General features: G+C 37.2%; 1 protein-coding gene across 1 annotated transcript; it reads right to left on the bottom strand.

Annotated features, from left to right (window-relative positions):
• Nucleotides 1-14139: 14139 nt before the first annotated feature.
• Nucleotides 14140-42333, bottom strand: LOC131034119 (uncharacterized). Its single transcript, XM_057965508.2, has 2 exons — nt 41927-42333; nt 14140-14508 (listed from the first exon to the last, which is right to left on the bottom strand). Exon 1 carries the CDS (start codon nt 42164-42166, stop codon nt 41939-41941), a length of 228 nt encoding a protein of 75 aa, XP_057821491.1. The 5' UTR covers nt 42167-42333; the 3' UTR covers nt 14140-14508; nt 41927-41938.
• Nucleotides 42334-72089: the final 29756 nt, after the last annotated feature.

The following is a 72089-nucleotide window of genomic DNA, read 5'->3' as shown; positions in this document are numbered from 1 at the left end:
CTTCATCATAAAACTTGGAAAATAGATGAACAATTTTCAATACTTGAGAAATTTTCCGTAGAGGATTGATTTTCTTGATCTAATAGGCTATATATATGCACTCATGTTGAAGATTAAGACAAAAAATTTGTCTAATGTCATTTTTTTTCCAATCACCTAAGTATATCATGCATAATTATGTATGTATGATGCCTTGTAAGACAACATAACATATAATTTACTTTGGGCATAATTGAATCAGACCTCCTTGAAACGCAAATACTATAATTGGCATAATTTTTTCATAGTCCATGTTGTATTTGCAAGAATGCTTTGGGACAAACCACATTAGATTATTTTGTATCAATGTTTCCTATTGCATTAATCAATCCACCAAGAGAAAGAAGAAGAGTACAAAGAAGGTTACAAATAAAATACTAAAATGAGGGACTAGTTGAGAGTCCGAAGGAACAAATGTGAAAGGATGGATAAAGAGAGAAACATTCATGCAAATACAAATTCTAGTTTATAAATAATTGAAAATAGTTTCTGTATTATTAACTATAACATATTATAAAAGGATTTTACACTCTAGCTATTCAAGGAGGATTCTAAGTAGTTGGTCACATTAGCAAATGTTAAATCATTACCTTGGTAATCCCTCCACAACGATTACAAACAAAATCCTCATAAAAAAATTAATTATAGCAAGTTTCAAGCTTAAATATAAATTCAAAATTTAAATAGAATAAACTAAATGTAAAGTTAAAATATATAAAAATTCAAATATTAATAAATATAAAATAAAATAGGATAGATGGTTGGAATATCGTATATAGCGTGATGGGATGACAACGATTCAAATCCAGGCAAGATGGAAACAATATATTCTGACTGTGGCCAATGGCTCGCTGTAAACCCTTCCAATTTCTAGTGAGGATGGCATTCTCCTAAAGAGATTCTTAAGAATAGAACACTATCTTTTAGAAATGGAGAAGACAAAATTATATGGGTTGGGGTTAAATCAGGTATTTATAATTCTAAAGAGGGGTATAGAGCACTAGTTTCTAAACAACAACTTCATAAAATTGAAATCCCCACTCTCCTGTGCTGGAACCAAATGTGCTCTCCAAAAGTAGGGTGTTTCTCTTGGGCTGCTATTTAGGGTAGGATTCTTATTGTAGAATGGTTTAGAGAAATAGGATTCAAGGCCCCATCTATTTGTGTATAATGTGAATAAAATGAAGGAACAATTGATCATATTTTACTAAATTATTCATATGCTCAAAAATACTGGTAGCAACTATGTGCAAAATTAGGTTGTTTCACTTCCCTTCCTAATGATATTCTTAGTATGTTTCAAGGTTGGCCTAAGCTCTATAGTTAAAACCTTTTTGGCCCCTTGAGGATTGCATCTCCCTCTCTTCTGATATGGGAACTCTCGAAAGAGAGAAATCACATATTATTTCAAGAAAAAAAATACGTTGGGAGTCTTTAACGAATAATATAGAGGCAGCTATTGTGGAGGTAATGAATAACATAATTTCACAACTTGGATCCAAGAATGGTTATTTTTCTAGTTGGGATGATATAATCAAAGGCAGATGGTTTGGATTGGAAATTCCCCCTTTTATAGGTGTTGGGGGTCAAATTAGTCAATTGAATAGGCAAAATTGCAAGTGCTTGCTTCCAGATGTGGGTTGGGTAAAGCTCAACTTTGATGGGGCTTCTAGAGGAAATCTGGGTGCTTCTGGGGCAGGATGTGTGATTCATTCCTCAAATGGAAAAGTAGTAGCAAAAGTGGCAAAACCTTTAGAACAAGACACAAATAATATTGCATAATTCAAAGCATTAAATGAAGGACTTTCTATGTCGAGAATTAAACCTGTTGAGGGTGGAAATTGAAGGTGATTCGACAGTAGTCATTAATGCTCTCAAAGCTAGGAAGGTAGTAAACTGGAGATTAAATTCGACTCTAGGGAGAGCTCTAGAGTTGTTGAAGTTTTTGAAGCTTACACTTTTAACCATATATACAAAGAAGCAAATGGTTTGGCAGATGCTATGGCTAATTTGGGAGCAGATGGTGTAGATTTCAAACAAGTGGATTAGCCAATTCTGCTATTTCTTAATCGACTGGGTTGAAATTTCCTTTGCTCATTAAAGACAAAGCATATAGTTTGCTCAAGCTAGAGAATTTTTTCAGTTAGATTCTTGTCTATGGTGGCGGAATAACATAAAACTGTATATTCTCTATGATGTTTCTCAATTAAGTCTAGTCATTGTATGGTCTTCAATCTCTTGAAGATGCAATTATTTCCTATAGCGGCTATCTACTATTTCCAAGCTTGACCTCAAGAGGAATCAAAAACTCTTCTAGACCGTTTGAAATTTCTTAAATTTGTTTAGGTGGGGAAGTCTTTTATACTTAGTGTCGTTGGAAAGTTTTGATTTGCAATTTGTTGGGACTACTTGGGCCCGACATCCAATGTGGCAGCTGACGTGGTTATTTCCCCTTTGAGCATGACATGGTGGGAGTAATTTATTATGAAGGCTCACTCCTTGCTCCACATTTCGAGTATTGTTGGTCATACTCTGTTCTTGTCGTTTCCTCGTTGGATGAAATTACACTTCCACACACTTGAAACATGCTGGACGAGATTTTTTAGGATCTGCCTTAATGGGAATTGATTATGCTTTTATTCTATTGAGAAATTTGTTCGCGAAGCTTCCCCCTTTATTAAAATTGGAAATGAGTTTATTTTGTTTCATCCTCATTTTCTCATTCGAAATTTGTAGATTTTTGAGTTGCAGGCTTCAATGCACTCCAACATAAGACTGTTTGCTAGCAAAAGACAAATGACAATTTTAGGCCCTATAACAGACAAGCGATTGCGATATTCTCTCATCCTCTCTTTCTACATGCCTTGAAAGACATTCCGGGGATCTATTTTTTGCTTATAGATCAGAGATACAAAGTGAATACAGATATTACGACACATTTCCTAGCCACAATGTTGTATGCAAAGGAGCCCAAAATAGCTACGCAGGTTCTTTTGTGGTCGAATGTTCAAGCAAGAATTCTTGGGCGACATGGAGACTATACTTCACGAGATAGATGGTAATTTAACGATTACTCTAGGCCCCTATTATGTCCAGGTTAGACAGAATGGGGTCCCTGTGTCGCGGCTCCCCATATTGTTTGAATGAGATACTGAGTGGTGGGAAGTTCAAAAATCTAGTGTTTGGAGAAGCTTGGACTTTCTGAAAAAGCTAATGGGGTTTGTTGATGATGGCACCCTAGTTCCTATTATTTGTGATGCGATTGATGTTAACATTCCTTGGGTTCGCCAATACAAAATCCTAATGGGATTAAGGGATGAAGATGATGTATTTTCCTCCAACAGCAACAAAAGTTCAAATGATGATGGGGTGGAAGTGGCGGTGGATGCTTCCCTCATTCCTAGTCATGATTAATCGGCTTCATGTGCCCCTCGTTTGTTCCCCTGTTCCTTTCTCTTTCTGTGTTTCTTTTTGGAAATATATGATTCTCTGGGTCTGGTCATTTAGACTTCTTGAGAAGTTTTATTTATTCCTTTGGTTTTTGTTTTTTGGCTTGTAAATCTATTCATAGCCCTGGTTGTAGATGTCCTTGGTCCTTGGTCATTAGCATTAGCTATTTGTGTAGAGGGTCTATGTCTAAGTGGATTCATCTTGTGACCTCAAAGAGACTATTGATGTTTAGATAGGAGGTCTATGTCGCTTGCAACAAGTGCTCTATCTGAATTTGCCAATACTTTTTTTCGGTGCTAGTCTTCAGAGCACAAGATTAAGGATTGCCTTTTAACTGCTTTATGGGTGAAGGATCCTCCCAAGGAATCCAAACTTTCATGCTCATGTGAGGCCCCTAAATCTAAAGAAGGTCGCACAATTGTTGCTCGCAGAGCGAAGAATTCTTCGTCAGCTTTCGACTTCTCATAAGTAGCAAAGTTTTGCTGCCCCACAGTCGTAGCCACAACCTCAACTGTAGCCACAATCTCAACCATAGCCACAGTCACAACCTACTATTTCAAACCATTCTTCTAAGGGGAAGGAGTCTCCAAATATTGCAATTGGTGATGGTGTCATTCATATTGCTCGGGTTCAAAATCCTCAACATGCGTTAGTGTTAACCGCTCAACCTAACTCTCTATGTTGGTCTTGCAACCCTTCTAGGCATGTGAAGGCTTGAGATGGAGCTCCAAAAGTTTCCTATATTAGCTTATAGGTGGCGTCCAATTTTTTGCAGAATGGCTTCTCCTCTCCCGGCGATGAGGATACCATGCATGAATTTGATTCATGAATTACATGTCATGGAATGTCTGAGGTCTCACTAACCTCACCAAGAAGTATTCTGTGCGGGATACTAGACAAAAATATCTTAGTTTAGATGTCTTATGTCTTCAAGAAATCAAAATTGCTTCTTTCATGCTTGTTGTTGCATGTCGAGTTGTTTGGCCATCTGGCTTGGTTTTTGCTTCCTACCATGAGGCAGGACAAGGAGGTGTTGTCACTCTTCTTGCACCACGACAACAATCTTTTGTCGTGGTTCATGGGTCGGATCCTACTCAGCGACTAGTTTGGATCCTTATGTTTATGAACAATCATTCCTTTGGAATCATTAATGTTTATGCTCCTGTGATGTTGTTGAGAGATCTTTGTTGTGGCTATAGATTGCAGATTCATTGGCACCTGCTACTTGGGTGTTGTGTGGTGACTTTAATGTGGTGGAGGTTGCCTCTAACAAAGAAGGTTTAATTCCTTTTCGATGGACAACTGGTGAAAGGGAAGCATGGTTTTACATGCACAATAAATAGGGGTTTTTTGATCCCAACATAGACCATCGCCGTCCCTAGGGTGTTCGGCATATGTGGAGTAACTTTTGAGCCGACATTGACAAAGTTTTTAAATAGCTTGATTGTCCTATGATGACGACACAATCTTTTTTCTCTTTTGGGAACTATCGAGATCTCCTAGTTTTGCCTCTCTCGGAGGTTACACTATCAAACCACTATCTTGTCAAGTTTAGCATTCAATGGCAAGTGGGTCGTGTATGACCATCCAAGACTTGGTTTTTTCAAACACTTCTTTGTTGAGTCACTAGCCCATGATGGTCTACATTCAATGGGTTTGAAATTTAGAGAGTTCTCCTACTTAGCAAGCTAGGTGGATTGCTTGGCGGGATGATGCTATTTAAAGAACAATTTCTGTTCTCTAGATTTATGGTAGACAAATGGCCATGTCTCATTGATGGTCATATGAGGTTACCACCCTGGATCTTTGCCACGCCACAGAGGCTCTTGCGGCCAATCCTTTCTCTTCTACCCTGCAAGTTAGGATTGCTCAGCTCCATCATCAGAAGCAGATTGCTAATAGCCATGCAGCTCAAAGAGCCCATATTAAGGCTCAACTTCACTGGCTTAGGGTTGGGGATCATGCTTCTAAGAAATTATTCCTGGCTCTTCGTGCATGTCACTCCTCACTTGGCGTCAAAAATTAAGGAACGACAAACAGTTCATTCTGAGCTACCAGACACTCTCCAGGCATTTGTTTGCCACTATGAAAAGGTCTTCACTACTCAAGATGCCTCACTTGAGCGAGATAGGGCTCTACAAGAATGCCTCAATGTTGTTCCCTCTCGGCATTCTGAAGCTCAAAAGGTTTTCTATGATCAATTACTCACCATTGAGGACCTCAAGGAAGCCGCTTTCTCCATGGCCGATAACAAGGCCCCTAGATGCGATGGCTTTCCTTGTGAATTTTACAAACCTCTTTGGCCTTGTGTGGTACCCGATTTGTATAAGTTCTATTTGGAAGCCTTTCATTCTGAACCCCTTTTTCAATAAATTGATAAAGGAAACATTAAGTTGATACCTAAAGCAAGCAACCCTAAAGATATTTGTAAGTGGCGGCCTATCATTGTGCTCAATGTTTCTTATAAGATCATTGCCTAGGCCCTATTGTTGAAAATTTGTCGTCTTCTCTCATAAATTATCTACCCTAAACAAACTAGCTTTATTAGATCTAGATTTGGTCTAGATAACATCATTGCAATGTGGGAAGGAATGGAGTGGGCTCGTCAGCCTAAGTAGAATGCCATCTTTCTTAAGATCGGCTTTGCTAAAGCTTATGATCGAATTGAGTGGCCTTTCATTCTCGCCAAGTTGGGAGCTCTTGGTTTTGGCCCTCGGTTTATCTAGTTTATGAATATGCTTTTTAAGGATGCTTCTACTAGCATCATCATTAATGCCTGCCAATCCTCGGCTTTTGGGTTATTCAGATCTATTCGCTAGGGTTGCCCTTTGGCTCCTTCCTCGTATGTATTGGCCACTAAGAGATTTGTGTATTTGCTTGCGAGTGCCATTTCGATTGGGTGGGCTAAGGGCATTTCTCTACTTGAGTCACCTTCTTAGCCTGCCAATGGCCATTTTGTGGATGATTTTTTTCTCAACCTCATTGCAAATGAACACAATCTCCAAGAGGCTCTCCATTACCTTGATACTTTTTGTTTAGCCTTGGGAACGACAATTCAATGGCACAAAACCCAATGTTATCACCAATCCTTCCTTTTGGCCTCCAGTGGATGCTCTTGTATTACCCCTACTCGTTTGAACTTATTAGACTCGTATTTTATTGTTGTTTACTTTCAATGGATACATTATCATGATGTGTTATTTAGACTTATATGACATTATTTCATGCTTCATTTGGATATGAGATGCATAATTTATTTTGCAGTATTTCATTACTTGTGATTTATGACATTTTATGGATTATTGCTATGTACTGACACTTTACTTTATCTATGCAATGTGTTATTATATGTTGTGTGTTTGCGAGTGTATTGGATGCAAGGGGACGATTTTCCTTCACTCATTTCGGTGAGATAGGGAACGTCGCGATTCTCCTTCATTAGTGTGTATGTCGTGTTTTCTATATTGTATATATGCATGTGTGGTTCGGTGATGCAAGATATTGCAGGTACAAGTACCGGGTAGGCACGGGGTATCGTCTCCACCTGACTTCACAGATCCAAGCGTGTATTGTCCGATGGAAGTGGAGGAGGTAGTAGTTGACCCTATTTTACTCAGTTACATTCATGTGAGTGTCGTCAGTTGGTCATCCTGTCAGTTTGTTCGACTTTCGTATTTTGTCGTTTGATCTTTTTATAAGTATTTGCTTGAGGTTTGTTCAGTTTGTGTGTTTTAGTGTATTTAATTAATTAATTAAATTTGTGGAGTTATCTCATAGTTGGTATTTTTGAATTATATATTTTATGCATTGAGATTATAAATTTAGTTAATTAAAAGAAGTTATTAAATTAAGCTGCAAGTTGCGTGATATTAAAAATATATTTTATTTAAATTTTAGTGAAAAATAAATTAGATTAATTTCATTTATTGTTTCCTAAAATTTTAAATAAATAAAAGAATAAAAGAATAAATAAATGAATAAAAGAATTAATTAGAATTGAAGTATTGCTTTAATTTCTTTATTTAGAAAATTAATTAATTTGCATGAGAAAAGAAAAGAAAGAAAAATAATTTTTAATTATTGCATGTTAACTTATCCTTTGTTAGAAAATTAGAAAAAAAAAATTGCTTTTATTACTAAAATTAAATATTAGGGTTTTTTGGGAAAAATATATACAACCTAAAATTTTAGTTTAAAAGGGGAATAAGTCTTTATTTTTAGGGGAGACAGGAAACAGGACAGGGATTTAGGCAAAGAGAAATTTATTTGAAAGCTTGTTGAAGGATTGGTTCTCTTCTACAAATTTCTTCCAGGGAAGCTATACCAGGTTGGGTGGCTTCGTTTGATTGTTTGTTTTAAAGGAAATATTTTATTTCTTTCTTCTTTCTGAATGATGTGTGTGTTAATATGTTTGTTCGTTTGATTGTTTGTTTTAAAGAAAATGTTTTATTTATTTCTTCTTTCTGAATGATGTGTGTGTTAAGATGTTTGTCAAATCTAAAATTATGTCTGTTTATTTCTTGTTCTTGGCTAAAGTCTATTCCTGAAGTTAATTTTTGGTTTATAGAAAGAAGTTATTTCCTAGGTGTTTTTAGATTAAAATTTTGAGAAGATTGGGAAAAGTTATTATGGCAAATTTTGCCAAGATTTTTATTGTGCATGAAAATTGCAAGATTTTGGAGGAATGGGATTTACCAAAGAAATTATTTCTTCTTGTTTGGTTTTTGTTTTGATATTTGGCTATGGCATTCCTTTTTAATATTTGTGCATCTCTGTGATATTATTAGTTATTATAGAAATAAATTTAATCATTAATTAAATTTATTGTGTTATTAAAAGTTAAGGGAAATTATTTTATTATATTATTTTGGAGAAATTATGTATTGATTAATTTCCCTGGAAATAAATTGGTTTGGAAATAAATTCTGATTGAAAATTAAATCTACTTATTTTTTTAGGTTATTGTGAAGTTTATATATATAAAATAAAAAAATAATAAATTAAAAACCTTTGGTAGTTACTACCGGCGGTACTCTCTGCTACCGACGGTAGCAATACTACCGGCGGTAGTACCTGCTACCGCAGGGTAGTAGTGCTACCGACGGTAGCAGTACTACCGGCGGTAGTACCTGCTACCGTGCGGTAGCAGTGCTACCTATGGTAGCACGTGTTACCGTGCAAGGGGCAGGGGTAACAATTAAATTTGTTTTCCCAGTTATATTTCGTGCAAACCAAAATATGGAAATTTTGGATTTCCGTGCAGGGTATTAAATTTGATTTTTAAATTAATTTATTAAATATATGATAGATTATAAGTATATAATATATATATATATATATATATATATATATATATATATATATATATATATATATATATATATATATATATATAAAATTCAAAGTTTGGGTATTTTCAGAAAAGCTTGTAATTTTTAGATTCTATATTTATGCTTGGAAATACATTAGGAGATTAATTTTTATGTGATTTATTTAACCTTATTGGACAAATGACAACATTGATTTTCTTGTATTAATATAATTTTATTTTCTTATTTTCTGGAAAATCTTTAATTGCAAGTTATTTATGCTTTTGGTTGTTTAAAGAAAAGATTGTCTGTATTAGGATTTTGTGTAAATGGTGTTTGCAGTCAAGCTTAATTTCGTTGCAATTTTGGTTGAGTTGTCATTGTGTCATATGTTATTATTTCTCCTTGGTCAGGTGTTGTTGCATAACCCCGTCGATGTGAGCCATTGTGTGTTTTATTCCAAATGGTCAATCCTGGGTTAGTGATTGTGTATCCTTCACCTATGGTTTGTCAGGATTAGATATGGTTGTTTGTTTTGCCAGAGAGTTCTCGTAAAGAGAGACCTTTCCTGTTAGTGTCCTATGAGAGAGAGTGGCTTTCAAACGGGGTCGCGCCCCAAGTGGATGACAGGATAACCCGTTGAAAGTCAGTTAAGAAGTGATAACCTAATAATTGATTAGGGGGTGGGTAGATTAAATATTAATTAAGATAATGTACCTCGTGCATAGGTGAGTGCTAGTACATGGCTCATAATGTTGCGAGAAGGCCTGGAATGGCAAACTTACCACCTTGTTTTCACGAAAGGATTGGTAGGGTCCGCATGAGACTTAGATGGAGCCGGAGAATCGGGAGAGGTTACCAGGATAACCCAGGATAGGGGCCGGGACCTATGGAGACCTGCCAGAGTAACCACCTTAAGCCATGCGATGACACTCTCTCCTTAGAATCACTAGTGTTTGTAAGTTGAGTCACATGGATGTTTGTGAAATCGTGTAGTTATTTCGCACTTGTATTATTTTCTTGCTTGAGGGTTTTCTACTATCTCCTAGCACAGTGGGGTGGTTCCATTTTGGGATCACATGGTCAGGTGGTAGTGCCACTTCCCATCGGATGTTCTGGGTTGTATCTTCAGGCGAGGAAAGGCTTCGCTGGTGTTTCTTGGTTCGTGGTTCATATACTAGCTCTTGTTCGTGATCATTGTTTAGTTGAGACCTTGTGGTCATTGTATCAGACTTTTTATGTAACCTTGATATTGTAACTTTTGGATTCCGTGGTTATTTTTGGAAGCCATGTAATTATGGATATTGTAATATTATGTCAGTGGAATGTATTTTAATTCAGTTTCTTTGATCTTATGTATAAATGAAATATGGATAAATAAATGCATTGGAATACTTTGGTTCTTTCATTATGGAATTTAAGTGTATATGTAGTTTTAATCTTAAGCATTTAATTTTCCTAATTGGATGGACAATTGGATTAACCATGGTGTTAATATAATCTATGAATTAATCTTCGTTGGTAACCCTTAGGAAATCATGTGTTAGGCTTTCGTTGTGTTATTAAATGTGCAATGGTTATAATTAATGCACTTAATCTTTTAAAAAATATATATTTCACCCTTTAGTTGCCTAGTTGTGTTGTTTTCCTTTAGGGTTCCTAGCGGGGCATTACAACTCTAATATGGGTGAGAGTGGATAGGTCATGGTGAAATCTTTCGATTTCTAGGAATTCCTTTTTACTCCCAGTGATCTCCTATGGATCTTTGGAATGTGGAGTTGGCATATTGGATCATCAAAACGCCTTCTTTAGCCGAGAAGTTTTAGATCTGCTCGAAAATTTTGGTAGCCACTCATGTTTACTACTCTTCTTGTTCAACTCCTTGCAAAGCTTCTTACAGTAAGCTTGAGAAGCTTCTCAAAGATTTCTTATGGGCTTCTTCAACTAACCACCATGGCTTTCACAAATTGGCCTAGGAGTTTTGTTGCCTCCTGCAGGAGTCCAATGGACTTGGGCTTCCTTCTCTCAGAAGCAAGGTCTCGTCTTATGTGTCAAGTGGATCATATGGACCATCTTTGGCAATGAAGCCTTCTTCGACATTGCATTTCTTCAAGGTTCCCTACTAACAGACCTTCTTGGAAGGGGATTGGCTTTCAAACCCTTCTCACTATGAAGGATGTTGTTTAGATAACAAGCACTTTTGTGGCCAAAAGCATTCGACGTGCTTGGGAAGCTGCCCAACCTTGGCTTTTGTGGGATGGATTTGGTTTCAAAGATGTTCTCTCATTCAACTAGCATAACATTTGGTGGTCTCTGCTCATTTGGATTTAGAGGCTCCCTCTGGCTCGGGTGCCTGGAGTTCATGCTCTACACTTTCATAAGTGCGACATCCATACTCGAGACTTTTTTTCTAGAGCTACTATGAGTCTTTGCTCATGGGAAGATATGTGAACCTAGTTCCACCTTGGCCAGCTAGATCGATAGACATATGACTCTGTCGTATTGGCTCTACCTCTAAATATGCTACACAAGCTGGGTATTTATTTTGTGAAACCCTAGTGGAAAGATTGGCGCTGGTTCCCCAGTACTGCCTTTTGAAGTTACAAACCTTGGATAGGATACCATTGGCTCTCTTTGCACCTACCTATGGTGCCAACTTTGAATATTCAATAGCATCTGCAGTCCTCCCAAATAGTTTGGAGTCACAGATTCCACAACATTTGGTTTGCTAGCCTTGAACCCAAACTTGTTAGTTTTACTTGGTGTATTCTTTTCCAAGGCTTGCCTCTAGGTTCTCGTTTGAGGCATATGGGTATCCCAAATCCGAGTTGCCCTTTCTATGGTCAACCTGAAACTTTCATTCACCTCTTTTGGTTTTGTCGTTGTGCTTAAAATTTGTGGAATTGGATTCATGATTTCTTTCTACCTTTTTAGCCAAAACCTTTTTCTTGGCATATGGCCCTTTTGGGGGATTGGCCTTGCGTCCCTTTCAAATTTGCCTAGATTTTGCATGCTTTCAAGGTGGAAATCCTCTTCACAATTTGATGAGGTAGTCATGTTGTTTTGTTTTCTCACAACTCTATTGATATTCATGTCCCACTTTTTACTAAAGCATGTATATGTAATAATGTTATGCCACAGATTCAAGTGCAAGCCAACAAGGTTGTGTTGGAGGTGGCCCACCTTCAAACCCTTATGGATCATTGGGGAAATGCCCCTTGTACGGTTGCCAAAGTGCATCGAGATCCTTCCACCGATACCTCTACTGGTCCCTCAACCTCCCATGATCGGTCTCCGCTTTGTGGCCGTCGACGTGGACATAGCTCTTCTACTCGTCGTTCTCAAACCCCACGCTCTTAGGCTCATACCACTAGTTCAGTGGTGGGAGTGCTTTCAACAAGCGTTGCTCTGCCTCTCTACCTCACAAGGATTTTGCCTCTAGGTAGGGCTCGAGGTGTGTGGACCCGACTGATGGTAGTGGCAACGATTGGCCGACTTCTAATGGTGACAGCAAAAGGTTTGATTCTTTGCTTTCCGCCTTTGGCTTTGGCAATCTCACCCCCTTAGACAAATCAAGACAAGGAAAAAGAGGAGGCTAATACTAAAAAAGGGTGGTCCCTTCTAGACAATAACCCTAACCCCATTGTTGTATAGAGTCCTAAGGTTGACAGAGATCCACCCCCTTCAACCATTGCATTAGTCACTTAAGCGATTGTTTTATGATTTCTACTCTTCGAGCTTAGCTCGTGTTGTGTTTTTTTATTACCCAGAAACTGCATGTTTGACTCCTAAGGGGTGATCTTGTATCCCTTACCTTTTTTTGTGAAGTGTACTTTATCTTTATTAATGGAAATGGCTACTATTCATAAATAAAAAGAGTAATGACGTATACAAAATTGACATAAAATATTTGATGAAAGTGAGTTAGCAATGGTTTATCTAAGAAGAGAGGTTTCCCACATGAATCTAGAAGAAGTTGAAATACAAGGAAATTGGTCCATGCAAGATTTCAAAGAATATCAATGACAATGCTTATGAGGGATAATTTGTATATTTCTCTTGTATTTAATGTTTTTTATTTATATGATTTTCATGGAAAGGATCATGATGAAAAAGAGGAGGCAAAAGTGGATTGGCCACAACAAATTCCAAGCAAGAAAACTGAAATGATTGTACAAATTTTGGACAAGAAGACAATACACACACGACAAGGTCAATACAACAAGTATCTAATACAGTAGGAAGAGCTAGCACCAATAGATAACAAATAGATTATAGAGTAGGAATTGAAGTTGGATCAAAACAAGTGGCACAAGCTCCAACAAAGCAACTTGCAAGAGCTACATTCTTTTCAACTAGAGGAGAATGATGTAAGAACTTCTAAAGGTCGTCATTTTTTACCCAAGAGTCCGATTGAGTTGATATTTGGTGTGCAAAAGCATATCGAAGTTGACCCTAATGTCAATCAAATTTGTTCGATTGGAGCGTGTCTCCACACTTTTTCAAAACCATCTTCATTCATTTGGGGGCTCAATTGAGCTTTTAATGACCTTTTGAGATTTTTCCAATTTGTTTTTTCTAATTATGTTGAAACTTCTACATGCAATTAGATTAGAAAGAAGACAATTCGCTCTACTTCCGTTAGTTTCAAATAATCGACAACTTTTCATGGCCATGTGAATAAGCATGCAAAATAACCTAAAATGAGAAGTTAACAAAATTGCTAAAAACTGTAAAAAAAAAGGTAATTTTCAGAGATGTAGTCATAAGTAGTTTCTTTTCAGTTGTAGAGGTAGAATGGAATGAGGAATGAGGCAGACTGTGTTTTGGTTTTTAGAAATAAATTTAATAAAGTCTATGTTGTGAATGTGGTTGCATCATGGACCCACTTCCCTGAGTTGCCCCTCTACCTCTTTCATCCATCTCAATGCATTCAAAAAAGGTTAGCTACCTATGTCATGCTTCTGATTAAGCTATACAAACTGCTTTAAGCAACAAGTTTCCTGGACCATTCAACAGTTTTTAATGACAAGAATTGTCACAGGGATCTAATTCTGAAAGAAACCTAAATATTATTATGGATTAGAAAACATGCTATTTGGGGTAGAGTTGCATTGACAAATAGAGCAGATATTTTAGTGAGTACTCAATTTACAAAGTTATATCATATCAAATATCAGCATGCTACTCCTGAACACGATTAACAAATTCACTTATTGTGTATGAAAAGTGAACAGTTCAAAACTCCCACAAATTATGCATGTGATATATTCGTACTTTTATTTCACATTCATTGAAATAGTATGAGATAGTACCAGATTTCAGACAAAACAGAAAATAGTTCAGTACACCGACAATGCCATGATGATATTGAAATTTAGACATAGTCTTAACTTTACATCATTATGTGCAAGTAGTTTTGACGTTGCAGACATGATTATATCCTGGATAGTTTTGACATTATTCTGAAATGCATTTTTTTTTAAATTGGTTCAAGCTCAAATTCAATCTCTCAAGTATAAAGATACAAGCAAAATCTAATAAATTATTGCGCTTGAAAATTTTCTAAAGCAATATAAAACGTTGAAAAGAAAATCACATAACATCTCAAAGATGTCATGTAAATTGATAGTGGCAGTATCCAATCAAGTGAAGCAGAATTTTTGGTTATCTTTCCAGTCCCAGAAAATGCATACGTAGCTCATAATTCCTGCCATTAACATAACAAGGTGAATGTCAGCAAAATGACATTCGGAAGCCCCGTAAACATTATTTAAAATTTAATGAAAAGCAAAGCTGTGACCAAGCACGAGACGTCAAAATAATAATAATTAAAAAAAACAAGCTTGTAGTAAGTGCCTAGCATTCTAAAACGTGCATTTGTTTTACGCTGCAAAAAATGCTCATCACGCATCAAAGTGAAGTTCAGTAAAGGTTGACTTTGGAGAAGATATTTCATTAAGAATTTCTCGATTCTTTATGGTGAAGTGTTTCCGGTAATGTTTCTATGTCCAAAACATTAATCTGAGATTTAAGGTTGGTTGGTCTTGCAAACATTATGGCATCATTTTAGTTTCAAACTTATTAGCAGGGAATAGTAGTTTGTAAAAACCCACTTGGTTTGACATGTAATAGGAGGAACATCAATTCATATGTATCTTGAGATTTTCTTTGTCATGTCTTCAATTGAAGAGACTGATACTATTGCCAAAAACATGGTTGCTTTGAACAGTAAAATATGGACTAACCTATAATACCCACTGTTCTCAAATCTTGCAAAAGCCAGAGATTGGATAAATTTTTTATAGATTTTTTAAAACTTAAAACTTGAATATCATGGACATTATTAAATTTTGATCAGCTATTTCCGGATATGATTGTGTGTAAATTTTTGCATCAACGTTTCGGATCACACTCTGTGATGCTTCATCAGGATGAAAAGAAGTTAGAGAGCATGCAGAAGTTCTGCATGCTCTCTAACTTCTTTTCATCCTGATGAAGCATCACAGAGTGTGATCCGAAACGTTGATGCAAAAATTTACACACAATCATATCCGGAAATAGCTGATCAATATCTAATGGATTGTGGAAACTTAATGTCTACGATTATTAAATTTGTTTTATAGATTGTTAACTTAAATAAATATTGATATTTAAATACGTCTGATAAAAAATGACGATTCAATGTTTGTTAGTATTAAAATCTGATTATGATAAAGACTTGAAAGATTATAATCCTAACCTTGTGATTGGTCCATGATAAATATGAATGACATGTTTGAAAGGAAGCAGGGTATGCAGAAAAGCTTCCTACACTAATATTCTGAGGAGAGTTGTGCAAATTTCAATCTTTAACAATTACAGAGAGCAAAAAAACACATAAACAGAAATAAACAATAGATACCATAACACAAATGTACATGGGGAAAACCTTTTTGGGAGAAAAAACCCACTCCAAAGAAGCTCAATGTATTATTCAGTAAATCACAATTACAATACACTTGCAGAGCAAGCCTTCAAAGGAGTACCACCAACTAGAGATCTGGGGGAATTCTTACAATACTCTACATGCAACCTCCATCTCAAACACTTAATGTATAAGATATACAAAACCTAAAACCAAAATTAGTTCCCAATCAAAGATGTCTTATGATATGTCATGACACACATCATAGATTGGTCAACAGGGGTAACTCCAACAACTTTTTAGTTTTCACATTTCCTACACAAACTTTTGATCCGATGGACTGATTGGGCCCCTTTATTTAAATTGAAATACTTGAAGAGATCTATGCAACAGTTTGAGCAACCGAGAATTTTTATTTCAGCTTAAAACTAAGTCTATGAACCGGAAATTAAATTTTTCTATTTTATACAAAAAAAAAAATCGTACCTTCTATAATATTAACAATAGGAGCAAGGTTGAGACACATTTCTAAACAATGTTTCACTAGCAAAATTAGTTAAATTAAAGATGTTTTAGAATTGTTTTATTTAGACCAAGGAGAAGTCCTTAAAGGTCATTTAGAATTAGGCCCAATTATTTAATAGCTTATTTGACATTTCATTATTTATTTGACTAATGTTCAAGCTAGATTTTTTTTTTTTGTCGATAAATGGCTAAGCCAGATCATTATATTAATTAAGTCCATATACATAAACAGAGTTTAATTTTCTTCCAAACTGAAAAAAACCAAACACAGTCTCCTTAAGAGACTGAATTCTATCTAACACAGAGCTAACTAGACGGACGAGAGTTCATGAAAATGTACAAAAAAGAGACTTCTATAAGTCTCTGCAGACTACTGGTGATGGCCATTACCATCTATCAACATCGAGATTGTATGTTTACAAAAAATAAGGCCTATAATATCCAAAAGAGCAAAGCATTTTCAAAATCAACCATAAAATCCTATCTATGATTTGAAGGTAGCCGACCTTGAGAAGAAGTTGCTGCCTGAGAGTGTCCACTACCGCGTGGGCGACCCCTCCCTCTGCCTGGAGCTGCCTGCCTTCCGCGACCATGAGCCCTTCTGCGGCCAACAGAACTAGTCGCTACATATCTACGCACCTCCTGCTCAATTTTGGGAGGGAGAAAACCATTTAACTTAAGAAATCCACAAATTCCTCCTCCCCGTCTTTGTTGTCCAAATCGTTTGATAGTATCCTCCAGTTTAGAAACCTAATTGCCATTGCCGCAAGAGCCCTGAGCTGCTTTAAGGCAGGACCTTTGAGGTCCAGCAGAAATGGATAATAATTAATGACTTCCCTAGGAACAGAAAAGAGAATCAAATCTCCTGGACGTGGCATTCCAGAGTCTAGGAGCGCTTGATTGAGGACAGCTTCAAGACCTCCCAGGACATCTTGACTAAATAATGCATTCGTCAATGAAAAGACCTCCTCTTTGGCAACTTGATTATCCAAGAGAGATGCCACAAACCTGGAGGAGATGAAGGTATTATCCCTCGGGTATTCGTTCCTGCTAATGTGCCCGCTCCCTAAAATTAATTTGACCGCTAAGATAACTAAAGGCTTTGGCATGCACAGTAATCTTTTGAGCCTAAGATCTGAAATCTTTTTGAAAGAGACTTGTCGGCTCTCTGAAGAAAGGGAAATGGGAATGTCAGCTCCAAAGCAGGAGATAGGGTGTGGAAAGGCTCTAATGATGAAGCCAAAGGGATCTTCTGAAGCCATCGCAAGGGATAAAATGAGGAGGAAGGGGAACAATCGGAACCAGCTATCGAAAGAGCTAGAAGAGCGGCCAAAAAGACGGGAATGAATCGCCAGAAAATAACTGTCCTTCAAACACGCCACTACTTGCAGCCTTTTATGCAAGTAAAATCAAGTAGAATAACCCTAGAACGGAAGGTGGCGAGATACGAATTTCCAAGCAAGAGAAATTAAAGGCTCAACATTAGATTTCATTTCGCCGAGACAGCTCATCCTGTTCGGGTCCTTTAGGCAGCATCCTTTCAGCTTTGCAGGGGATGCGGCAGATTTTGATAATGTCATGAGAGAGGTACACCAAAATACTTCTCATTAAATGATTTCTAACAGTAGGCGAAAGAACTTAGAATGTCTTTTCGAAAAAAATAAAAAATTCTTCCACCAAAAGCTTTGTCCAAGTTGGGTGTGACATGGCAAAGGAGGCACTGATTGCCAGCTCAGCCTTTGAAAAAGCACTTAAATTTTTGGCGGGAACATTTGATTCAAGAAAAATAGCTGTTGAGAGAAGCAGCGAGTCCCCTGTTTCTGATTAAAAGCACTTTGTTGCAAACTTTGCGTACCAACGAAGAGAGAAATGGTCCAGTCAAAGTGTCAATCACTGAGCTAATTTATGACCTCAAACTCCCACCGAAGCAGGATGAGACTGAGAGCTGCAGAGTATAATTTGGAAGCTACTTTTGAGATTACTACTATAAGCATGTTTGCTATTGTTGGTATGCAAACTTATCCTTGAAGTCTACTGAATCTCCTCAATCTGAAGCCAGGTCGCTTTATCAAACCAGGTCAAGCATCAATCACTAGGACCGGTTACTTTAAATTCTTCCACCCACTAGGACAAATTGATTCCGTCTACCGCAATCTTAGAGAGGGCATCTACCTTTGAATTTGCTTCTCTAAGACATGCTTGTAGGAGAAATCATCAAATCTGGACAATTCCTTCAAAATCCTTTCCAACAGAGCTTATAGTCTCCAATTTGGTCATCTCATGGTTTTAACTGCATTAATTGCTATAGCTGAATCTCCCTCCACAACTAGATGTTTAATCCCTCTACTTGAGCACTCTGAGAGTCCTAGCAATAAGGCCTTGAATTCTACTATATTGTTGGTATCCGGGGGTATTGATCGAGCCATCTTTCCTATGAAGAATCCATTATGGTCCCTCACCACACATCCTATACCAGAAGCACCTGGGTTTCCTTTTGAAGCCATGTTGAAGTTCAGCTTTAACCATCCAGGTTTGGGAGGGGTCCAAGCTACACTATCTCTGCTATTACATTTATTCCAACATTAGGGGGAGTTTTTAAGCCATTCCACTTTAGTCTGGTTCTGTCATCCCAAGCCGTAAAATTATTGCTTAAGCTTGTAGATAGGGCTAGACTGTTGTTGGTATTCTCCACTATTGAAGATTCCAATGAACAAAGAACTGACTTTAAACTTCTTGCTTTACCATCAAAAAGCCTTCTATTACGTTCTTTCCAGATCTCCCAGACAAGGCAGGAAGGAGAGATTTCCCAAAGAGAGCTGAGAGAACCATCCTTTGGTCTTATTGGCCAGCTTTGAAAAAGTGAGACTATGTCATTTGGAAGAGTTGTTATCCAGCCTAATTTGGCACATAGCCATCTCCAACACTTTGCCGAAAAGGGACAGTTGAGTAGGAGGTGGTCAACTGTTTCTTCTTGAGCTTTACAAAGAATGCATCTAGATGGACCCTCATAACCCATCTTTTTGAACCTGTCTACTGTTAGAATATTCTTTTTCGTTGCTAGCCATGCAAAGATGCCTGCCTTAGGGATAATTCTATTGTTCCAAAATAGTTTTTGAGGGATTCCTTGATCCTCTGAAACCCCTTGACTTGCTAGAGTTTTGTAACCATCCTTAGCACTATAGTTACCTGATTTAGATGGGATCCATAAAAGGGCATATGCTCCTTCTCTAAAGAACAATTGTCTCTCTTCGATTGACTCAATTAATTGGCTTAACTCAGCAAGGGGAAGAGGCAGCCCCTCCAAATTCTTCCACTTCCAGACTGGGATAGGGTTCTCCTTCTCAAAATTGACATAGTCCTTAACATTTTTCCTCATTGTTGTTGTAACCACTGTCTAGTAGTTGGAATGGATAATAAACTGTCTAAACACGGATCCCCAAGAGTCTTCCCAAAAAAGACTAGAAGAACCATCATGGACATCCCAAGAGACATAGTCAACTATCAGATTTCTGCATTTGTTAATGAAGTTCCATATCCGAGAACCTTTGGGGTGATTAGTAGACCTTAAAAGATTAAGGGATTCACCTGCTTCTACATATTTCAAATTCATCATTCTTACCCATCTTGCTTTGGGTTCTTTAAGCATCTTCCAAACCAGTTTGGCTCCCAATGCCATATTTTGAATCTGAAGGTTGTGGACTCCCAATCCTCCTAAAGATTTCGGTTTGCAAATTTTTTCCCAAGCTATTAATGCAATTTTGTGCTTCTCTTCAATTTTTTGCCAAAAAAAATTCCTCATCTTTTGAATGACATAATTTTTCATTCCTACAGTTAGAGCTAAGACATTAAATAGATTCGAAGAGTTGAGATGACCGCTTGAATCATAACCAGCCTACCCGCCCAAGATAACCACTTCCCTTTCCATGAGTTAACACTATGGTCCAGCTTTATCTTTAAAGGATCCCACAAGTTTGAGTTCCCCAGGCCTCTGTCTATGGGGATGCCCAAGTAGATGCAAGGTAGAACACCCTGTTTGCAATTGAGAATCCTTAAGATCATGTGCTCCAAAGGCAGTGGCGTGGAGAAGAAGAAAATCTCTGACTTATCTTTGTTTACTAACTGGCCTGACGCTTTGCCATAGGAGTCCAGGAGTGTTTGGAATTGGCGTGCTTCTTTGGCTTTAGCTGTTCCCAGCAGAAGGTTATCATCAGCAAATTGCTGATGCGTTGCTATAAAGTTGGAAGTTATCTTGATTCCTTCTAGCTCTCTGTTAGAGTGCTTTACTTTAATGGCTCTTCCCATGGCTTCAACCATAATTATGAAAAGGTAAGGAGAGATTGGATCTCTTTGTTGGATAGCTTTTGATGATGAAGAGAAGCCTTCTGGTGTTCCATTAAATAGAATTGAGAATCTAGGTGTAGAGATGCACTCAAAGGCCCAATTAATCCATTGATTACTGAAACCAAAAGCCTGCAAAACTTTGCATAAGGAGCGCCAATCCACATTGTCATAAGCTTTGGATATGTCCAGCTTAATTATCATACCTGACCTTTTCGTGTTTTGAAGTGCATGAATTGCTTCTTGAGCCACTATTACTTCGTCTAGAATCGAGCGCCCCAGAACAAAACCTGTTTGCTCTTCTGAAATAATATTGTCTAGCAAAGGTTTCAATCTGTTTGTCATCGCTTTGGAGAGGATTTTGAAGACAGTATTGCAGAGGGAGATTGGTCTAAAGTCTCCTAGATGGATAGCTTTCTCCTTTTTTGGGATTAGCGCAATAAAGGTGTTATTAATTTCCTTGAGAAGATTGCCAGACCTTCTAGCATACTCCAGTGCCTCCACCAATTCTAGCCCAAAAATCTGCCAGCATTTCTTGAAAAAGCCAGTTGGAAATCCATCTGGGCCTAGTGCTTTATCAGAAGGGAGTTGGTTAAGAGCAGTTGTGATCTCCTCCAGTGAAAAACTTTCATTTAACTTCCTATTTTGCTCTTCCGTAACAATTTTTGGGATGCAAGATAGAAGCTTCCTCTGCTCCATTAGATCTGAGCCTTCCTCATTGTTGAAGAGCTTTGAGAAGAAGCTGACAATTTCTTTCCTAATGGCCTTAGGATCTTCAATAAAACTATTGCCTTGGAATTCTAGCCTAGTGATCTTATTGATGCTTCTCCGGACTTTTGTTACATTATGGAAGTACTTAGTATTCTTATCCCCAGCTTGCAACCAGTTCTCTCTAGATTTTTGCTTCCAAAAAATTTCTTCTTTGGATAGAATATCCCCATACTCTGCCAACAATTGCTTTTCTTCTAAGAAGGAAGCATGCGACATACCTTCTAATGATCCTGTCATTCAAGGCTTCAAGTTAAGATTCAATGTTCTTTTTGGCAGAGAATATATTTTTAAAATGTGATCCATTCCATTGTAGAAGCTTCTTTTTCACATATTTAAGCTTGGACACAAAACCAAAAAGCCTCGATCCCTCAAAGCTGATCTCTTTCCACCATTTTTCTATCATGGACAAAAAGTTAGGATCCTTCATCCACATGAGCTCAAACCTAAAGGGTGGTTTCACACAACTTGTATCCCCTTGGAGAGAAAGAAGAAGGGGGAAGTGATCAGAGCCTGAGCATGGAAGAACGGAGCACTCCAAGACGAAAGGGAAGGAAGTGAGATCTCCCAACCAGAAAAATCTATCTATTTTCTCCGCTATATTACAAAAGTCTTGCCTCTGATTGTTCCAAGTAAAAGTGATATCCCCTGTTTCAATTTCTAGAAGCCGATTTCTGTCTATCAAATCATTAAAATCTTGTTGTGATCTGCCAAGTCTTGAGATACCACCCCTTTTATCTCTCAAACCTCTAATGGCATTAAAGTCCCCTCCAATAAGAAGATTTTGATCTTGAAGATGAGAGATCACTCCATCTAGATTGAGCCAAAGATTACGTCTACAGGAAGGGGATGAAGGTCCATAGACATTGAGCAAGAAGGAGACATTAAATTGAAGAAACAAAACTTTCACAAGTAACCAATTTCTATTAGAGGCTACTCCCTCTAGTTGGACAAAGGAAGGTTTCCAAACTATCATAAGACCCCTCGAAGCACCATCAGTTGAGACCGTTATCTATTGTGAAGCCTAAAAGAAGTGTCCTAATCTCGCACCAAAAGACTCTGCCTGCTGGCAATCAAATTTTGATTCTTGAAGCAAAATGATATCTGCATTGGTCAAGAGAATTCTTCTCTTAACCACCATTCGCTTGTTAGGTGCATTGAGGCCCCTAACATTCCACAATAATATTATCATTGTTGTTCAGGAAGGGGGGATCCCCTCCGTACTTTCCACATGTCAGTGAGCTTGGTCTGAGTCTCATTCTCCCCTTCTTTAACTATTTGCTCATTAAGAGATTTTTTGCCTCTCTTGGGAGGAGTAAAGCCAAAATCCGGCCTTTCCTTTCCATCTATCATTTGCTTAATTCCCAACTTCCTTTTCTCCTTGATTTTAGAATACATGACAGCAAGCGGGGTATTCATTACCTGCTTCAGATCCTCTTCTTGAGTCATAAAGCCATTAAGAAGTTGTTGAGTATTAGCATCTAAGTTTATTTCAGCACTAGGAGTGCGTAGAGGAGGGGAATCCATGAAGGGATTTGGAGATTCCGAGGAAAGGTTAACAAACTTTTGTAGAATAGGGGAGGAATGAGATGGATCAAAATGATAGGCTTTTTGCTCCTCCAACTAAGCCTCCATAAAAGGGGAAGCCGATGGATTTTGGAAAGAGGAAACTTTGGCCTCATTCATCTCCTGAATAATATCATTTTTTAGAGTCTCAACTTCTAACAGCAGATTTGATAAAGATAAGTCCTTCTCCTTATGAGTAACTGTTAAAGAAGGATTCCCCACATTCTTCTAATTTCTCACTCGATTCCTTTTTTTGGAAACCTTTCTGGGTTTCGGAACGAAGACATTAAACACTCCCCGGTTTAAGATAGGGTTCTTTTTCTGGCCAAAAAGTCTTCTTGAAGTGTTTTTGGTCTTTAACTTCATTTTAGGAGAGAGAATCAAATGGGGATCCTCAGAGGACACACGTGGAACAGAGGGGATAGAAGTCGGCGACCTGCTTATCTAATGGGTTTCCCCAATAAGATTTTGAAATTGGATCTCCTCTGAAAAAACTTTCCCTTGGAGATCCTGTGAAGCCAAAGCAGTGTTGTGAAGCTGAGGCTGGACAACAGGGACCTGCTGAATGTTATCAAGGAGGGTAGGTTGTTGTATTTGCTCCCTTGACTGAAATAACGCTCCCCTTGAGCCTTGCACAGAGTTCCCATTCACTATCTGATTTCTAAGAATGCATTTGCCAGGTTTTTCATCAACCAATCTCTTGATTCTCTGTTTCCATCTTCCAACCTCCGAGACTATTTCCAATTCTCCATAGAAGCCTCGATCCAAGTTTATTTCCACATAGATGTTGGTAAAATCCCCTTTCAGACCATTCAAAAAATCCTCCTCAATACCCACTAGGAAGCCTAAAGCATCACCTATTTTCAAGAGTGCTTCCGGACACCAAAACTCCGAGGGCAAACCCTCTAAAGAGAGCCAAACTGGGGATTTTTCAAACTTATGAGAAGATGGATCAAAACCCAGCTTCCAGTCAGCAATGTGGAAGGAAGAGCCGAGATAGAAGATGGGGCTTCCATTGATAATGCTGTCCTCAAGCTAGAAATTATTAACACTATGGTTCTTGAACTATTTTCAAAATACACAATGTTCCTTAATGTGTTGTTGAGTATGCAGATCCATTGGCGACATGGACAAAACCAACCAAGTAGAAGGAGGGATATACAACTATATGAGAACTTGGATTGACGATTGATGACAGTACATGAGTAGCCCCACAGAGGAAAAACAGAGCAGCCAAGTGTTAGATTGAGCCAGTGTCAAGAGTTAAGGGCAGTGTGAGAAAACTAATTGCATGAAGTTATGGTCAGCTCAAGCTCGAGGATAATGCACAGGAGTAGAATAAACTCGGAGAACTCCATGTACTTGGGAAGAGGTAAAAACCACCCACCTGATTGTACCAATAAGCAAATGGCCAATCAGACCAAGACAAGAACTTGCATAGCACAAAGAGCCTCAAAAATAAATAATTCCTTGACACTAGAAACATTATGAGTAATCATTGCAAAGAAATTAATGTACAGACCTAATCAACCAATGAGGCCTAAGAGGGAAGAGCTCAAAAGAATATAAATATCAAAAGAGACTACTAGAAGAAGGTTGTTGCAATGAAAGGCACAAACACAAATGTTGTGAAAAGAAAGGAAAGGAAATTGTTTAAAAAGGGGAAAATTGAAGAGGCATTGATAAGGTATATGTCCATGATTGGTCTAGTAATTTTTAAATCCTATAAACATGGATAAGTGTGTGTACATGTGTGTATGTACTATGTGAGTCTTGTATGAGTCTGGTGGGTGTGATTTGTCTTTGTGTGGGTATAACTGAACGTATAAATAAGTTGTGTCCCCAAGGAAAGTTGTAAATTGTTGAGTACAATAAACAATGGTGACAAGCTTACTTTGATAGATCACAAGGCAATGGGGACAAGCTCGATATACTAAACCTACATTACCGGGTTCTACAAGGGGACCCCCCGAGCCCGAGTTTGGTTCCCTATGGGTTCGGACAAGGTTTGCCCACAATCTATGGGTTCAACCTTGCGAACCTTGCATGAACCTAGGGGAAATTTCGGCACTTTTCAAGGGACCCGCCCATAAAGAATTTGACCAATTTGTTATTTTTTAAAAAACTTTTTTAAAGTGTTTTTCTTTTGCCAAAAAGGCAAATCCGACCTCCTCAACCCTAATTTGACCTCTTAAAACACCAAAAAGGTAAAACCTATTTCACTTTTGCACAATAGAATGAAAAACAAAACTTCTTTGCTCCATTGCTGAACTTTGTTTTTTGCTTCCCATTGCACAAGGACAGTTGAAGATTGATTGTTGCTTGTCCTAGCCGGTTCTTGTGCTAGTCCTACACGGTTGCAAGTGTAGATTTGTTCTCAAAGACATTAAAGAGGAGGATTTCAACAAAAGAGGTAGGCTTTTGTTGTTCTTTTTTTTTTCAAATTTTCCTTGCATTTTTTTTACAAATTGAAATGAACTTCTCTTGTTTTGTTTTATTTTTTCATTTTGATTTGTAGAATGGCAAGTGCTTCTAGTGCTAGGAACAAACCCTATTTTAAAAAAGACCCAAACTCTCCCCTTTGGAAATATGTGGAAAAGGTAGAACAACTTCCAAGTGAAGGAGGTTTTCTTTGGATTTGTTCTCATTGCAAAGAACCATATAAGAGCTCATACAATCGAGTGAAAGCACATTTGTGCTTTATCCCTCAAAAAGGCATCAAATTTTGTCTAAGACGGCCAAAAGGTAAAGGCCTTCTTCCAGAGGCACATGTATTGGCATATATTGAACAGCAAGAAAAATAGACGAAGCAGCTAGGAAACAATCTACTCATCCTTCGGCAAGAGTAAGACTAAGAAAGGATCGATGGCCTCTCCATCACCTTCCAATCTTGAACCTACAAAGGACCATCCATTCTTGTCTATATACCTCAAGAACAACCTGTGTCACATAAGAGAGCAAAGGGACCATTGGAAACATCATTTCACAATGACGATAGTCAGATTGCTGAGCAAGACATAGCTAGATGCATCCATGCTAATAGATTGGCATTTAATGTTGTTCGCTTACCTTATTTGCAAAAAATGGTGAGATCAACTAATCAAACTCCAAAGGGGTTCAAGGGCCCAGGTTATGAGTAGGTGTGTACTTCCTTATTAGACAAAGAGGTGAAATATGTAGAGGACTCCTTGAAGCCCATCAAGGATTCAGGAATAGAAACAAGGTGTCCATCATATCTGATGGATGGAAAGATGCAAGAAATTGCACATTGATCAACGTTATTGCAGTGTTCCCTAAAAGGTCAATGTTTTTGAGAGCAGTGGATTGTGAAGGGCCGGTGAAGTACTATCCAATAATTGCTAATATTCTTTGCCAAGCCATTGAGGAAGTTGGCCCTTGAAATGTTGTTCAAGTGGTGACAAACAATGCCAAAAATTGTAGGGCTGTTGGGTTACTGGTTGAGGAGCGCTATCAACACATTTTTTGGATACTTTGTGTTGTCCACTCACTCAACCTAATGCTGCAAAAGATTGGCAACAAGATTGAATCGATCAAACAAGTGTATGTTGACGTCGAGGAGATCCAAATGTTTATCACCAACCACCATATGTCACAAGGCATATTTAGACAATTCTCGAGATTGGAGCTGTTGAAGGTAAGTTAATCTTAAATTTAATAAAATAATAAATATGTTTAGTAAACTTTTAATTTAATTTTTTCTTATTTTCATTTTCATTTTGGAATAGATTGCTGAGACCTGTTTTGCCTCTAACACACTTGTGTTGAGACGATTTGTGAAGGTTCTTGAGGCACTATCTAGCATGATAATCAGCCCTTATTGGAGCATACGGAGGCAATCTAGCACTACAAGAGCAACAAACATTAAGAGAATGAAACTAGATGACTCTTGGTGGGATCATGTTGAGTACCTCCTAAATTTCATTGAGACTATATTGAGCATGATCCATTACACTAACATGGATAGGCCTTGTTTAGGTGAGGTATATGATGGCATCAACTCAATAATTGAGAGGATGAAAGTTATCATAAATGAAAAAGAGCAAGATACCGAAGAAACATTCTTCAAAGAGCTATTACAAGTGGGGTTGTTGTTGCACCAAAAGATCGACCTGTTAATGCCCGATACAACCACTAGGCTTATACAATCCACAGGAGGCGGTTAAGCCATGTCACAAACCCGAGCGTTGCGCTACACAGCACAAGGAGACCAAGGGTGCACACCTTGCAACAATCCCCCCCCCTAGTGCATGCGAGGGGTTTGAACCTGTGACCAAGCTCTGATACCACTTGTTACAAGTGTGGTTGCCGTTGCACCAAAAGATCGACCTATTAATGCCCGATACAACCACAGGAGGCGGTTAAGCCATGTCACAAACCCGAGCGTTGCGCTACACAGCACAAGGAGACCAAGGGTGCACACCTTGCAACAATCCCCCCCCAATGCATGCGAAGGGTTTGAACCTTTGACCAAGCTCTGATACCACTTGTTACAAGTGTGGTTGTCGTTGCACCAAAAGATCGACCTATTAATGCCCGATACAACCACTAGACTTATACAATCCACAGGGGGCAGTTAAGCCATGTCACAAACCTGAGCGCTGCGCTACACAGCACAAGGAGACCAAGGGCGCAAACCTTGCAACAAGAACTACAACAAATCATTATGGAGAAATGGAACAAAATGACCACTCCATTGCACCTCCTTTCCATTGCATTGAGTCCAAAATATTATAGTCAAGAGCTCTTTACTGGCACAAGAGTTGCCCCATATAGAGATCCCAAAGTTGCTCAAGGGTACAAGGAAACCCTTCATAGACTCTTTCACCAAGACATACATGCTGCAGTAAGGGCTGAATTCATGAGTTTTTCAAGCACAAATGATTGTGGTCTTGAAGCTCTTTGGGACAAGCATAGGGCACCTGCTCAGTTGGTCGTACTTCCATGGAGAAGCATACCGGCACCTACAGTCTATAATCATTAAAATTTTATCGCAAATTCTTAGTTATTAAAAAAAAAACTTCTATCTTGCTTATATTTTGATTTTATTTAACTCTCTAATTTTGTCATGTCCCTAAACCAGATCAAACCCCTATTAATAGAAAACTAAAACATAAAGGGCCGATTGGGACAAATGTTCAATAATTACTTAGTAGTGAATTCTCAAATAGGACCAACCTAGGGTTTAATGTTTCGAAATTTTGATGGACGACCTGAATGACAAACTAGGGCCGACTCAAATGAAAAGCACCTAATTGAGGGTCGACCTGATAAGGCCAAGCCATGAGTTAATTAAAATAATTATCCTAGCTGACTCCCTAGGATTGAGTGCCCTCCTTTGGGCATACAAACAATAAAATTAAATAAAGTTTATATCCTCTCTGGACCGACCTGCTTGAAGAGATGTGACTGTTTAGTGAAGGGGTGTTTTGGTTGATATAAATAAGAAAACATTTGGAGGACATTAGGCAAGCAATACATTAAATATTCACAGCAAACCTGAAAGATCAGTTCTCCTGTGCATAAAGCCTCTCCTCCTGTCCCTATGTATCAATTACTGATCCATCAGTAGAAGGCAAGGAAGAGGTGGTAAACGAGCTATAAGATTTGCTAAGAGAGGCTCAAGAGGAAAATGGGGAGTCCAAGTTAAAAGCAGTTAATTTTAAAGCAAAGCTAATAGAGGTGGTCTAGGGGATGTTTCACCATAGAGTCCAAAATTATGTCTTATGTTAGGCTTTTGATAAGATCAGTAAGGCAATAGTCACACATGCCAAAATAGATGAAGGGGTTTTGAAGATAAGAGACAAGTTATTTCTTCATACACTTCAAATGGATAAAGTCTTAAAACAAAATATAATCAGCCTACAAAATTTCCCAAAATCACAATAACACATGACATATTGTAATGTCCCCTTTTTGAAATAGGATTTAATAATAAATTATAAAAATAGATTAAAATATTAAAATATAATTATTAATTTTATGCTTTGAATAAATAATAAGTTATAACATAAAAAATAATAATAAAAAATAAAATATAAATTAAAATCCAATTAAGTTTAATGAATGATCAAAGGGCATGAAATAAAGAGTTGTGACTATTGGAGGATTAAAGGTATAAAAGGAGTGAATCAGACATCAACTTGGAAATGAATGGAGAAAAATATAAGTGACTTGAGGAAATATAAAATAAATAATTATTTTCAAAAGACAACAATTAAGGATGAATAGTTGTGACTCTTTCAAAGGGTAGAAATAGTGAAGAGGTGTGACACCCTCCCAATTTTAAGATATAAAAAGGAGATCAAATCTTTGGAGATGCATCAATTCAGATCATAACAATTCAGAGCAGAAATTCAGAATGACACTCAGCACTAAAGGAATCCAAGAGATTTGGAAAATAATTTATTATTCTCAAAAGGCAGCAATGAAGGGTGGTGATTCTTTCACCAATAAAATATAAAGGAGAGATCATTCCAAGAATTCAATTATCACTCTATCACTTCAGCAATCATTCAATGATCACTCACCAATACATCAAATCAGCAATAATTAAATTATCACTCTTGAATCCATCAAAGGAAATCATTGAATCATCAATTGGGAATAAAGGAATCAAGCAAACAATCAATCAATGATACAAACATCCATCATTTAAACATCAACTATTCTAGCATCAATCATTCTAACATCAAATCATTCAAATATCAATCAGTTTTTACCGGATCTACAAACTTAACCACAAAACAAATCTGATAAACTGCAGCAATAACAAAGATAAGCAGATAAACAGCACAACTCACAACACCAAGATTTTAACATGGAAAAACCAGTTAAGGGAAAATCATGGTGGGAACCTACCCACAATAAGATGATACTCTGCAGTAGTATGTGAAAATATTACAATGGGGAATGCACATGCATTCATGCACACTGCCTAGAGCTCACTGCTCAAGAGATAATGACTTGGAAAGCTACAACCCTCAGGGAAGTCTCACTTACTTACAAAAAGAATCGGACTACAATCCGGAAGGAATGAACTAAAAGAATAGCATCTCCAAATGCCTAATCACAGTTCCGATTAAGCACAATTGTATGCTTTGCAACACCAATCTTTGCTCAATACATCATACCAAAAGATGAATCCTTATTCGCACATATACCACTCTCTGATAATGCAGACACAACTATGATACCTAAATTACATGACAATATCACCTATTTATACAAATCATCAACCTTGACAACAAGGTCGGCTAAACCCTCAACTCACAATTACAAAATTACATCACACGATACAAAGATCAACCACCGGACCAATATAATGATATACATGACATAACATGGTCCTAAACCAAATTCCCAAATGCTCATCACCACCGATAATCACGCCAAGATCAACCGCAACACGCTACACCACCAAGAAAACCGCATAACACGAAGAACATCACCGGTTCAGCAAAATCACCAAGAACTCGCACAACGATCAATTCGGATCACCAAAACAAATAGGACATACTTAGGAAACACCAGCAAGCATGTTAGAATTATCGACAACAATTACACCAACACCACTTATCAAATCTTCATCGATGAACATTTGAAACCTCGAGAATACACAAACAGCAACAACTATTACGAAGAAAAGATAGCTTGCGAAGCACCAAATCACGAACCATCTAAAATGAAGATACTCAAGATCATCCCAAACATTCTCCCAAAATCTCAGATCATGAGCTGATCACACCAGAATATACCAGAGGAAATACTGAACTCTGCGAAGCACTGATAAAAAAACAAACTGCAAAACTGGATCATTTGATATGATCAATTAAGCTTCACGGAACATCAAAACCAATACAAAAGAATATAATGATACTAGAAATACTTCATAAAACAAACCATGATCCCAATAAACCAATTTGCAATCACCGGAGCAGGAATATGTTGACATCAATGACAACAACATATCCTAGCAGTAGCAATGTCCAACAATCTCCCTCTTTGGCATTGATGGCAACATATGAATGTGAAAAACAATCAATGCAAAGAAAGAAAATGTCTCCAACAAACTCCCCCTAAGATAAAACAGATAAAACAGTTTTTCACATGCTTCTCTCCCCCTTTCACAGCAATGCCAAAGATCTCAAAAACAGAAAACCAAACATACTCTCCCCCTATGAAATACATAACCAAACTACTCCACCAGAGGAGCAGCACCAACTCATCAATCTGGATAAAGAGATAAGACTGTGAAGTCCACCGGATTGATGCAACTCAATGCATCTAGTTCTCATCAGGAGGGCTGGATACCCCTAACTTGTCTCTTAGATAGACAAATGTATCTACAGGCAAAGGCTTAGTGAAAATATCAGCAATTTGTTCCTTTGTAGATACATACTCCAACTTAACTTCCTTTTCACTGACTTTTTCTCTCAAGTAATGATATTTGATTGACACATGTTTAGTCTTTAAATGTTGCACCGGATTCTTTGACATGTTAATAGCACTGGAATTATCACAGTATATGACAGTAGGCTCATCATAGATAACTCTGATATCCTTCAACATTTGCTTCATCCAAACTACATAAGTGCAGTTACTAGCAGCAGCAATGTACCCAGCTTCAGCAGTAGATAAGGACATTGAATCATGTTTCTTGCTAACCCATGAAACCAATTTCTTACCTAAAAAAAATGTTCCACCAGTGGTGCTCTTCCAGTCATCAACATCACCAGCCCAATCAACATCAGTGTAAGCACATAACATGAAATCATCATTCTTCAAATACCACAAACCATAATCCACAGTCCCCTTCAAATATTTGAATATCCTCTTAACAATAGTGACATGACTCTCTTTTGGATCAGCTTGATATCTAGCAGCCATACACACAGCATGCATAATGTTCGGCCTAGTCTAAGTAAGATATAGCAGTCCACCAACCATAGATCTGTACAAACTCCGATTAGCTTTCAGAGATTCATCATTTTTAGACAATTTGCAGTCAGTCACCATAGGAGTTCCAACCGGTTTGGAGTCATCCAACCCAGACTTCTTCAACAATTCCTTCACATATTTAGTTTGAGATATAAAAATACCTTTTCCAGTCTGTGAAATCTGCAAACCTAAAAAAATTTCATCTAACCTATCATAGACATCTCAAATTCTTTCTGCATATCACCGACAAACTTCATGCTCAAGTTATCATTTCCTCCAAAGATAATATCATCAACAAAAACTTCAACAATCAAGATGTTATCATTCTCAATCTTAAAATACAGATTACTATCAACAGTACCTTAATTAAATCCCAATTTCAGGAAGTACTTATCCAATCTAGCATACTAGGCTCTAGGGGTTTGTTTCAATCCATAAAGAGCTTTCTTCAATTTACATACCATGTCTCCATCATCTGATAATGAAAATCCATCAGATTGCTCAATGTAGACTTCTTCCTCAAGATCACCATTCAAAAAGGCAGATTCGACAACCATCTGATACACTTTGAAATCTTTATAAGCAGCATATGCAAGCAGCAGTCTAACAGCTTCAAGTCTGACTACCGGAGAAAAAGTCTCCTCATAATCAATTCCTTCTTTTTGTGAATATCCTTTACATACCAGTCTTGCTTTATTTCTGACAACTTCACCGGCTTCATTCAATTTATTTATGAATACCCATTTAGTACCAATAACATTCTTATCTTTAGGTCTAGGCACAAGCTCCTATGTGTTATTCTTTTCAATTTGATCTAATTCTTCTTCCATAGCTCTCATCAAATTTTCATCTTTACAAGCTTCAACAACATCTTTAGGTTCAATTTTAGAAATCAAACATACCTCTTCAGCAGCTAGCCTTCTTCTTGTCATCACGCCTTTATTTTTATCTCCAATAATTTGATTTTCTGAATGATTCAATCTTACATACTTCGGAGTCTTCTAATTGTTTTGATTTTCAGGTTCCTGCACCTCTCCACTGGCAGCAGCAGCATCCGGATTAACTGTCTCTATCGGATCAATCTGCTTCAATTCTTTAGTCTGAGTAGACGTTATAACAACATGTTGACCATCATCATCTCCGCATGCTCTGATCTCTTTTCCAAGGTTTTCATCAACCTTCACATTTGCACTTCTCACTATCTTTCTCAGTCTCTTATTGTAGCACCAGTAGGCTTTGCTCTTGGTTGAATATCCTAAGAAAATTCCTTCATCACTCCTTGCATCAAACTTTCCTATATCCTCATCTCTCTTGATATAACATTTGCTACCAAATATTCTGAAATATCTCACTATAGGAACATGACCAAACCATAGCTCATAAGGAGTCTTACCGGTATCACTTTTAATATGAACTGAGTTGAATGTGTAAACAGCAGTGCTAATAGCTTCTCTCCAATAAATCTTCGGAACATTCCCTTGAATCAGCATTGTTCTTGTAGCATCCAAGGCAGTTTTGTTCTTCCTTTCAACAACTTCATTTTGTTGTGGGGTTCTAGGAGTAGATAATTGTCTTCTAATCCCATGCTTCTCACAGAATGAATCAAACTCACCGGAGCAGAATTCTCCTCCTCTGTCAGATCTCAACATTTCACCTTCAATCCTGACTCAGTCTCAACCTTTGCTTTTAATATCTTGAACTTGTCTAATGCTTTAGAATTTTCCTTCAAAAAGACAACCCACATCATCCTAATATAATCATCAATTAGCAACATAAAATATATGTCACCTTGCACACTTCTAACATTTGTAGGTCCACATAGGTCAGTATGCACAAGATCTAGCAATCCATCAGATGTATATTGTTTGCTCTTGAAATAAATCCTTGTTTGCTTACCCAATTGACATTCCTTACATATAGGATTAGCAAGCTTAACAATCTTAGGCAGATCTCTGACAGCTTGAGTAGAACTAATCTTAAGCATTGAATCAAAATTAACATCACACGTTCTCCTATGCCACAACCACCTTTCATCAATCTGAGCAATCAAGCAACTTTTCTCACCAGCATTCAAATGAAAGATATTACCTTCAGTTTTAGTTACTGATGCACTCTCTATACCAGAGGCATTTAGGATCTTGCATTTACCATTCTTGAATCACAAATCATAACGTTTGTCAACCATCTATCCAACACTTAGAAGATTGTGCTTCAAACCTTCAACATATAGGACATCATCAGTATTATGCTTACCATCAAAGGAAATAGAACCTCTACCACGGATCACATAGGCTTTGTCATCTCCAAATCTCACTATTCCACCATCATACCTTTCCATACTCACAAATTTGCTTTTATCACCGATCATATGATCTGAACAACCGGTGTCAATTACCCATTCATCTTTCTCTTCAACTTTAGCAGCTAAAGCTTTCTCCTCAATAGTATAGCTTATGGAATCAATAGGCATCGGTCTATCTTCTTTGATAGCAATAAATACAACTTCATCTCCTTCTGATTCTTTCTCTATAACACCTTCATCAGCAGCATAATAGCAGTTCTTCTGATATTTATACTTCTGGTTAGACTTGTAAGGCTTATCATATTTTTTATGCTTCTCATATCTATCATTCTTATCATGCTTCTCAAACTTATCATGCCTATCATACTTAGCCATTCTCTCCGGGCATCTAGAAGCAAAATGTCCTACCTTATTGCAAGAGAAACATTTCAAAGGCAATTTTCCATCATACTTACCAACTCCCTTAGGCAATCTCCGGGCAATCAATGCTTCAAGCTCATCAAGTTCTCTTTCTTGCTCTTCCATCTCTCTCCTTTCTCTTTCATATTTCGATATTTTGCATTCTTCAAGATCATACTTCTGCTTTCCAAATACAGATGCTCTAAAGGTTGTCTCAGACTTTCCATGTGATTCACCAAATTCGCTCAGCTCAAATGCAGCAATCTTTCCAACCAACATATCTCTTGTTACAGTAGTCACACTCTGGATCTCATCAATAGCAGCTACCTTATGTTTGTAAGCAGGAGGCAAAGATCTCAGCACCTTAGCAACAATTTCATCTTCTTCAAGGATTCCACTGGCACATCTGATACCTAGGACAGGATCATTCACCTTAGCCATAAAGGTATTTATGTTCTCATCTTCTCCCATCTTCAACATCTCATATTTTCCTTTCAAGCTCTGCAACTTAGCAACTTTTACTTGTTTATCTCCTTCATACAGGGTTTAAAGCTTCTCCCAAATCTCATGTGCGATCTGAAGTCCCATTACATTAGTCATCTCTGGATCAGTCAGGGCACTCAGCAATGCTTCCTTCGCTCTAATGTTATTTTTAGTTTCCTTGATCTCATCAGCAGTAACCGGTCCATTCTAAGGAACAGCATAGACATTATTTGCAATCTTCCAGTAATCTTCTCCAACTTCTCCAAGACACCTCAAGTGCACTTCCATCCGGTTCTTCCATATAACATAGTTACTACCATCAAATCTTGGACTCTCCTTCTTAAAGATAACACTTCCACTTCCAGTTGCCATCCCGGATCTCCTCAAGCGGTTAAGCATCTTCCGGAGGATCTAGCTCTGATACCAATTGTTAGCAACAACAATGAAGGAAAACTGAGAGGGGGGGGGTGAATCGGTTTTCACCGGATCTACAAACTTAACCACAAAAACAAATCTGATAAACTGCAGCAATAACAAAGATAAACAGATAAACAACACAACACACAACACCAAGATTTTGACATGGAAAACCCGATTAAGGGAAAAATAACGGTGGGAACCTCCCCACAATAAGATGATACTCTGCAGTACTATGTGAAAATATTACAATGGGGAATGCACATGCATTCATGCACACTACCTAGAGCTCACTGCTCAAGAGATAATGACCCGAAAGGCTACAACCCTCAGGGAAGTCTCACTGACTTACAAAAAGAATCGGACTACAATCTAGAAGGAATGAATTGAAAGAATAGCATCTCCAAATGCCTGATCACAGTTCCGGTTAAGCACAATTGTCTGATCTGCAACACCAATCTCTGCTCAATGCATCATACTGAAAGATGAATCCTTATTCGCACATAGACCACTCTCTGATAATGCAGACACAACTATGATACCTAAATTACATGACAATATCACCTATTTATACAAATCATCAACCTTGACAACAAGGTCGGCTTAACCCTCAACTCACAATTACAAAATTACATCACGATACAAAGATCGACCACTGGACCAATATAATGATATACATGACATAACATGGTCCTAAACCAAATTCCCAAAAGCTCATCACCATCGGTAATCACGCCAAGATCAACCGCATAACACGAAGAACATCACCGGTTCAACAAAATCACCAAGAACCCGCACAATGATCAATGTAGATCACCAAAACAAATAGGACATACTTAGGAAACACCAACAAGCACGTTAGAATCATCAACAACAGCTGCACCAACACCACTTATCAAATCTTCATCGATCAACATCTGAAACCTCAATAATACACAAACAACAACAACTGTTACGAAGAAAAGATAACTTGTGGAGCACCAAATCACAAACCATCTGAAATGAAGATACACAAGATCATCCCAAACAGTCTCCCAAAATCTCAGATCATGAGCTGATCACATCGGAATATACCGGAGGAAATACTAAACTCTGCAAACCGGACCATCTAATATGATCAATTAAGCTTCCCGGAACATCAAAACCAATACAGAATAATATAATGATACTAGAAATACTCCATACCCCAAACCATAATCCCAATAAACCAATCTGCAATCACCGGAGTGGGAATATGTTGACATCAATGACAACAACATATCCTAGCAGCAGCAATGTCCAACAATCTTTGCAACTAGCATCACTTGTGCTGAGTATATACATCAGCAAATACCATGCCTGAAGATGAAGGTTATCATTTTGGTGTGTAGATATATCAACATCCAAGAAAGAGAAACTTCCCTATATATTTTAAATTTTCACTATTTTTTATATAGTTGTCCCCGTCGTCCCCTAAAAAGGCAAAAAAAAAAAAATTGTCCCTGAAACCCATTTCCCCATCCAAGAAACTTGGGGTAACATATAAATTTCTTCATTTTTGATAAAATTAAATTTATAAATATACTGCAATTATCATCTTAAGTTGGAACTGTTGTTTTTGTGCAAAAATCAGGAATATCCCAAAAAGGGACATTACACATATGCAAGCTTGTTTCTAATACAATTTCATTTGTTAATTTTGTGGTAAATGATCTGAAGATTAAATAAATGGAGTAGAAAATTTTGACAGAACCCAAGGTACCTGAGCTGAGGTATAAAAGAGGAAAATTTGAGGACCTAAAGAACTGAAAAACTGAGTTCATGGCTTTGCCATACCACTTTTCAGACCCCATAGTACAAGATGAACAGCTAAACTCCGCCAAATTTCATAAAGCTCTTGAGGATATATTTTGACATTAGAAACACAAACTAACACTTAAATCAAGGACAGTAACATATTGTTGAATGCCAGATGGGATAGCACCTTAGCAAATGTAGACATGCTAACTAATGCTAAACACCCAACTAATCAAGACTGGGATTATTGAAATAATGCAGATGGTGATCAAGCAGCACCAATTCTTTAATCATAATTTCTTTCAAGAGTAAGTGTCTTTTCCATGTTTTGGGAGAAGCCTCCTTAAGGGAGGCTAGAGTTATCAGAGCCACTCTTGACAAGTATTGCGAGGTGTCAGGGCAGAGAGTCAATTGGCATAAATCAGAATGTTACTGCTTTAATACCCCATTAGAAAAGCAATGAGAAATTTCCAGGATTTTGGGCGTTAAGAGTGGGAAATTAACAGGGAAATTCCTTGGTATTCCTCTTTTTGCGGAAGTAGGCTGATCGAATCTTTGGAATAAGCTTCTCGACAATTGCATGAGCCAGCAAGAGGGATGGAAGAGTTCTCATGTTGAAATCAGTGATTTTTGCAATCCCTATTTATTCTATGTCTTGCCTAAAGATTCCAGTGAAAATTATTCAGCTGATCGAGCAAAAGATGAGGAAATTTCTTTGGAGTGGTAATCCTGAGCAGATCAAGATTCCCCTTGTGGCGTGGGAGAAGGTGTGCAAACCAAAGGTGTCTGGGGGTGCAGGGATCAGAAGGTGAAGTATTTTAAACGAGGCGTTGGGAGCGTTGGGAGTATGTACTATATTCTAACCCTAACTCTAATGGTTTTTTATTTGCTTTATTTTTTTAATTTCAGTTGATCATGCTGTGAGAAAAGAACTTTACATGGACATGTGGCATACATTTCTCTAATACGAACAAAGTCGAATGCAATTTTTGTTGCCTTGAAAGCTATGGAAACATTTATCACTTCAAACGGCATTTTGCAAAAGTGCCAGAGCTTGATGTTAAGCCTTTCAAATAGGGTCCTACAAATGTCACCCGTCAAGTTTTAATGGCTTGAGTACTATGTAGAAATTAAACAAAGAGTAAGAATAATCGTTGGATTTACATCTTATGAGACCAAAGTTGATCCTTTAGACAAGGCTGAGCAATCACAGCAACCTATTCCAGATTAATCTACACATTCTTGTACAACAAAGTGTATAGAGCAGAAGAAGACTGTTCATGAGTGGGCAGAAGAGGCCATTAGTATTTTTTTATAGCATATACCATTCTAAATTATCATTTAATGTTGCCAAGTCCCAATACTAGCAAGCTATGTTGATGCCATTGTAGTTGCAGTCCTAAGTTCAATGTCCCTTCATACGAGACTTTGAGAAGTGACATGTTGAGGGATGAAATTAAGGATGCAAGTGATGCCCATTATTGCAATGAGTGGGCTAGATAGGCTACACTATCATTAATAAACATGAGATCTTCAAAATCTATGAGATAGAATGGAAAAAATTGTTTGCACTATCATGTCAAATGGGCGGATGGATAGGAGAAACCATACTCTCATGAATTTCATTGTGGCATTGCATACAATTTGTATTTATTTTCCTTTCCCCTCTGCTCAAATCAATTTATAGAGAAAAGAAGTAGTGGGGGTATTCTGTGTTTCTTCTATAAGCTCAGATTTGAAGAGAAAAGGGCACTAGGGTTTACATTTACTGTGAAATTGGTTTTCTCCTTATATTCATGTGCTTCTTTTCATTGGGTCACAAATGTATTTGAGTCCTCAAGCAAAAGACAAGTATAAGATATAGCTTCTATTACCTGTGTAGCTTCCTGCTTTGCAACAATGGCAAGCCCCAATGTGAAGGGAGACAGTCAAACTGAAAAATGGAATTCTTCAAGTGCCAAGAACAGTATCCAATAAGCTAATACCAAGGGCTTTAAAAACAAAATATAAAAAAGCAGGTCATTAAAGAATAAACCAAAATCTGTTGCACTACACTAACCTGGATTATATTCATAATGCATTTTGAACTGGTATGGTATGCGAAACTTTAGAAACTAATGAATAAACATATTTGAGCAGATAGGGCACCCTGATTACAGTTGATGAACTGCTGAATACAAGGAAAGATGCCCTGAATGAAGGAATTAAAGTACTTTTGCTGAAACAGATCAGCATTAACCTCGTTAAAACTCTATTGTCAGTTAGAGTGGGTGTATCCTGCTATGTAGGGGCTGTAATAGAGGAAATGCAGGATTAGATGCATTCAAAAACAAAATTGAATGTTCTCAAGGTGTCTCGTGTAATCATTGTGCACTCTGTTTTGGTGAATTCCAACAGCACCTTGATATTTATTAAGAGATCAACCAGATGGATGATGACATCTTAATGTAGTTGAATAAGATCTGGAAGATGATGAAGGGCATGGCAACCGAGGTCCCAAATGCAGAAGTAGGACAAGTAGATAAATATTTATTAGTGAGAAGGTAAATGTGAAAGTACTTGAGGATTGGGAGGACCCTGATTTGGATGAACTCGTGAAGGAAAACAAAACTCCCACCCTTGTGCCAGTCAAAGTTGACAGCTCCTTCAAGGGCACGGAAGAATGATAGAAATAGCTCACCCTGTTCCCTTTGTTTTTAGCTTATAAATTAGCAATTTGTACACGTGAGGTTCAGAGTGGCTGCAAAAATAGTCAGCCAAATCTGAACCTAAACCCCTTTTACGTGGATTGCCTATCTTTGGCAGATGTCCTCCAGTTTTTACTAAACTGAATTCCTTGATTTGTTTAAGACACATTACTTGTCCTACTAACTTGCTAAGTAAAGTTTAGTAAATTTTGTGGTTTTTTAAACTTAGTTGAATATTTTATATCGGACAGTGTCTGTATTGTTTTACTCTTGAGCATTATGCTGTTCATTAACTGTTTCAAACTTTGGTACATAATTAGTGAGTATAGAAGCTTCATATTTTATTTCTCTGTTATAGGCTTGATCTTAATTATGCTGGTTTCATAAATTGCTTGTTAATAGACTGCATGTGGTAATGCTTTTCCCTCCTGGTTTTGGAGGTTGTCAAACAGCACAAGTGACAATTTGAATGCTTTCTATCTATGTTGGAGGCAATAATGCATCCCTTTTTAACTTATTTATCAAAGAAAAAAACTTACATGATTGAATGAAATTTATCAGGCTGCTAACAAACCTTGGCTACATGGTTTTTATGTCTTTAAGGTTGACACCAATATGGTATGGAAAATGCTTTTACTGGGTACACACAGTTGATACTGTTGAGCCTTTACCATTCATCATAGTCACCTAGAGGCAAGGGGATAAACGTATGGGAAATGGAATGCCATTTTAAGTCAGTGAAGAGGAGTACACAGTTAAAGGTATAGCTATATTACATATAAATAATCACCAGAAGATGTGAATATGACGAAAGTGATGCAGTTTCCTATACTGGAGTCTCCTGGTGTCCAACGAGATAAAAATCATAAATTTAAAATTTAAGGTCAAGATCAAAATATTGGGGGATCCCTTTGTAGATCGCTTCTTGCATGATGCATATATAAATACTTTTTTCACACCTTCAACATTAATTGGACACCCCACCATCCAATATCAAGTCCACAGCAGTTTGACTATTTAAATAAAAAGAAAAGAAACTTGCCTACCCAGAGAAGCTCATGCTTCATGTTGACTATGGACCTTATGAGCAGCTTATAGGCAGAACTTTCCAAGAATTATTCATTTTGTGCTTCTAAACAACCAGAGTGGCTAAGAGAGATTAACAAGGTTGTATTTTTCTTACTCAGGGAAATGTCTCTGTAATTTTTCTAGATGAAACTGAACAGAGAGGTTTCCATGTTGCTCACAAAAAGTTATGGTAGTGCGTATTACCATGTCTATTGATGTGAAAGACATGGAACTCAAGAGACTTTGAAATGCTACCCAATTATTTAAAATTTAAGGTTTCTGCAATGAGGAGTTTTCTCAATAATTTTGGATTAATTACTTTGTTGTTTTTATTTTAGCAAGCACGGGTAATCCAGAGATATTGGGAAAATGTGTCATATGTCTCATTCTAGATCACTAATTTGACAATATTTGCAAGGTGGCTCCCATCTTCAATTTTTATAAAGCCTGCCTGTTATGCGCTTGATAAACTATTGCTTGCTCGATGGTTCAAATTATCGAATAAGAATATTGAACAGGTGATAATTGCTTGGAGTTTGTAGACGAGAAGGGTAATGAACAGACCGTGTATTTGAGCAAAAGAAAGTGCAGCCAACCAGATTAATCTCTATAATTCTATGACAACTACGGGTGTAGCAAGAATCTTCTGATAAAATGAGTCTAATTTCATGTAAGTGGTGTTTTCACAGTTTATTAAGTTATGTAATCGGATCCAATTGTATGGTTTCAGGTCAAACTTTATCTCATATTTAACAAATAGTGATTTTGAAGAACTTATCTCTCATGATTATGAAGAGTCTACTTAATACGCAATTCGTCCAGCTAAGTTTATAACTCCTTAAATTTTGGCAATCAACCAAGTTGGGCAGGTGAAAAAGGTTGAAACTTGACAATCCCCTAAACTGAAAGTGACATTAAATAAGAGAGAGCTGACCTGTGAGTGCATTTAGTTGGGAGGCACAGGTGTCTGTGTATCTTCTTCTTCTTCGACACCACCACCATAACGACGCCGGAACTTGGCTATTTGGCCGATTGTCTCAGAAATTTGGCGCCGAGACTTCAAGTGGTAGACTTTGGGTGTGCTGGTGAATTTAGTGGCCAACATGCGTAAGATTCTTCCGGATGGCATCACCATTGTTATCCACTGTTTTGCAGGATGTATCCCTTTCTTCATTTTTTCTCTCCCCCCCGATCGTCACTAGGGTTTGGGGTTTAAGTCACTTCCACCGCCTACAGTGGAACGCTTCCAAAAGTCGATCCAATTTGTTTAAATTTCGGAATCGTACCTTTATATCTTCCCCCAGAGTTTAAAAAAGGGATTGGCATTGTAGGGGAGAGGGACAAGTACGGGGTTGGTTATAGCAACTGTGCATATAATATCTAGTCTTGCTACATATTTATACTATATAATGTAAATAAATAATTCACATATAAATTTAAAAAATGTCACATGTTGATCAAAATGAACCAATATTTGAACATAAAATAACCTATAAATGTTATATAAAAAAGGCATAAATACATTAATTAACAAGTGAAATAGACCATTTTTTGTTTCAAATAAAATATCATAACTATCTACTATAAGTGTGTCATTTATAAAATAAGATACTCACTTAAACAAGTATTGTTATCATACTGTAAAAATATTATTCTTATGTGTACAACTATTGGGGTAGCAATGTATATGCATTGAAGTATTTCATATTAGTAATTTGTCTTATCACAAATATAAAAGGTGAACACAATAAATAGGGGAAAGGATTCAGTAAGGGAAGAGTACCAATAGCTGAAATAGTTCCAATAATCGTCACCTTAATACCATGTTGACCCCCCAAAACATAAAAAAAAAAATTGTCAGTACATAAATAAAAAAATACCATTAAATATTTATTTTAACACCAATACATGTTCACAAATGAATTAGTAGTTGAAAATCAAAAAATCAAAAAAATAAACAACTACTAGTACATTTCCTATTTTAATACAAAACATCTTGCACAAATAATAAACATTTTTATTTTTTAAAAAACTTAATGTTTACATTTGCCACTTTATGCAAGTGGCTTAAGAGTACAAATGTACTCCAATTACAATTACATATGCACAGTGATTGGTGCATTACATGACATAAAAACACTCAATTGTAAATTTCTTAGACACTCAAGTGTACATTCTTCCAAATATCACTTCACAGCTTCATGCATTAAATGGATCTGCATTTGGTGCCTGTATTTGCAACAACTAGTGTAAGGCTCCCCAAAATCCAAGAATTTGTATAAAATCCAATTTTAAAAACCAAGTTTCATTCAAAGCAGAGAAGAAAATTGAACAATTCGAAGCAATGGAGGACTGCATATTTAATATGACATGACCGACTGTTTCCCACAAAAATTCAAATTTGAAAATAGCTAGCTACCACAATCGAATGCATTGCACATTCGAATTATATTATAAGATAGAATTTTTCGTGTCACTTTCACTACAATCCAATTCATTGCATATTCCTGAGCTCTACAAATACCCTATGCACATTCCTTACTCAAGGGCGCACATTCAGGTTGGTACACACAAAATAACTAAATTCCCTCTATTCAATGAACGGTAAATGCTATAAATCTTTTAATTCAAATTATACTGTTTTCAATAAACCAACATTTCTTTCAATATAGTCACTGCAGATAATATAAACTAGCATCTCTTTCAATATAGTCACTGTAAATAATATTAACAACCATATTGGATGTCCAATGATGGTTTACCTCCTTCCTAGTTGCATTATGTTTTGTCTATTGATGATTTCTTTGTATGCGGTTTACAATTTCATTTCAATGCTCTCTTACAGTTTAATAATGCCAAAATCCTCACAAAGAATGTTTAATAATGCCAAAATCATCACAGAGAATGGCAAAACAATTGAATATCTTTTCGTTTTCTTCGAAACCCCTTAATTATTTATCATTTCATTTTATGGGTGCGTTGTTAAATGGTGTCTCTTTATTTATAATGCCAAAATCATTACAATGAATGCGAAAAAAATTGATTATTGTTCATAATTGTTCGAAACCCCTTCATTATTTATCATTACAATAATGTGTATGCTTGATACTATTACTTACAGTGACTATATATTGGACACACACACACACACACACACACACACACACACACACACACACACACACACACACACACACATACACCAAGCCATACAACTTTTATTACAAAATTTAAAATGGGTGGTCAAAAAATATGTTGAACACCCATAACAGCGTTCCCGCGGACATATTATGGGCCCATGTTGCACGAACTCCCGCTATCTTTTTTGCCCTAAAAACATAGGGAAATGAAGATTTTTTGTGGCATTTTCATTGTTTGCTCTACCTTCAATTTGTTAATATACTCACTGTAAATAATATTATCAAGCATACCATGTAGTACTTCCAATAAATTTCATATGAGAAATACAACAACATCATTCAACCATTTACTCATTTGAGAAATGAATCTGCATCTTCATACTATATCAACAATATCCACTTTTTAATCACATCACAGTTACATCTTCCACTCATGCATCTCGTACTTGTAGTTTCTCTCCTTGTTATATAATGTTTCAAGTTCTGTACCTATGTTTGTGTGTGTCTATATATATACACACATACACATCACAGTTACATACTGAACTCTTGCATGGCTTTTTTGAGTTCTCTGGCTATATAGTTATTGTCTATATTTTCATGCATACAGAAATAGAGACACAATACCTTTTTATTTTTTTGAAAGATGCTCAATGATGAGTTACAAAAATAGATTTGTTTTCCATCATTTATCTCAATGGCATTGAGGGTTTCATTTCAATGATCTGTCTCTCTATATATATTTATATGGTAGCATTTATTTTTTGTTGAAAGATGTTCAATGATGAGTTACAAAAATAGATTTGTTTTTCATCATTTATCTCAATGGCATTGAGGGTTTCATTTCAATGATCTGTCTCTCTCTATATATTTATACAGTAGCATTTATTTCTTGTTAAAAGATGTTCAATGATGAGTTACAAAAATAGATTTGTTTTTCATCATTTATCTCAATGGCATTGAGGGTTTCATTTCAATGATCTCTCTCTGTATATATATTTATATTGTAGCATTTTTTTTTGTTGAAAGATGTTCAATGATGAGTTACAGAAATAGATTTGTTTTCCATCATTTATCTCAATGGCATTGAGGGTTTCATTTCAATGATTTGTCTCTCTCTATATATTTATACGGTAGCATTTTTTTTTGTTGAAAGATGTTCAATGATGAGTTACAGAAATAGATTTGTTTTTCATCATTTATTTCAATGGCATTGAGGGTTTCATTTCAATGATCTCTCTCTATATATATATTTATACTGTAGCATTTTTTATTTTGTTGAAAGATGTTCAATGATGTAATTGTTCACTATCTAATACAATATCAACAATATCCAATTTTCAATCACATCACAATTACATACTGAACTCCTGCATGGCTTTTTTGAGTTCTCTGGCTATATGGTTATTGTTTATATTTTCATGCATACAAAAATAGAGACACAATACCATTTTATTTTGTTCAAAGATGTTCAATGATGAGTTATAGAAATATATTTGTTTTTCATCATTTATCTCAATGGCATTGAGGGTTTCATTTCAATGATCTATTGCAGGTTCACTTAACATAATGGCACGAGGTAGAAAGGGAAACAGGTCTGTTAGACGTCGAACAGTTAGAGTCACTCGTGGGGTGCACTTCCTTGATGAAGATAATTTTATTCCAAAATGAAGACCCAGTGACTCCTGTTGTAGATGACCATTCACCTAACAATGCAACTGATGTGGAAACTGTTGTTGTACATGACCATTCTACTGTAGATTCTAATCCTATTCCATAAACACCACGAGTACAGGTGGCCTCAAAGGATCTCAAACCAAAATGGAGCATATCTATCATGAAAGAGGCAATATCATGCATAGAAGACAGGCACATGTCTCTTAGAGGCACATCAATCAAATATGGTATCCCCGTTGCCTCTTTGAGGGCATGGTTGATGGAAACCACAACTACGATTGTGAGGGGTCCACGCACCATTTTATCAACAGAGGAGGAGGATGCAATTGTCCAATGGTGCAAAGACATGGTTGAAATTGGTCATGGTCTCCAAATCAGTCAACTTCAATCAACTGTTACCCAAATTACCGATAATAGGCCTAATCCATTCAAAAAAGGGATGCTAGGGAGGTCATGGTGGGTATGTTTTAGACAAAGGCACCCTGATCTGACGATGAGAATAGCAGAAGGAGTGGACTCCGATAGGGCTATTATGCTTAGACCTTATATTGTTGCCTCTTTCTATGACAACTTGGAGGTAATGTACAACCTCAATCACTATGGTAGCAGTCATATTTGGAATTGTGATGAGACTGGTGTGCAAGCTGGGAGGAATTGTGGAATGAGAGTGATAGCCAAATTGGGGCAGAGGTGTGTACCGCACCTAATTTCGAAGAGTAGAGAGTGGATCACTATATTGGCATGTGTTAGTGCATGTGGTTTCAACATTCCTGGATTTTATTTGTTCAAATCTAAGAGGCATATCCGAAACTACATAGCAAACTGCGAGCCAGGAGCATGCATGGTAGTCCAAGAACATGCGTGGATGACGAAGGAGATGTTCTTAAATTGGTTGGAACATTTTGCACGTTCAGTCCCTGGTGGAGTTTCATCCTCACATAGGGCCCTATTGATCTTCAACGGTCATGGCAGCCATATAGCCTTCAAGACAATTGAAGAAGCAAGGCAGATAGATATAGATTTGGTAACCCTTTCAGCTCATAAAAGCCACAAACTGCAGCCACTTGATGTCTTTGTATTCTCACCTTTCAAAAATTATTTCAAACAACAAAGGAGTATATGAATGTCTAAGTTCCCACAAATTGAAATTGGAAGGGAAGATTTGGCAACTCTTGCGAGCAAGGCCTTTGCCCAAGCATTGACACCGGTTAACATATTTAGTGGCTTCCGTAGGACAGGGATTTGGCCACTTAACCGAAATGCATTACAGAATGATATGAGACCAAGTGAGGTATTTGAGGTTGGAACAGAACATGATGTCGCTTCAAGGGATGAAGAACCAAAGTATATGGCAATGGAAGTGTGCTTGCGTTTGGCAGGTTTTAATGACGAACATATTCAAGATTTTGTAGAGCTCCATAGTAGAACACAAGCAACGGTTGAGGGTACAAGTTTGACACCAGAAACAGCCGAAGCAGGTCTACCCCCACAAACCAGCCAGCCAAATGAGGGTTTCGAAAATACATCAACAGACATGTCTTTTCCAACACAAGATGGCATACCAGAGTGGACCCAAGAAGCAGCCAACTGTGATGATGTAACACTTTCCATGCCAAGTCCACCAGAAATTGATCCAGCAGATGTCATTCATTACGTCACCAATGCAGTCAATTAGGAGCAGCAAGATGGTGTTGATGGTGAAGACGAACTTGAGTTTGTGCCATGCACACAAGAGGATGGGTAGCAAGTGCCAAGGAAAATCAGCAAATTCTTAAGACTTCCAGTGTAGAGAATGAATCAGTCTTCACGTGGAGGTAAGAAAGGGGTTCTACGTCTTAGTAGCCAGTCACAGATCTTGACATCTGATGATTACATTCAAAGGGAAAAAGATAAAGAGGCTAAAAGGAAAAGAGAAGAGGAATCGACAAAGCAAAAGAAAGAACAGATGAGACAGAGGAAGGCACAACGTGAAGTAGAAGCGATAGAAAAGGAGGCTATGAGGGTGGAAAAATAGGCCAAAAAATTGCAGGATTCCCAAGACAAGTTCATTCGAAGACAAGACAAGGCAAAGAAAGATGTAGAAGCAAAGCTTGAGAAGGAGAGGATGAAAGTTGAAAAGGCAGCCAAGCATGCGAAGAAGACAAAAGATGTGGCCATAGTCGCAGAACCTCTACCCATCCGACACCCAATTCTCATGGAAATGATGAACCTCTTGTCCCCAGCCTTTGCAGTTATTAATACTATGCAAGTTGGGACTGCACCTAGATCCTCAGACACCATGCAACTTACTTTAGGTGTAAACCAGGCATTCCTTGCTCAAATAGCAAGTTGCTTACAAACCCCTCCCAGCGAAGAAAACAATTTAGTTGGGCCAGACCCTAGTAGGCCATAGTCCGCTGGGGTTGGATTTGTCACACCTCCTCCATTTAATACCCAAATGGAGAATTGATCGAGTATGATGAATTATATTTTGTGAGCCCTCTGAAGAGCAGATTTTGAATTTCATTATAACTGTGATGTGATTATAGAATGACATATTGCCATATTTTGTAATGTGTTCTGAATTCCGATGTTTTTCAGATATCTTAGATGGATATTCCAATGAATTGATGATGTTGTTGTAAATCTCATATGTTTGTTTTTTGTGATGTGATATTTCTCATATATCAGTTGAATTGATCTCGTATATTTCTCACTATCAAAAAAGGCCACATAAGTGTTCAAATTACTCACTATCAAAAAGGCCATATCAATGGCATTTGATTATTCAGATGCCATTGATATGTCCTCTTTTAATAGTGAGAAATTTGAACACTTATAAATATTCAAGTTGCAGTCATCATATTATAAGTATTCAAATTGCAGTCATCATATATAAATTGCAGTGTGTAATATGTCTACTAGGTCATTGCATCGAAATGATAAAAGGAAGTGTCCCATTTGTAAAAAGGCACCAGACAAAGAACTATTTTCTACTGCCTTACAAGATATCTTGTTAGCTGCCAAGTTATCCTTCTTGGCAGTATCTAACAAGACATCTTTTAAGGCAATATAAGACAATTCTTTGTCTGGTTCTTTTTCTCAAATAGGGCACTTCCTTTTGATCAATATGAACTAAGTGAGGAATTTAAACAAATTGAAACACAAACGATTCAGAAATTGAAACATAAACAATTGACAAATTGCATTGTCTACTAGATCATTGCCAAAGTACAGATCAAAAAAAGATAAGATTGAAACATATGAACTAAGTGAGGAATTTAAACAAATTGAAAAAAAACAAAATTCTGAAATTGAAACATAAGCAAATCAAAAATTGCATTTTCTACTAGATCATTGCGAAAGTACAATTCCAACAAAGAGAAGATTGAAACATATGAACTAAGTGAGAAATTTAAACAAATTGAAACAAAAACAATTCACAAATTGAAACATAAACAATTCACAAATTGCATTGTCTACTAGATCATTGCCAAAGTAAAGTCATATGGACTTTACCTGAGAGGAATGCTTGTTGTCTTTGACATAGTGACTCCTGGATCATTGCCTGCCATAACAATCACAACAAAATGCAAAACAAACTAAGGTGTGTTAAGAAACATATTTAATAAGAAATGCATAACTACCTAAGATATCTACACAAATTAATATAAAATGTAAGCATTCAAGGCATAATCTCCAAAGAATTGAAGTGTGTTAATAAACACATTTACATTGATATGATGATCTTCCACAAGTATGGTTCTTCCCTCGACACTGTAGCACGCTTGCAAAAAATAGCAATAATCGAGGGTAGCGTAACGTTGTAACAACAAATCATCCATACATTATTGAATGCATAAGTACATACATATACACATCCAGCTACATACATATGCACATGTACATAGAATTGCACATATGCACATATACATACATATGCATATGTATAACATACATACATATTGCAAATAAATAGTTACCTAAGGAATGTGCAAAGGGAATTTGCAGAACTCGGAAATATGCAATGAATTGGATTGTAATCAAAGTGACATGGAAAATTTTGTCTTATAATATAATTCGAATGTGCAATGCATTCAAATGTGGTAGCTAGCCATTTTCAAATTTGAATTTTTGTGGGAAACAGTCGTTCATGTCATATTGAATATGCAGACCTCCATTGCTTCGAATTGTTCAGTTTTATCCTACACACACACACATGTATATGTGTGTGTATGGACAATAACCATATATGTATGTGTGTCTGTGTGGATGATAGACATATAGACACACTAAACTATAAGAGAGCATTGAAATGAAACTGTAAACCGCATACAAAGAAATTGTCAATATACAAAGCATAATGCAGCTACGAAGGAGCATAAACCATCATTGGACATCCAATATGGTTGTTAATATTATTTACAATGACAATATTGAAAGAAATGTTGGTTTACTGAAAACAGTATAATTTAAATTGAAAGATTTATAACATTTAACATTGACTGTAGAAGGAATTTAGTTATTCAATGTGTACCAATCTGAATGACCACCCTTGAATAAGGAAATAGTTGTTAATTACAGCAAGTTTTGTGGCTATATGGTTATTGTCCATATACATATAAAAATATATATAGACAATAACCATATAGCCAGAGAACTCGCATCAACCATCGTTATAGAACATATTGTGCTATTGTGTGTTTCTTCATGTATACATATACATGTATATGTACATACATGTACACATGTATATATATATATATATATATATATATATATATATATATATATATATATATATATATATATATATATACATATACATATACATATATATGTATATGTGTGTATATATATGTATGTGTATACATATATGGACAATAACCATATAGGCAGAGAACTTGAAACTGTATATAACAAGGAGACAAACTAAAAGCATGAGATGCAGGAGTAAAATATGTAACTGTGATGTGATTGAAAACTGGATATTGTTGATATTCTATTAGATAGTGAACAATTCCATCATTGAACATCTTTCAACAAAAAATAAATGGTACCGTATAAATATATATAGAGAGACAGATCATTGAAATGAAACCCTCAATGCCATTGAGAGAAATGATGAAAAACAAATCTATTTCTGTAACTCATCATTGAACATCTTTCAACAAAATAAAATGGCATTGTGTCTCTATTTGTGTATGCATGATAATATAGACAATAACCATATAGCCAGAGAACTCAAAAAAGTCATGCAGGAGTTGTAAGTATGTAACTGTGATGTGTGTGTCTGTATATATATATATATATATATATAGACACACAAACATAGGTACAAAACTTTAAACATTATATAACAATAACCATATAGCCAGAGAACTCAAAAAAGCCATGCAAGAGTTATAAGTATGTAACTGTGATGTGTGATGTGATGTGTGTGTGTGTGTGTGTGTGTGTGTGTAGACACACATACATAGGTACAAAACTTGAAACATTATATAATAAGGAGAGAAACTAGAAGCACGAGATAGTGAACTGTGATGTGATTGAAAATTGGATATTGTTGATATTCTACTAGATAGTGAACAATTACATCATTGAACATCTTTCAACAAAAAAAATGGTGTCGTGTGTGTATATATATACACACACACATAGGTAGAGAACTTGAAACATTATATAACAAGGAGAGAAACTTGAAGCATGAGATGCATCAGTGGAAGATGTAACTGTGATGTGATTAAAAAGTGGATATTGTTGATATAGTATTAATATGAAGATTCATTTCTCAAATGAGTAAATGGCTGAATGATATAGGCAGAGAACTTGAAACCGTATATAACAAGGAGACAAACTAAAAAGCATGATATGCGGGAGTAAAATTTGCAAATGTGATGTGATTGAAAACTGGATATTGTTGATATTCTATTAGATAGTGAACAATTCCATCATTGAACATCTTTCAACAACAAAAAAAATGCTACCATATAAAAATATATACAGAGACAAATCATTGAAATGAAACCCTCAATGCCATTGAGATAAATGATGAAAAACAAATCTATTTCTGTAACTCATCATTGAACATCTTTGAACAAAATAAAAAGGTATTGTGTCTCTATTTCTGTATGCATGATAGTATAGACAATAACCATATAGCTGAAAATAAAATGAGTAAATGGTTGAATGATGTTGTTGCATTTCTCATATGAAATTTATTGGAAGTAATGTATGGTATGCCTAATAATATTATTTACAGTGAGTATATGAAATTTATTGGAAATGGTAGGAAAGTAAAATTCTGGGAGGATCCCTGGCTTTTTGATAAACCTTTAATGGAACTCAATGAATGGGCCCCCCATGCTCCCTCCTGTATTAGATCTTTTGGCTCCTTAGTTGCTGAGTACTGGGATGGTAATGAATGGCAGAACATTGAAAGTATCCACCCTAGCCTTTCTAAGCTCAAGATCCATCTGTCTGCAATATGGATGAATAATGAAGAGGACTCCCTTGTTTGGAAACATGATCCCAAAGGAACTTTATCTGTGTCTTCCATGTATTGTGTCCTTTCCCCCCCTCCTATTAACCCTTTTTGGTCTAAAGCCTGGATTAAGGGTCTTACCCCCAAAATCAATTTTTTCTTCTGGACTATCCTCCAAAATATGATCCTGACCCTTGACAACCTCAAAGGTAGAGGTTTTTCCCTCCCTAATAGATGTGTGTTGTGCCTTCAAGAGGAAGAGTCTGTGGACCACCTTGCTCTCCACTGTTCCTTCTCAACCTCTGTTTGGGAAAGCTTCCTCAAGAGCTTTAGTATTGCTTGGGTGTTTCCTAATAACATCAAAGAAATGTTCTCCTCCTGGAATATTCAATGGGCTAACCCTTTTTTGAGACATTTGTGGCAGCTCTCTCTTCCTCACATCTTGTGGGGTCTATGGAAAGAAAGAAATAACCAAATCTTCAGGGATGTCTCCCTCAATCAAGATATTGTGTTCCAGAAAATTCAATGGTCTATTCAGGAAAATATAGGGATCATTGAGGGTCCTTATTACTCAAACAACCGACTGGATTCAAATATCTTAAGGGTATGGAATATGAAGATCATTGATGGTCCTAATCTCAACCATGATAAAAGGCTTGAAGCTAAATGGCAAACCCCTCCTCAAGGTTGGCTCAAAGTTAATTTTGACGGTGCTGCCAAAGGTAACCCAGGTCCTTCAGGTTGTGGAGATATTCTTAGAGATCATAGAGGAATTTGTAAGGAAATGGTTGTTGTCCCTATTGGAAACCAAACCAACCATAAAGTTGAAGCAATGGCAGCTCTTCAAGGCATCATCCTAGCCAAAAAATGGAAATGTCCCTATCTAAGGATAGAAGGGGATTCAAATAATATAATAAAGTGCCTTAATGGGACTTCAAAACCTTCATGGTCGATTCACAACATAATCATCTCTACTATTGACATTATTAGCACCTTTAAAAAATGTCATATTTCCCACATCTATTGGGAGGCCAACGGCTCTGCTGATTGGGCTGCCAATGCAGCGGTTAAAAGTGAGGCAATTACCACGTGGACGGGTGAATGCAGACTCCCCGAAGATGTTAGACAAATCATTAGTAATGAGCGATATAGAAGTACTCCAAAGACTCTTGATGGACAGGATAATTATGAAAAGTAATGAAGTGAGTACTTCGAGCTATTTTAATAATGAGAAAATCACCCATTACAACATCAATGCCATAAACTCTCACGCTTTCTGGGTAATTGTTATAGCTCTGAAAAGCTCTCAGTTTAATCAGCTCTGTAAGTTTCAAAATTTGGCCGTGAGTAGAGACAACATGGGCGGAAATAGGAGGCGATATGAACCAAGTAGTTGTAAAGAATGGAAACAAAAGGAAGAGGTTTGGGGTATTCTGCAGCAAGGTGGTCTATCGAACTTCATGGAGAGACTCCACGGCCGAGATGGTATGGTAACCAGTCTTTTTTGCAAGATCTGGAAGAAGGGCATGCTAAAAATGGGCGATCAAATGGTTGAAATCGATGAAGATTTAATTGCTCAAGCCATGGGCCTTACCAAGGTGGGGTGCAACTTCTACAGAGATAGGAAGGTCAGTAGGGAAGCTATTGAAAGGTACCCGGTAACTGAGAAAGAGAAAAAATGACTGGTAAAGTTGAGCAAAACCTACTACCCGCTTAGGGCTTTTGCCAAACCCTGGCGGGAGATTCTCTTTGTTTTAATGCGATATATCACTCTAGATGGTAGGTTTACGAAAGTTTATGGGTACCACTTTGTTCTGTTAAATCACTTTAGGCACAATGATAAGGTTAATTTCCCTTATTTCCTGCTTTGTTTGATGAATGCATCCCTTAAGGCTTACAAAGAGAATCCCCTGGGTGATACTCCTATGCACCAAGGCCTAATGGTCCTAATTTATGACCATTTAAAGGCCACTCAAATTGCTCGGATGCAGCCCTCTGTGGATTCTGAGGAAGAGATGTCTGATTCTGCCTTTTCTGAGGAGGAGGAATCCGATAGTGACTCTTCATCTAACACAGAGGATAGTTTTGATGACTCGGAGTATGAAAGTGAGAAGAAGAGGAAATTCAGAAAAACAAGACCCTCTTCATCCAAGGGCAAAAAGCCTCAAAGCAAACCCTTGATCAACATCTCTTTGGAAGGGGAGGACTCAGATGATTCTGAGAAGGAGAACCCTAAAGGGCTGTTGAAGAAGAAAACAAAAATCCACACCCAGACCTGGAAAAAGCACAAGAAAAAAGAGGAGACTGGTAAGGAACCGGAAGCTGACAAGCAAGCAAAGACCCTGGAAGCTGAGCACAGCCTGGAAAAGGAGACTATGGAAGAGACTCTCAGGGCTGTCGACACAATTTCCACCCTCCACATCCCCAAAGAAGAACAGGTTACCCCTGGAAAAGTTACTCCCTCATCTGGCCCTCCTCCCGAGGGCTTGCATGGTTTCATGGAAACAATGGAGTGGCTCATTAATGGTTACAAGAAAGTTGTGGATGAATACAAGAAACTTTGTAACAGAGTCTTGATTCTGGAAACCATCAATATAGGGGAGGGGAACACAATGGCCAACTATATTGAGGACCTGAAAAACACCATTGCCAAAGCCAAAGACATCAGAGATGCTTTCAACCCCAAGTTTGAGAAGATTGAAAAGGAGATGTTGGACAGAAAAAGCCTTGCGGACACTAGCGAAAAAACCCTCTCGGACACTGTTACCAAAGTTGATAAAATTGAGGAGTGCCTGAAGAACATTGCTGAACAGAGTCTAAGTATCTTGAAGATCTCGACCAACAACACCCACACCCTCATTAGCAAGATGGATGATGAAAAGGAAATCCAGGACTTAGAACTGGAAGCTGAAGGAACAGGGGAAGCTCAAGGTCCCAGAACTCGCACCAGAGGCAAGAGGAAGGATAAGAAACCGAACAAGGATCTGGACGACCTGAAAGCTATCGGGGCCACCTATGACGAGCTGGTGACAAAGGCGGAGGATCTGCTAAAGAAAATTGCTGTGTAGCACCTTTCCTGTTTCTTTGCTGTTTTTTTGTTAAGCTGTTATTTCTGTTTGCTGGTCTCTTGGCCAGTCTTTATGTTTGCGGTCTCTTTTGTACTGTTCTTCTCAGTGCTTTTTCTCTAGCTATGTTGTAAAGGTTTCGGGTCTTGAAAACCTATTTTTTTAATTAATCAGAACAAATTGAAGGTAGAGCAAACAATGAAAATGCCACAAAAAATCTTAATTTCCCTAAGTTTTTAGGGCCAAAAGGATAGCGAGAGTTCGTGCCACGTGTACACACACACACACTTACGTATATATGTGTATGTATGTATATATGTAATGATAAATAATGAAGGGGTTTCGAATAATTATGAACAATAATCAATCTTTTTTGCATTCTCTATGTATATGATGAAAATGGATAACAATATTGAAAGACTAAATGAATTCAACCACAAAACCCTAGCCTAACAACAACAAAGATCCACCATAACATATGAAGATTACCTAAGACAATGCAAATCAAATGAAATCACAAATATTATACCATCACATGTCCAATAGGGTTTGGATCTCCATTCTTCCTATCTCCATTGATCTTGCTTGATATATTTACTCTCCGATATTATGTGTGCATAAGAGCTCAACAAAGAACGGAAATGTGGTTGCAAGTAGGCTTGATCACATATGAAAGTTTGAAAGCGTCATGTAGTCAATTGATCAGTTAGGGTTTTATAATGAAGGAAGCATCTCCTTATATAGAAGACGCCATAAGAAATGGAGGGATAAGATTGAGAGGTGGGAAAAGATAAATGGTCGGCTATGATTAGAGGGTAGGTAAAAGAAATAAGAAAATAATGAAAGGGTAGGTAGTGTAGGAATTAAGAGATGAATGACATGTGTCATAGGTAGAAAAGGTTAATGAATTAATTAAATAAATAAAGATTTATTTAATTAATAGAAGAAGTGGGATCAATTAAATAAAATATTTATTTAATTTAGAAAAGGATAATTTAAATAAATAAATGTATTTATTTAAATGAGAATTAAGGCTAGAAGAGGATAAATGAATTAATTAAATAAATAAAGATTTATTTAATTAATAGAAGAATTAGGCTTAAAATAATTAAATAAATAAAGATATTTATTTAATTAGACTGACAATTTTAGGTGTCTACATTTTGCCCCTCTTTGAGACAATGCAGTTTATCGCGTTGTTTCAAAGAAGATAAGATGAACTGATACAAAGTTGCCCCAAGATGGGAATGATATGCCCCCTCGAGAGATTGGATGAAAATGTCTGAAAAGATCACAGATAATCTCTTGATAAGAAATAAAGGGTAGAATGGACTGACTAGATAGGACAGAGTGACAGAGTCACATGATAAAGAAGATTGACACGGGAGACTAGGTCTAGGGCAGTCTATAAGATAGACTACAAGGGAAAACATCCTCATTGTCATCCACACATCCAAGAGATCAGAGTGCAGAGATAGCAGAGAGCAATCAGCAATGATGGCATTGGTTCACAGATTCGATCGCGTTTGCCGATTTTAGAGGCCAACAGATGGAGGAGAGCCGGTGAGTATCGCAAAACCTCCCTATACTTTGTCGAAATAAATGTTGTCATAAATGCATGCTAGGTAATGTAATAAATGCGCATTTAGCAAATGTCAAACGGGGTAAAAATGTTAAGGTGCATCTGCGTCATGAATGCGCGCTTATGTCTTCAAGGTCAAATCGTCAGTTCTGTGATAAACATATGTTGTCGATTGGATAAGCTGCTGAGAGGATACACTCAAGCAGGTCCTTTAGGGAAGACTAGAATAGAAGACAGGGCTAGGATTGATAATTCTGTGATAGAACATACGTTGCCAATCAGGAAACTACTTAAGATGATACACTCAAGCAGAGGCCCTAGGATAGGATAGATCGAGGCACTTTGTGATGAACGGGGAGTACCAAAGAAATTGACAATTCTATGATAGAACATACATTGTCAATTGGATAAGCTACTCAAGAGGATCAAGTAGGTGCCCTAAAGATAGGATCAAAGCAACACTTTGTGATGAATAGGGAATGCTACTAGGATAAAAAATAGTACTTTGTAATAAATAGGGAGTACTAAAAAAGAGAGCAACACTTTGTGATGAACAGGGAATGCTACTAGGATAGAAAGTAGTACTTTGTGATGAACAAGGAGTACCACTAAGATTGACACAGTTGATTTGCTTGACTGCGGGAGGACCTACTTATGCTGGAGTCACGAGAGAGATTCCCGTCGACTCTGAGTTTGCGAGCAGAGCTGACAGTTGAGGAGAGAGCAGCGGTTCAGGCTATGGGCTTACGACATATTTTGTATGTGCCTGAGTTTCGAGCAAGCATGGGGTTGCTAACTGCGCTGGCTGAGAGATGGCACTCAGAGACTTGTAGTTTTCATTTGCCGATGGGTGAGATGACAGTCACCTTAGAGGATGTTTACAGGATTCTGAGGATACCGATTGATGGGGATTTGGTTCTTTATGATCGAGACAGAGACAGGGATGCATTGAGGCGAATGTTTCAGGATCCATGACTAGAGATGAGGGAAGGACATGTGGCTTGGGATACCATGAAACAGATAGGATTAGTGCTACCAACGGTGTTGGTAGGAGTGATCTGTGGGTTCCTCTGTCCGGATAGGGCGACACAAGGGTTGGTAGCGGGATGGGGGGTACTCTGGAGAGGGATACAACTAGACTCAAGAGACAGCTGAGGGATACTGAGTGGGACATGGATCATACTATTCAATGCTATACAGAGGTTGAGATAGCACTAAGGGTAGGGAGGCAGGCAGCAGAGGACACAGGGGCCGAATACGCATATGTTCTGTGATTCGGGGAGGAGATAGGCTACTGGAGAGACCTATACTATGGAGCAGTGCCACCAGATCAGTGGGCTAGGAGCTTTCGTAGACCATCGCGGACAACGACGACCACTGGAGGGAGGGACAAGAGACAGGCATCGAGCGGTGGGGTCATCGGTCTTCCACCACGACCAGATAGAGGGGACATGAGAGATGATCCTCGGGCGGGTCCTTCTAGGGCTCAGACTCCATCGAGGCCCTGAGGCGGCTCCGAGGGAGGGAGTTCATCATAGCCTTAGAGGGCTCCCTATGTATCAATTTTGTACCATTTTGTATAATGACACCTTCGGGTGATTGTAGCCATATGATTTTGACATCATTGTATCATGACGCTTATGATTATATATATATGAGATTCATCCTTGTGACAGCTATATGCATGTGTACCTATGTGATGAGATGTTTCATGATGTATGTTTCTATGTGATGGTTATGATATGGATGCAAATATGTACATGATAAAATGCAATATTTTTATTCTTTTATGTTTTTAATATGTTATGCCAATGTGAATGTATAAAATGCAAATGATGAAAATGTAAAATGTGCTAACATGTGTTGTGTGCAGGATGTGATGCAATTGTGATATCTATATGTATGTATGAAATGCTTAATATGTGATAATGCAGGTGCAACTACATGAAATGCAAATGTTTTTGTTGTGTCATTATACTCAGTCATGTGATAGCAGGCTACATAGACTCAAGAAGGACGGTGGAGGTCAATCAAGAAAGGGGCATGGAAGATAGAAGATATGGAAGTGAAAGAGATTCTTGTGTGTTATCATCATTGAGCTTTATTATGGAAAAATAGGTTATGACAATCCGGATATATGTTCAACCTAGAAAGTCATTGTACCCATTTGCATGGAGATCAGACAGTCGCAAACAAGGAATGTTCCAGTTCACACTAGACTCACAATGTCCTCATATCCTTGGACAAGTCATAGCATTACTAGGAGACAATCCACATACAACAAAGAAAAAATAGGTGACGATACCCCATCCTCACTTTTCTAGTCAAAGACATCCTAGAGATAAAATCTCTAGTCAGAGACATCCTAGAAAAGCTAAAAGACATGTCACCAAAAGATAAAATCAAAAGAAAACCAAGACTCGACACCAACATTCACTGTAGTCTTCAAGTTTTAGTGTCTCTTGTCACTTGTATAAGTCTTATTTGATTGTGGTCACAATGTTTACTTTCACAAAAGGATAGATAGCACTGAACCATGATGTTGTATGAGTCTGTTGAAGAATTTGATTTGTTGAAGCCATGTGTCTCATCTGAAACTGACTGAATACATGAAACTGATACTTTATTGCGGAGAAGACGAAAATTTATTGCGGATCGGCGATGCAAGTGTTGCTTTATTGTGGATTGTGCGCAGATAGACTGAAGAAAATTTGGAAGAAATTATATTCCTTGAAACATGTGATGCTCTTAGTTCCACACCCATCACTAGACGTAGGATCTGCCTTAGCCACAGATAGGAGTTGATTTATTATGGATGGAAAGGGTTGAAAAGGAAGGTTTATTAGGAATGGCTAACCAATCTTAGGAAGATCAATAACAAGCCATGATGGGAATGGGTAAGTTTATTATGGATGAAGAGGTTGTGAGTGTGTGCGAAGTGAAGTGATGAAAGTGAATCCTGAAGGAGGGAGGAGCAATGTCTTTACACATGGCGTCGGTGACCCGATTTTCACCATGGTACTTGCCCAGGGCGCCACCAAAGTGGTTTTCACCATTGGACGAAATGTTTTTCTTTACTTTTTTGATTTTTCAATTTTTCAATTTTTTTATTTTATTTTTATTTTTTGTATTTTCGAATTAAGATATGTTGAAGAGCTATGTGTAAAACTTGCGAAGGTGCATGCTATTGATAGGATCCTCCAAAGGTTCACCATCGGGAGTTGAAAGTTGATATGCACCAGATCCATAGACTATTGTAACAATGAAAGGATCAAGACAATTTGGTTCGAACTTGCCCTTCTTCTCTATGTCTTGCTTATTTTTAGGATTTTATCTGAGAACTAAGTCACCCACCTCAAATGTACGAGGCCTCACTTTATGATTGTAGCTATATTGTTCCTTGACTGAATGATGTGTAGCTTGAGTGACTGTCTTCCTTGATAAAGGAATTGAGATAAAATTACTAGTGTGTGGACTACACAGTCCCATATGCATGTCACCTGAAGAAGTTTTGGCATCCCTGATAAGAAAGTCCCTTGAGGAAGTTCCATTGAAGGTCCATGATGTATCGCCAGAAAGGAAATTATGTATGGAACAAGTGTATGAGTTATGAAGGCTTATGATTGCAAAAATAAGTGAAAGTATCATGACATGATGGAGACTTAGGATCAACAAGTATGCTTTTTGACTTAAAATTGTAGAACTTTTGCCCCTAGTTATTTTGATATTAGGGGAGATCATCTCTTGCTCTTTTTCTTTCGTAGGATTTTTATCCTTGACCTTGATTTTTGCAGAGCCCAATAGCTTTTGATTTTGATTTGGACTAAAGGACTTCTCTTTATTTTTGACTTTTAGATTTTTCTTTTCAAAGCTTGATTTTTGATCCCCAATGAGTAAGGGATTTTGTAATTCTTGTTGATCCAAGTCTGGAAGTGAAGTGGAAATGGAATGAGTGGATGAAATGGTAAGGCTATAAGAGTTATCAAGAGGTATGTCAACATGCTCAATAGATTCTTCACTAGAACTACTCTTAGGAATATTGATATCAAGAGGTGCTTGCACCACTAGAGGAGGTTTGCATTCAAACTTAGTAGCCACAACACTAGGTGGTTCACACCCAATTCCTTGGCATTGAAAATTGTTTGTAGGTTGTTCTTGTCGATAAAATATGTTAGGAGATAGTGGGATTTGATCAACATGAAAGATATACTCACCACATCCCATGTCTTTAAACTTGAACTTTTCTTTGGTCTCTGCTTGTTTTGATGTAGAAGCTTTCAAGGATTCTAGATCCACATATGCTGAAGATGGAATAGCCTCTCGATTGACTGGTATTGTTATTTCTGATCTAGGTCGCAAATTGTTGCAATATATGAATGGATTTGGGTCAGCTTTGACGGTCACTTCAACTCCATTGTGTGGAAACTTGATACATCGATGATATGTAGATGGGACTGCGCTCATCTCATGAATCCAGGGGCATCCCAAGAGTATGTTGTATGTGAGATCTAGATCAAGGACTTGACAAACCACATCTTTAGTAATTGGCCCAACTCTAAGGGGCAAGGTGATTGTGCCCTTGGATGAGCGCTCTTCATCATCATATGCCTTGATGGTAATTTTGTTCATATCATTCATAGCTTTATCAGAATATCCCAATTGTTTAAGAGTGTTCAATGTACAAATGTTTAGAACTGCTCCTCCATCTACCAGGACTCGTTTTATTCGATGTTTGTGTAGGAAGGCTTCAATGTGTAAAGGTGCATTATGTGGTTGGTTCACGAAGGCGTCGTCAACTTCTATGAATGTAAGGGAGTGTGGAACAAAAAGGTATCCCACCATGGCTTGAAACTGGTCCACGTTTAGATCAGTGGGGACGGAAGTGTCTCTCAAAATTTTGTCAAGAATGGCTTTATGTGCAGGGGATATGCGTAAAATATCAAGGATTGAGATAAGCGCGGATGTCTTCCCTAACTGTTCTACAAGGTCATACTCAGGTTTGGCTGATGAGGAAGCGATGGTTTTAGTTGGAGTACCTTGCAAAGTGAATTTACCTCGATGAGTTGTAACATTACATTCAGAGGTAGGTTTGGAATAAGATCCAATGCCTTTTAGGACAACCTTGAGTCTTTGGGTAGAATTTTCAGGCGTTTTGTTCTTGATGATAATGGTAGAGACATAATTGTCCATCGAAATGTGATTGATAGTTGAATTATAGTTATAGGATGCTCTGGTATAGTTGGTTTGGTCATCTGTGGCTTTAGCTTTTCCCTTGTCATGTTTTGGGAATGGTTCTTTAAACATTTCATGTTCTTGATTGGATGAGTGTCCTTCAATCTCAATGTCACCTCTATCAATGAGATCTTGTATGATGTTCTTTAGTTGATGACAATTTCCTGTCTTATGGCCCTTGCTTTTATGAAATTCACAATATTCTTCATCATTCCACCAATTTGGTTTGACCTTTGGCTTATATGGAGCAAATTTGGAATTGTTATTATTTTGTTTGCCACTAGCTTTTTGAAAACTGATTCAAGTGGTTCTCCCAATGGGGTGTACTTCCTTCGTGATTTTGAAGTTGTCTAAGTATTCACTTGATTGTTTGTAGAGCTTGATCCAAAAAAAATGATTTTGGGTAGTACTGTATTGGCATCAACAACACCATCATTGACCGTGTTTTTGTTTTTATTCCAAAATCTTGGCTTGTCTTTTCCTTTATAGTCTTCTTTGAATATTTTGATGACTCCTTGTTCAATTAGGACCTTCTCTGTTGCTAAGCCTTTTTCAATGACATCTTTGAAGGTGGACAAACAAGATTTTCTTAAGTCATAACCAATGTCTTTGTTAACATTTTGGGTCAACATCTCTACCATTTGTTTTTGTGGAATTTCACAAGAGCATCTGCTGGCTAGATTTCTCCATCTTTGTAAAAATGATGAAAAAGACTCTCCATCCTTTTGCTTGGTGTTACACAAAGTAGTGACTGATATGTCTATCTCTATGTTGTATGAGAAATGTTGGATAAATGCCTCTGCTAAGTCACCCCATGACTTAATTCTAGGTGGGAGTTGGGAGAACCATTCCATAGCTTGATCACCTAAGCTCTGTGGGAATAATCTCATCAAATATGTCTCTTCTGTTGCTACCTCAATGCAAGCTATGAAAAAATGTCTGATATGTGCCTTAGAATCTCCTTTGCCTCTGTACTTATCAAACTTAGGTGTCACAAAGTGTGTAGGAAATGGAGGCATTGAATGCTTTTATGAAATGCATAGGGACATATGTCTCTCATTGTGTAAGCTGGCTTCAGTGTATTTACGTCCTCCATTTTTTTTTGTAAGTCCTTTATTTGCTGTTCCAAATTGTTCTTAGGTGGAGACCGACTTCTTGGACCATACCCCATGCCTGAACCACCGGGTGGAGGAGGAGCATGTTGCATATATGGATGGTATTGATCATACACATGTTCATAAGGAGGAGGTCTATAATGATGCTTCATATAAGGACCAATTGGTATAGAGTCATGGTGAGGAATGGAATATATGCTTTGTCCATATATACCATACTTTACAGGCATGTCATGAGTTTGTTCTAGTGTGTTGCCCCCAAATTTGACACGGGGTTTCTTTGTGTCCAAATTTTGAACATGCCTTTGGATATCCAATTGCTTTGGTGGTTGGTCCTTAGCATTGGTATGTGATTGAGTATATTTTTCTGCATAAGACTTCCATAATGGTCTGCGAAGGTGAGTATCATATGCTTGACCATGTGTGTATGGGACCTCAGGTTTTTGAAATAAAGATGACAGTGATTCAGGCACAAGATGTGGTCCTCTAGTGCCTCCACTATTAGGCCTCCTTTGATCCATGTTGGAGTGAGGTTGTTGCAAAGGCCGATTTTCTATTATTTTCGACATGTCAAAATCATGAGGGATCTTGGCTCCACTTTGTGCCATCACTTGTAAGAAGTATTGTCTATCTCTCCTCATTATTTCCTCAACCAATCGATTGAAACGAGGATCCATAATTAAGTCTTCCACTTCTATTGAATGTACTGAAATGTTGTCCATATTGTCATTGTGTGTATCATTGTTGTTTGTAGTGTCCATGTTCTCAATATTTGGAATGTTTCTGTAGGCATCCATGTCAGGTAATGTAGTATGACCAGAATTGAAAAAGATATCGTTGTCATACTCATAGGAACTCATGTTTGCGGACTCTTGAGCCTCTTTAGCTTCTCTCCTAGATTTTTCTAAACGGGTTTCAACCATGAACTAGGTATTGACCAAGATGTGTGAAATTAGATGAAAATGGAAAGAGTATGGAAGACCAAGAGTTGGATGGAATGTAAATGAATCTAAAGTGTACTTGCAATGTCCAAAGTGTAAGACCAAGTATGTATGTAGTAGAGTAGGTGTGGCTTCCAAAGAGATGATAGTTTCTCTTGATGAGGTAAGTTGACCTTGACTCTAAGTAAGACCAAATGAGACCCAAAGGTGATAGACCTTGATGAGGGACCACTTAGCAAAATGTTGTTGTATATAGCGTGTTGACAAAATGAGGACAAGCAAGTGACCTTTTGACTCAAATCTAGACAAATGTGAATGTAATGCAAGATGTAAAGCAATGATGGACCTTGTGAGACCCAGAAATAGGTTGAATGCTAGATGAAAATCCAGAGAGATAACCTAGGAAGCTCAATAAGTCTGAAACTGATTGCTCTTGTTTGCTGGATTGTGAGTTTTTTCCAATTTGTGAAGTTGTTTGTTGTGACCCAATCTGAATTTTTGACTATTTTTCCATGACAAGAGGACACAATGTTGATGAAGACTCAATGTTTGCAAGTGTTTAGACTCAAAATGACTCAAAAAAAAGTGTGTTGTTTGATGTAAAATTGTTTTGCATACACTTGAAGACACAAAAGACACAATGTTTTGATGTTTGATCTTGAATGTTTGATTGTTCAAAAGAAGACAAGCACAATTCTTATGGTTGGCCAGGACAATATTTGTTGATCCCACATGAGGCTACGCTATTCAGAGCGAATACTTAGATGCTTGACCCCACTGGCTCCACCTTCGACACTCACTTCTCGGGGCAACCAAGCATCAGTCCCCACGAAAACTCCCTGTGACAAACTTTGTATCTCTACTAAGAACCATATGTGTGTGGGCCACTCCAGAGGTCCGACCTCCTGCTCCAACAACTAGAAGGATTTTGACTTCTAAAACAAAAAGGTTCTAGTAAGGGCATCCACTCGTGTGGCCATACATGCGACACTTTCAGCTCTATAAATACAGAAGGCTCCCAGCCGGTAGGGGTTACACCCTATAAATGATCAAATAAATTTGATCAAACGGGTTTATGGGGAAACATAGTGTCGGTATGAACTAATCAACACACGTTATCCATAGTTTTCACCATGAATACAGTTGTTTATAGTGGTTTGGAAGAGGTGGGTTTTCCTCGCTACCACTCGGGCCGTTCTCTCTTCACTAGTAGTCCTAATGACCACACAGAGAGACAGGCCCTCTAAAGATGAAACAAAAAGAGCCTATTGCCCAAGACACAAAAGACACAGGTTCAATTTTAGTGCACCAATTGAAGTGTTTGCTAGTCTATGAAAATGAGACACACAATAAAGATCAAAAACCCTTGCCAAGGTCCTGCAACAAAGATTTGTTAGTAGTTGGGACTGTTTCAAATGATCACCCCTTCCTGCAAGCACACAAGTTAGGTAAATTTTAGATCCAAAAGACTTTGTGAAATAGGGGTCTTCGACAAAATGATTTTTCTTTCAAGACAAGTTGCACCACTTTTGTTAGCTAGATTTGAAAATGTTAGCTCAATATAAACCAGATCTAAAATCCAAATAATGAAATGAAACCCTAAAGCCAGATAAAAGACCAAAATGCAAAAAAGTTGAACACAAACGTGATTTTACCCTACACAGACGTGATTCCGCAACACAGATGTTCTCTAACCCCTCACAGAAGCGTTTCTGCAAAAAAATGCAAAACAAAAAATCTGCAAGACACAGACGTGATTAAAATGATCACAAACATGATTATATCTCACAGACGCGGTTAAATTGCCCACAAACGCGCCTGTAATGAAAACCTGCAATCTGGAAAATGAAAATACTATCTGAAACATAGACGCGATTAAGAGGTTGACAGACGCGACAGAAAATCAAAAACGCGATCTCAAAATTCACAGACGTGGAAATGTCGAAATGTTGCCGGAAATGTCGGATCTACAACTTCAAAATACAAAATCTACAATAAAAAAAATGTTAAATGCAAAAGAGACAAGAGTCCCACCAGGCATGCCAAAATGTATATGATGAAAATGGATAACAATATTGAAAGACTAAATGAATTCAACCACAAAACCCTAGCCTAACAACAACAAAGATCCACCATAACATATGAAGATTAACCTAAGACAATGCAAATCAAATGAAATCACAAAGATTATACCATCACATGTCCAATAGGGTTTGGATCTCCATTCTTCCTATCTCCATTGATCTTGCTTGATATATTTGCTCTCAGATTTTATGTGTGCACAAGAGCTCAACAAAGAACGGAAATGTGGTTGCAAGTAGGCTTGATCGCATATGAAAGTTCGAAAGCGTCGTGTAGTCAATTGATCAGTTAGGGTTTTATAATGAAGGAAGCATCTCCTTATATAGAAGACACCATAAGAAATGGAGGGATAAGATTGAGAGGTGTAAAAGATAAATGGTCGGCTATGATTAGAGGGTAGGTAAAAGAAATAAGAAAATAATGAAAGGGTAGGTAGTGTAGGAATTAAGAGATGAATGGCATGTGTCATAGGTAGAAAAGGTTAATGAATTAATTAAATAAATAAAGGTTTATTTAATTAATAGAAGAAGTGGGATCAATTAAATAAAATATTTATTTAATTTAGAAAAGGATAATTTAAATAAATAAATAAATTTATTTAAATGAGAAATAAGGCTAGAAGATGATAAATGAATTAATTAAATAAATAAAGATATTTATTTAATTAGACTGACAATTTTAGGTGTCTACACTCTGTAATGATTTCGGCATTATAAACAGAGAGACACCATTTAAAGCACAACCATAAAATGAAATGAAAAATAATGAAGGGGTTTCGAATAATTATGAACAATAATCAATTTTGTTTGCATTCACTGTAATGATTTCGGCATTATAAACAGAGAGACACCATTTAATAGCACACCCATTAACCATTTAACACACACACACACACACACATTATAAACAGAGAGACACCATTTAAAGCACACCCATAAAATGAAATGATAAATAATGAAGGGGTTTCGAATAATTATGAACAATAATCAATTTTGTTTGCATTCACTGTAATGATTTCGGCATTATAAACAGAGAGACACCATTTAATAGCACACCCATTAACCATTTAACACACACACACACACACACACACACACACACACACACACACACACACACACACACACACACACACACGTGTGTGTGTGTGTGTGTGTGTGTGTGTGTGTGTGTAATGATAGATAATAAAGGGGTTTTGAACAATTATGAACAATAGTCCATTTTTTTCGCATTCACTGTAATGATTTCAATAGTATAAACAGAGAGACAACATTTAACAACGTAGCCATAAAAGAAAATAATAAATAATAAAGGGGTTTCGAACAATTATGAACAATAATCAATTATTTCCGCATCCACTGTAATGATTTCAACATTATAAACAGAGAGACAACATTTAACAATGCAGCCATAAAAGGAAATGATAAATAATGAAGGGGTTTCAAACAATTATGAACAATAGTCAATTATTTTTGCATTCACTATAATGATTTCGGCATTATAAACAGCGACACGCCATTTAACATCGCACCCATAAAAAGAAATGATAAATAATGAAGGGGTTTCAAACAATTATGAACAATAATCAATTATTTTCGCATGCACTGTAATGATTTCGACATTATAAACAGAGAGACACCATTTAACAATGCACCCATACAAGGAAATGATAAGTAATGAAGGGGTTTCGAACAATTTTGAACAATAATCAATTATTTTCGCATTCACTGTACTGATTTCTGCATTATAAACAGAGACACACCATTTAACAACATACCCATAAAAAGAAATGATAAATAATGAAGGGGTTTCGAACAATTATAAACAATAATCAATTATTTTCGCAATCACTGTAATGATTTCGGCAGTATAAATAGAGAGACACCATTTAACAACGCACCCATAAAAGGAAACGATAAATAATGAAGGGGTTTCGAACTATTATGAACAATAATCATTTTTTTTTGCATTTATTGTAATGATTTCGGCATTATAAACAGAGAGACACCATTTAACAACGCACCCATTAAAGGAAATGATAAATAATGAAGGGGTTTCAAACAATTATAAACAATAATCAATTTTTTCGCATTCACTGTAATGATTTCGACATTATAAACAGAGAGACGCCATTTAACAATGCACCCATAAAAGGAAATGATAAATAATGAAGGGGTTTCGAACAATTATAAACAATAATCAATTTTTTTCGCATTCACTGTAATGATTTCTGCATTATAAACAGAGAGACACCATTTAACAGCGCACCCATAAAAGGAAATGATAAATAATGAAGGGGTTTTGAACTATTATGAACAATAATCAATTTTTTCACATAAAATGTAATGATTTCGGCATTATAAATAGAGAGACACCATTTAACAACACACCCATAAAAAGAAATGATAAATAATGAAGGGGTCTCGAACAATTATGAACAATAATCAAATGATTTTCCATTCTCTGTGAGGATTTCGACATTATAAATAGAGAAACACCATTTAACAGCAACCAAAAAATGAAATGAAAAATAATGAAGGGGTTTCGAAGTAAACGAAGAGATATTCAATTGTTTTGCCATTCTGTGTCAGGATTTCAGCATTAACAGAGCATTGAAATGAAACCCTAAACCGCATACAAATAAATCATCAATAGACAAAGCATAATGTAGTTGCGAAGGAGCAAAACCGTCATTGGACATCCAATATGCAAGGAGAAAGAGTGATCATTACCTGGGAGCAAGCCATCGAGGAGGTTGTAGAGGAGGCTGACGATGGAGGCTTGTGAAGTTGCGAGTGAAAATGCGACGAAAAATCTTTATTTCCCTAAATTTTTAGGGCAAAAAAGATAGCGGGAGTTCGTGCCACGTGGGGCCACCATACCTACGCGGGAAGGGGGTTATGGGTGGTCAACATGTTTTTTGACCACCCATTTTAAACATTTTTACATTCATCATTTTTTTTAATTATATGCATGTGATAAATTTTTTAGGTTAATTATTTTTTATAAAAAGGTGAAAAACATATTACTTTTTAGGTATTTTATAAATGGATATCGGTCTTTTGATGTGCGGGTATTGGCGCAAAAGAGGTCAAGTATCGATCGACACTTTGAAATGACCACTTTTTGACCTTTCGACGCATAACGACCCATAGAGATCAGATCGTTACTACCTAGAAGCCAGATCAATAGGTTTAAGAAGTTAAGTCACATATGAAGACAACCAAAAAGAAAAAATCAAAATTTGATATATTGTTTAGGATATTTGGGTGTGTGAAGTTAGCTATGATGGCTACTAGTGCTCTTCCCCTAGTTGAGCGCGTTCCAATTCTTATTCTTGTGATAGAAGTTGTTGATTTAATACCCCATACTTGTTGATTTAATGTCCAACTTTTGTACAACATTGCACCAATAGTTGTATGATAAGTACCAATAATTGAATGAAATATACCATTTGTTGTGAAAAGTAACCAATCATGTGATGCCACATAAGTTGCACAAGTTGTAGCGTCATAAATTGTACGCACTTGCTAGGGTGGTACAATTTCACACCTAGTTTAGCACCCGCCTTGGCGCATTTTGCATTTTGCATTGCATTTCCCCTTTAGCACTTAATTAATCAAATTAATTAGGTCTAAGGTCTTATTTCATCATCTTCCACATCATAAAGTTGGGCCCTTTCATTAAAGTGTGCCCCTTTCATTTTATTCCTCCAATACATCATTTAATCAAAAACCCTAATTAGGTCCTATTTTGAACTTGGGGGCTTGATTTCGGGGGTCAAAACATCTTGAAATCAGTTGTAACTTCGGGATTCTCTCTAAAATCATCATATCCGACGACCCTGAAAATTTGGTGAAAAGTTGTCGGGACCATGGCGCCCGGAGTGCACATGGTCCCGGACATTTTTCCTGAAATTTTAGGAGCGCAATCCAATCATAAAATAAAGCTTAACCCCAAGAAATTGGCGGGAGATTCAATCTCTAAGTCGGCCTAAAAGTGAAATTAAAACCTAGGGTTTCATATATAAGAGCTCTCTTTCTTCATTTGAAAGGATCCGAATTTTGTTTTCAGGGGCCTTCTATGCAGCGAAAGAGCAGATCTTTGAAGACTTCAACAACATTCAACATCCATCCATCAAGAATTCATCAATTTCATTCATCCATTTAGGGCTTTGAAGACATTGAAGAGCAATAGGGGATCACCGATTGAAGATTGGCTTGTACCCCTCCCTTGGGGTTGGGTATGATTTCATGTTGTTTTCATGTCTTTGCATAAGCCTCATTATATCATTTGTATTCATGCTTTAGATCACTTTGCATCTTGATTTGGAGCATTTACATTATCATTTACAAGCAATTAGGGTTTACTTTCTAGGTTGCTCTAGTTTGCTTACTTGCATTTTAGGATCTTGCACACACACAAGGTCTGCACACACAACTTTTACTATACAACTTGGCTATTCGTGGAGGTGGAAATCACCAAAGCGGGGGTTTGACTAAGGCAAAACCCTATATAGCCACCTACAACCCTTTTCAGATATAAGTGCAGATTTCTGAATTCGGACGACACCGCAAGTTGCAGATCCGACGGAAGCGGACCGAGACAGAACAACACATCAAATTTCAGAGCAAAAGACCAGGACAGGGGCGTGGGGTGCCCTAGTCCTGCCAGGACAGGGGCACTAGGCGCCCTAGTCCCTAGGACAGGGGCGTTGGACGCCCTGGTCCTTCTGTCAGACAGCAAGTTTCAGACAGTTTTTCAGGTTGCAGAACAGCAGTTTCAGGAGCAATTTCAGGGGCAGTATCAGAACAGTGGCGCCTGTGCCCCCGTCCTAAACATTTTCACTCAGATTTTAACTCCGGGTACGCATTTGCATTCTTGTCTTGTCCTTGTGTTTACAACTTTTCATCACTTAATCTCAATCTTGCAATCTTGTTAGTAGTTCATACTTGCACTCTAGGGCTAGTAGTTGAACTTGCATCATTTTATCTATCATTTGCAACAAAGGAATAGAAATCCTAATAGGTAGCCCGTGGCTCTCTCTTCCACAAAAAAGAAGTAGCCAATTGTGTGATACCTCTAGGCTCTTTCGTATTCCACAATGTGTGTCAAAAGGTAGGATTAGGACATGTTAGCCTAGTCTCGCTTTTTCCCCCACACACAAGTATTGAGGCCCTTTTGCACACCTATTGGTCTCACATTTTTTGGGGGTTGTTTTGGACACCTTGGCAAAAAGCATGATGATGTGGCCTTGCAACCTTAGTTATAAGCAAGGGACTTGCCAAGTAAGCTGCTGTAAAAAATTCAGAGTGATTTGAAATGTCCACGTAAGATTTTGAGAAGCGCAAAGTTATGGTGCACAACTACTAGATCCTCTCCCCTACCTTGTTTTTCTCCATGAAATGTGAGGAATTGTCCAAAGATTTAAGTGTTCAACAATTGGTCCCTTTGTGTTCACATAAGTTTTAATTTATATCATAATATGTTGTTTTTATGTTCAACTATTATTCCTTTGGTGTTGGATATAAAAGTTAGAGATAACACACATTTATAATTACTAATAGGTATTTGGTCCATTTAAGTTTCATATGAGTTATATTTTACATAAGAATATGATATTATATTAATTACAAATGATATTTTTTTATTCAACAACTAGGGATTTTTAGATTAAGTTTTGATCGAATCTTTAAAAAGCCATTTTTCTAACACTTCGCACTAAACATGTTATTTTGACGACTTGCATGATGAGCCACACCTTAAAACCTTAGTTGTATATAGTTAAGTGTCCATATTA

This window comes from Cryptomeria japonica, chromosome 10 (assembly GCF_030272615.1).
Source record: "Cryptomeria japonica chromosome 10, Sugi_1.0, whole genome shotgun sequence".
Classification (NCBI taxonomy): Eukaryota; Viridiplantae; Streptophyta; class Pinopsida; order Cupressales; family Cupressaceae; genus Cryptomeria; species Cryptomeria japonica.
This window is presented reverse-complemented; position numbering and strand designations above follow the sequence as displayed.

Excerpts from the sequence above, each read along its gene's own strand:
- LOC131034119 (XM_057965508.2), bottom strand. The coding sequence starts at position 42,166 with ATGAAGAAAGGGATACATCCTGCAAAACAGTGGATAACAATGGTGATG.